The sequence below is a fragment of the Phragmites australis genome, chromosome 1 (assembly GCF_958298935.1).
Source record: "Phragmites australis chromosome 1, lpPhrAust1.1, whole genome shotgun sequence".
NCBI classification, from domain to species: domain Eukaryota; kingdom Viridiplantae; phylum Streptophyta; class Magnoliopsida; order Poales; family Poaceae; genus Phragmites; species Phragmites australis.
This window is the reverse complement of record NC_084921.1, coordinates 35,031,408-35,096,231: the sequence shown is the minus strand read 5'-3', so window position 1 is coordinate 35,096,231 and position 64,824 is coordinate 35,031,408. Positions and strand designations below refer to the sequence as shown.

The 64,824-nt window shown below is 45.8% G+C and overlaps 6 protein-coding genes and 1 long non-coding RNA gene across 9 annotated transcripts in view; 3 read left to right on the top strand and 4 right to left on the bottom strand.

The window, feature by feature from the left end:
* Positions 1-4,313: 4,313 nt before the first annotated feature.
* LOC133884383 (proline-rich receptor-like protein kinase PERK8) lies at positions 4,314-13,068 on the top strand. The gene is made up of 9 exons (XM_062323777.1): positions 4,314-5,266; positions 5,333-5,718; positions 5,828-5,914; positions 6,001-6,071; positions 6,225-6,301; positions 6,565-6,712; positions 6,787-6,948; positions 7,040-7,229; positions 12,926-13,068. The coding sequence occupies exons 1-9, from the start codon at positions 4,314-4,316 to the stop codon at positions 13,066-13,068; spliced, it is 2,217 nt and encodes a 738-aa protein (XP_062179761.1).
* Positions 13,069-18,708: 5,640 nt separating this feature from the next.
* LOC133916593 (cinnamoyl-CoA reductase-like SNL6) lies at positions 18,709-28,606 on the top strand. Of its 3 annotated transcripts, none has more exons than XM_062360350.1 (6): positions 18,709-19,061; positions 21,618-21,793; positions 27,216-27,416; positions 27,722-27,875; positions 27,970-28,252; positions 28,339-28,606. In XM_062360350.1, the coding sequence occupies exons 1-6, from the start codon at positions 18,800-18,802 to the stop codon at positions 28,346-28,348; spliced, it is 1,086 nt and encodes a 361-aa protein (XP_062216334.1). In that variant the 5' UTR covers positions 18,709-18,799; the 3' UTR covers positions 28,349-28,606. The 3 variants fall into 3 exon arrangements, with proteins under 3 accessions (XP_062216334.1, XP_062216318.1, XP_062216327.1); XM_062360343.1 differs by having other exon boundaries at positions 18,711-19,061; positions 27,970-28,258; XM_062360334.1 differs by having other exon boundaries at positions 27,970-28,606.
* Positions 28,607-28,809: 203 nt separating this feature from the next.
* On the bottom strand, positions 28,810-29,483 carry LOC133884375 (uncharacterized). Its single transcript, XM_062323763.1, has 2 exons — positions 29,478-29,483; positions 28,810-29,427 (listed from the first exon to the last, which is right to left on the bottom strand). Exons 1-2 carry the CDS (start codon positions 29,481-29,483, stop codon positions 28,840-28,842), a joined length of 594 nt encoding a protein of 197 aa, XP_062179747.1. The 3' UTR covers positions 28,810-28,839.
* An 8,178-nt stretch (positions 29,484-37,661) lies between these two features.
* LOC133916584 (scopoletin glucosyltransferase-like) lies at positions 37,662-39,707 on the bottom strand. The gene has a single exon (XM_062360323.1). It carries the CDS (start codon positions 39,547-39,549, stop codon positions 38,083-38,085), a length of 1,467 nt encoding a protein of 488 aa, XP_062216307.1. The 5' UTR covers positions 39,550-39,707; the 3' UTR covers positions 37,662-38,082.
* Positions 39,708-40,590: 883 nt separating this feature from the next.
* On the top strand, positions 40,591-41,750 carry LOC133888927 (uncharacterized). The gene is made up of 2 exons (XR_009903845.1): positions 40,591-40,865; positions 41,501-41,750. It is a non-coding gene; the product is annotated as an uncharacterized LOC133888927 (long non-coding RNA).
* Positions 41,751-61,952: 20,202 nt separating this feature from the next.
* Positions 61,953-62,267, bottom strand: LOC133884368 (UDP-glycosyltransferase 73B4-like). Its single transcript, XM_062323751.1, has one exon. The coding sequence runs from the start codon at positions 62,265-62,267 to the stop codon at positions 61,953-61,955; it is 315 nt and encodes a 104-aa protein (XP_062179735.1).
* A 1,259-nt stretch (positions 62,268-63,526) lies between these two features.
* The window catches only part of LOC133916575 (scopoletin glucosyltransferase-like), a 2,127-nt gene continuing 829 nt past the window's right edge, over positions 63,527-64,824 (bottom strand). Inside the window, exon 1 of the mRNA XM_062360312.1 lies at positions 63,527-64,824. This exon is cut by the window's right edge and continues 829 nt beyond it. Coding sequence (XP_062216296.1) covers positions 64,037-64,824 — 788 coding nt within the window. The 3' untranslated portion in view covers positions 63,527-64,036.

Below are 64,824 nucleotides of genomic sequence, written 5' to 3'. Positions count from 1 at the left end.
GTTTGTATCCTTGGCCTCCCTACTTTTGTTTACTACTCTTATCGTTCATTGCTCCATCCATTGCATGCCATAATTGTTAACAGCTTCATATTACGTATTTATACCATATTTCCTTAAGAGTTGCAGCCTTATTTCTCCTGAGCACAAAGTATTGGCAGCACATGGAGCAGCAAAGCTCCTCGCCTTTCGGCCTAACAATGGAGTTATGAACCGTTTATTAGCTTTACGATCAAAGAGCATGGTAGCAACTAGAGGGCACACTCATATCTATACTTTTTTGTACTAAGATATCTTCTACCAGCAAAGTCACAAGGAATGACACTCTGCATGGAGCAGCAAAGCTCCTCACCTTTCGGCCTAACAATGGAGTTATGAACCGTTTATTAGCTTTATGATCAAAGAGCATGGTAGCAATTGGAGGGCACACTCATATCTGTACTTTTTTGTACTAAGATATCTTCTACCAGCAAAGTCACAAGGGATGACACTCTGCATAATCACAACATTTTCTACTACAATATAAAAAAATTGGAGATATATTTACAATTACCCTCCTTTAACGGTGACGAGCTACGTGGCGCAGCAACGCCACACTATTTTCTAGTTCTAGACTAATCAGCACCTTTGAAGCAAATGTCAAAGCACAAGAATATAGCTAGAACACATGATGTTAGATGGTTCTCTTATCATCGATTTATAAGCAACCGAAGTACGACTAAGGCATAGATTACTGAATCGGAACTCTGTACAAGTGGAGTATTTCTTCCATGGGAAGTTGAAAATATCCAAAGCTACATCGTGATCTAGAAAGACAGGAGTATGATTCAACCCACGCGTGGCTTCATAAATTTCAGCATGTGTTTGTTTCAAAAATAGATTTCACATGTGTTCGTTTCAAAAATAGATTTAGCGTGTGCTCTGTTCTAAAGAAGAAATAATCATATCTTAAAAGTATCATGGGCCATCATGACAGCAGCCCAACTTTGTATGTTCACACACATCGGCTCAGATAGTATGTTTTTTAAGGATCCCGGATGATTTGTTAACATAAACTTCTGGGCTGGTTACGTTTGGTTAGGAGGCCGGGCCACATAACATGTAGCCTGTATATTTTCCATCCAGAACCAATTCCAGAGACTTTGCTAACCCTCTGAATTTGTGACAATTTTTTGAGGAAAATTTGACAATATTTTCTGTTTGAGTCTTGTACATTTCATTTGCCAAATCATACTCTCAGTTCTCACATCTACTGTTCCACCTGCGTGTGGTTAAAATTAGCATGTGTAACCGTACATAGAGGTGACCAACTAGCTCTTTCTTTGAAATGTAATCGGTAGGAGAGCTGCTGATATGTATTAAAAAGAGGAAAAACCCGATGGGTTAAAGTACATAGGTAACCAGGTGGGGTCCACTTAGAACCGGCAAACCCTGCTCCCAGAGAGCAAGAAAAAGATAACAAAGACTATTCTCACGACATAAATCACCCCAAATGATGCGCCTCGGCAAAAACCCAGAGCGCAGCCTCCTTGAAGATGACACTCAAAACCCCAGCAGCTGATTTCTCAACAATATCAAAGGTGCCTTCTAAATCTCCCAAGAGACCAGCATTGTGAGTGTCCTCATTGCCTTTCTTGATAAGGCAACACAATTTACCACTAAGGACCACCAGTAAAGGACTGAGGAAGAAAGGAGCCAAGCCTTGGGGAGGATGGCTGGTTGCCTCAACTTTTGAGCTAGTCTTCTCTAGACCCTTCTGGCAAAGGGACATTCCGCAAGCAAAGGGAGGCAAGTTTCTTGGGAGTGCTTGCACAAGATGCAGACAGGATTGTAAGGACAATCCCTGCAAACGAGACGATCCACGGTGTAAAGCCTGTCTTGGACCGCAAGCCAGGCGAAGAATTTACATTTAGGAGGCACCCAAACCTTCCAGATTAGCTTTGAAAAATTCATGCAGATTGACCCTTGAACATAAGGAGTATGCAGATCGATCAGCGTAAACACCCTGACCAAGATTCCAAGTTATGGAGTCAGGGAATGCAGGTTAAAGATTGATCTCCCTCGTGGCCTTCCATAGCCATATGAATTGGGAAATATGGTCCTACGACACATGGTGAAGCGAGGCCATGTCAGTAATCCATTATCCCTGTGCCACCACCTCCTAGTGGACGCACCTTTTAGTAGCAGTGATACCAAAAAGAAGTGGGGTGTGACCTTTGGGTCTAAGCCCCTAGCCCAAGGTGAATGCCAAAAGGATAGCTTTCCACCGTTTCCAATCGAAATGGAGGTGGAAGTCATGAAGAGAAGTCTATTGGTGTTATCACATAGCACCTCCGTGCCAATCCAAGCCTTATGCGTCAAGTTCCACTCATGCCAAAGCCACCGCTGTCTGAGCGCCCTGCCAAAGAACTCCAGATCAAAAACTCCTAGGCCCCAAGCGTTTTTGGCCTGCAAACCCTCTTCCAGCTGACTTTGCATTTGCCGCTCGTGATAGGCGTGCAGCATGTCCAAAGAAATTGCCTCCTTGCTTTGTCAATTTGTCACAAGATTGAGGCCAGAGCTTTGATTGCAGATAGGAAATGGGATGTCATCACAACTTTGATGAGAGTAAGACGCCCCGAATGTGTCATGTTTTTTCCTTTCCAGGAAGACATCTTCCTGATCACCTTATCAGCCATTGGCTGCAAGGCCGAGGCTTTTAGGCGGCCGGTGGTGAGGGGCAACCCAAGGTATGTAATCGAGAAGGCAAAAATAATTATCGACAGGGCAAAGAGGATTCATGGAAAGTTCAATGCCTTTGCACTTGGCGAGACCTTTGTCTTTTGCAAAGTTGGTCTCCATACCGGAGGCCTTACCAAAGGACTACAAGATGCAAGCGAGCGTGGCAACATCATGAGGCAAAGGGGTTATGAGAACCACCGTAAACTGTATCATTTGCATACATAGATACACGCATCTCGTCAGAGTTGAAATGTCCTCCGAGCCCACTGAGGAGACCCCACTGAGTAGCCAAGGAGAGCAAATGTTGGAGAGGGTTGATGACCAGTGTGAACAGCATGGGGGACAAAGGGTCCCCTTGCCACAGCCCCTCCCATGCGCTATCAGAGCCCCAGGAATTCCATTCAAGACGATTCTCAAAGGAGAGGTGTCGAGAAGGATTGAAAGAAGGTCTCTGCACCTTTGTGGGAAATCTAGGTTGGAAAGGAGATCAAGAAGTTAATCACAGCATACTGAATCAAAAGCTTTTTGAGATGTCCAGCTTGAAGAGGAAAGCACGAGTGCGACTTCAATGAAGGAGCCTAGCCGCACCCCTAACTGTCATGTAGTTGTCGTGAATGCATCGTTGCTTGATGAAAGTGCTTTGACAGCTTGAGACCAAAGAGTCGAGAAGTGGCGCAAGCCGGAGGGCCATAATTTTGGAGACTAACTTGGTGATGGAGTGGATCAGACTCATAGGCCTAAACTCCATAATGGTCTCAGCCTCTACTTTTTTCGAGAGAAGTACAATGTTTGCCGAGTTAAGAAGGTGGAGGTCAGATGACCTCAAGTCAAAAAAAAAAAAAAAGCCCTGACAATCAACAGAAAGTTGTATCTGATGATGGGCTAGGAAGCCATAAAAAATGTCTGGTGAAGCCATCGGCCCAGAGCCTTTTACTGAGGTCAGAGCTTGATGGTGGAAAAGATTTCCTCCTAGGATGGATGGCCATTGAGGGAGGAAAGGTTCACGTTGGGGAGGTCAAGAAGATCCCCGTTGCTGTCGGTGTCTCTCACACATTGGGTAGCCATGAACTGTTGAAAATGATGCTGGATTACAGAAGCCATATCGTTATGCGAGGTTGCCCAATGATGCCCCGAGTGCAGTCTTAGAGTCCGGTTGCGCCTCCTCGCGCATGGTGCCTCCTACAGCCAGCGTGTTGTCTTCCTCACGAGCACAAAACAATCAAGTTGGCGCCGGTTTCCTCGTACGGCCACCCTGATTTCTCGACGCCCTCCCTGCAGCTGCTCTGTTCCACTTCCACCCGTCCAAGAAAAGAGGGGGAAAAAAACGAAAAGGGCACAAGGACATTACGCCGCGCCCGTCTTCTTGCCAAGGCGAGGCGCATTCCGTGTCTCCATTACCGCGCCCGCCTCCACGCCGCCTAGCTCGATCGACCTGCCCTCGGACCGGCGTTTACAGATGGTTATGTGAGAGGCCCGGCCGCCTTCCGCCGCCGCCGCAGCCGCCGCGCGCTAGAGATGCCATTCCTGAACCTGAAGGCTCCCTCGGAACGCGTCGGCATCGACGACGACGAATCAGCTGAGGGCGCGGCCTTGTGATGCCGCGCGTCCTCATGGCGTCCGACGAGCACTTGGCCTCGGCCCCCAAGGGAGGGCCGCCGACGCCGCCGCCCCCGCCAGAGTTTTCGGCGCCACCCCCGCCGAAGGCTTCGTCGTCGTCTCCTCCCCCGCCGACACCGTCGCCACCCGTGGCCCATTCCCCGCCCCCGCCGGCCACGCCGTCCCCACCACCTCCGGCACCTTCAGGGCACAACAACAGCCCGACGTCGCCGTTCGAGCAATCTTTGGCAAAAACGCCTGGCCAGTCGGCCGCGTCGCATCCGCCGGAGACGTCCCCGACAGCGTCCCCGCCTCCTCCGGCGTCGCCGCCGCCGACAAGCCGGTCACCTCCTCCCCCTTCTCCGTCGAAATCTCCCCCGTCCCCGCCGCCGCCGGCAACATCATCACCGCCGTCGCCTACAGCATTGACGCCACCGTCGCACCAATCAGCCCCAGAATCGACCTCGCCACCGGCATCGCCACCACCCTCGTCATCAGAGAAGCCCGCGCCGGCCAATCCAACCGCTTCACCTCTTCCCAATGCCGCGTCAGCTTCCACACCTCCCGCCGGGGCAGGAACACCGCCGCCGCCGCACGAGACACCGACTCCTGGGACGCCGCCAGCCACCGCCGCTCAGGCACCTCCGGCCCCGGGGACTCCTGCCTCGGCCACGCAAATCCTGCCTCCACCGATGGCCCTGACGGTGATCATGCCGGCCTCCGGGCCTCGTGCAGGCACGTGGCGGAGCCCAACTGACCCCACTGCGATCGCACCGCCGCTGGCTCCCCCCGCGGGAGGCAACGTCAAGACCGAGGTGCTCATTGGACTCTCCGTGGCCGGGCTCCTCCTGGCATTGGCCTCGCTGTTCATATTCGTGTGCTTAAACAACCGGGGGAGGAAGCGGCATGCGCAACCGCCGCGCAAGAACAACATCGTCGTGCCGGAACGTCAGTGCGCAGAGATTAACCGTATGGGTTATTCATGCCATGCAGATGTTACTTACATGACACGTGAAAGGGTGCATGCAGGTGTGATTTTGCCGGCCGGTCCGGCGCCGTCGCCGAGCGGGACGAACTCGTACGACTTCTCGTGCTCCAAGTCGTGGTTCACGTACGACGAGCTGGTGGGCATCACGGGCGGGTTCTCGTCGGGGAACGTGATCGGTGAGGGGGGTTTCGGGAAGGTGTACATGGGCGCGCTGGGCGACGGGCGGCGCGTGGCGGTGAAGCAGCTCAAGGTGGGCAGCGGGCAGGGGGAGAAGGAGTTCCGCGCCGAGGTGGACATCATCAGCCGCATCCACCACCGCCACCTCGTCACGCTCGTGGGCTACTGCGTCACCGAGAACCACCGCCTCCTCGTCTACGAGTTCGTGCCCAACAAGACGCTCGAGCACCACCTGCACGGTCAGCTTAGATACCTTCGTCATTCCGACATGAATCATGCATGTGCAGCGAATCATGCATGTGCAGCCACGTCTCTGCAGTGACTGTAAAATTCAAATGTGACCCGCAGAAAAAGGACTTCCCGTGATGGATTGGCCGAAGCGGATGAAGATTGCGATCGGAGCGGCGCGTGGATTGACCTACCTGCACGAAGACTGTACGTGACACAGTTCGTCATGGGATGCTCGTTCCTCGCTTGTCAGTCCGTTTTCTACGTCTAAGGACCGTCTCTCGTAAATGCAGGCCATCCTAGGATCATACACAGGGACATCAAGTCGGCCAACATTCTTCTGGACGACGCCTTTGAGGCAAAGGTTTTCAGTACACGATGCACACTCCCATGCTTGATTCCGAATTTCTTTTTTTCTTTTTAGATAACGCACAACGATTCCGAATTTTTGTGGCTCCTGATGTACTAACGATTGATTTGGTTTCTGTTTCTTGGCTATGATTGGGAAAAAAAAAAGGTTGCAGATTTCGGCCTTGCTAAACTGACCAACGACTCGCTGACTCATATCTCGACGCGTGTGATGGGCACATTCGGGTAAGCACTTGATGGTGGTTGAACGCATATTATGCTGCATGCACTCAAATTCACTACAATTCCACTAAAAAAATTCACTATAATTTGGGCCAGGGATAAGCAATTCTTCATTGGCCAACTAGTAGTTCTGTGCCAATATGGGCCCAGGAGAAGTCTAAGCTCAACAAGAATGTAGCCTTTGGGATTACCGGCCTGGCCCGTTTGTTCAGGAAAATGTCAAGTACCCGTACCCGTCTCTGAATATCAATCACATCGCTCCACAGGTACATGGCACCAGAGTACGCATCAAGCGGGAAGCTGACCGACAGATCCGACGTGTTCTCGTTTGGGGTGGTGCTCCTGGAGCTCATCACAGGGCGGAAGCCTGTGGACTCGTCTCAACCTCTGGGAGAAGAGAGCCTGGTTGAATGGGTACGTGCATCTCTAGCTTTATCTTCGTTTCACTCCAGTATCACTGTTGCTGCATGCGTGAATCTGCCTTGCAGGCCCGGCTTCTCCTCGTGGACGCCTTGGAGACGGACGACTTCAGAGAGATCGCCGACCCGGCGCTGGAGTGCAGGTATTCCAAGACCGAGATGCGAAGAATGGTGGAGGCGGCCGCCGCTTGCGTGCGCCACTCTGCCGCCAAGAGACCGAGGATGGTGCAGGTACCACGCTCTAAGCCAGAATACTGGAATAGGATCCCTAAGCTATTCCTAATTTATAATCGAATGTCTGTCTGTTGTCGTCTCATGGAAGGTGTGGCGATCGCTGGACGTGGACGAGTCGTCGGACCTGACCAACGGCGTCAAGCTCGGGCAGAGCACGGCGTACGACTCGAGCCGGCACTCGGCGGACATCGAGCTCTTCCGGCGGATGGCGTTCGCGAACGACCTCTCCACCGCCGAGTTCGGCCTCTCGGACGAGGACGACCACCACAGCAGCGCTGGTTCCGGGACGCACAAGTGAGCAGCAGCTACGTGCACCGCGAGATATTTCAGGCATGCGCCCGTCACTAAACAACCCGGCCGGTTTATTGAACAAACCGTCCCCACAAGCTGCACGCCTCGCCGGCCGTTGCACACAGCGGCCGGCCGCACGAATAGGGCTGCAAGGAAGACAGGGCAGAGCAGAAACGAAATGGTACATTGATCAGGCGGACGTGCCGCGCGGCAGTTCATGCGCTTCGGTTAGCTTCGTTGGGCTAGCTAAAAGTTTTGTGCTGTTGCTCCTGTTCTTTTTTTGTGTGTGTGCAACCGTGTGCATTCTTAACGGCTATAAGAAAACAAAACAGCTTGGCATATGGTTAACCTGGTGGTGACAACTTTCAGGAGTTGTATACGCTGGCAATCTGGCATATATGACTAACGCTTTTGAGCATCCAGTTGGTCGGATTGCTGTTTTGAGCTTGAGCAGGTCAAAACCCATGCATGGTTCAGGTCGTGGACTCGTGGGAGCACCTGGCAGAAACCGGCAAATAGATGTTTGTTAATTTTGGCCGGTTTTTTTTTTATACGGACCGAGTCCAAGGTTATAGCCTGTTTGTTAGAGCCCTTTCTAACCTAAATTCTCTGTGATGAGTGATTCTCTAAGTAAGTGATTCTATAATTGAAAGTGATTTTTTAAAATAAAATATATAGAGTAAGTGATTCTATACGATAAATAAATTAGGAGAAATTGTTTTTTTTGCAATTATATAGTTTCTAATTTATTTTAAAGAATCACTTCTACATATTCTACTTAAAAAACTAAAAACTGTTATTTGATAGAACTATCCTAATTCTAGTAAAAAAAATTACTCTAAAAATTCTAACAAACAGATACTTATTATTATGATTTGAAGCCGAATATGCAGGACCAAAGCGCTTTGAAACAGATATGACTCGTCAACTTTTCAGTTTTTGTAGTGAACTTCGAGTCCGAGTACTTGGCCGGTTTCCGGAAAACCATCAGTCCGGTTCAAATCTGAAAAAAAAAAACCCGCTTTTAAATACACTGTATTATAGGAGTATTAGTAGAGCAATAATGCCTTGTATAGTAGGACTAGTTCTATACACCGGTACGGTTGTACCGATGCTTGTAGACCGTATCGACACGCTGCCATGGTCGCATAATTCGGCTTGCACTAGTTTATTTCTTCTTTATTTTTTGACAGCCTACCCGAAATGCGGCTTGGGGGAAGCAATCCCGATCCAGTTTTATTTTACTGACAAAAGAAAACTAAAATAATTAAATTCACTAATCTTGGCCATCTCAATATTTATTTATAAATTTATTAATATTTAACATATTCATTTAATTATAGGAAAAACAGTGATACTTTCATATATGCACATAATATTAACATGTAGACGACAGTTGTCAGGACCCTAAACCCGGGTTCCTCTGTACCTCCTGTATCAGTCATTGAATTAAGTAGCTGATACGCACAGAATTCAACAGAATGATATCAAATACATACTTCGAATAAAATAAAGTAAAATAAATATCTGAAAAGCGAAAAGATAGTCTGGTGGACAAGAATTCACAGCAAACCAGTCAGGAAGAAGGGCCTACAGCACAGCGGAGCGAAACGACGAAGCAACCCAATGCCACAGATAACTGCAGACGCGACATTAGACTTCTTCTCTTTAACTTCGGTTGGGTTGAGGTTGATCTCCATCTCAACAATCTGAAAACAACAAAACTGAGTACGAAAGGTACTTAACATGTCCTATACTATTCCAAGGGGTTGATAGATGCATAATAGATATTTTAAAGATAAGCCTTTATAGCATAGTTTTGAGCGTAAAGCAGATTTTATGCAAGTATCCAGGTATATTCTCCACTGTTAACCTTTTGAAATATATGTAACAAAGCTTTTGAAAATAATTTTAAAAATAACAAATGCAGGCATCTTTCGTTGGTACTGAGTATCACCTTAAGTCCCCAACGTATTAGAAGGTAACCTGATAACAAAGCTGTCGAAACAGTTTTAAAAGTAACAATTTCAGACACCTTCTGTTGGTACTGAGTATCACCACAAGTCCTAACGTATTAGAAAGTAATTTGATAACAAAGCTATCGAAATAGTTTTAAAAGTAACAATTGCAGACATCTTCTGTTGGTACTAAGTATCACCTCGAGTCCCCAACGTATTAGAAGGTAATCTGATAACAAAGTTGTCGAAACAGTTTTAAAACCAGAACCAGGGTAACAAGTTATATCTGAGGTTTTCGGCCCTGGGAGAGGCTACACCTCACTCCACAGTCCCTATTATCGCATCTGGTGTACCTCTAGTACCACACAGCTTCTGGTGGATTGAACCAGAAACCTCATCACACGGACTCTAGTCCACACACTCACTCATCAAGACGCACGCACCCGGAGTCTATTCAAGTGTGATCATGCCTTCGCACCGCGCTATGTTCAACCTTCATCTGTTGCAGGCGAAGGAGCGAATCTTACCGAGACTCTCCAAACACCTTTCATGCTAGGTTTTTCCACAAGACACGTCAAGTACCATAGTTGCATGTTCCGAAGGCCAGCATCCATTTTTAAGCCTGAGCCGGTCCCTGAAACCTCCAAATAGTGAGACAGATGGACCATTGGCTGCTCGCTACTCTCAGCCTCCTGGAATGATGCCCAACTCAGTACGGTGAAGGAAAGTCAAGTCCTATCCATATATGACGCATGGTTGCACGGAGGTGGCTAAACATGATGGCGCAAGACTCGGTCCTTAAGCGGTTGGGCCAGGCATCTTCATGGGCAATGAATACCATCAGGTAATTCAAGCCCCCAAGAGCATCCTCCCCGGAGGACCACTCTACCTGCCCGCGCCAAAACAGTTTTCACCTATTTTTACACATCACCCTCCATATTCCACATGATATCAAGGATTTCACAACCACCACGGAATTCACAACCATCAAGGATTCATGGTATATGAGTTATCATTGATAACAGTAAATCTTATCTCCGAGGAGAGGTATATGAGTTATCATTGATAACAGTCCCAAAATAGTCTTCTCAAAATACTTGACATTTCACAAATCCTAATGTATTTTTTCTCATTTTGCCTCTATCAGTTCATACTTCACCTCGTTATTCATATAACACAATACTAATTATAAAAAAAGCATTTTAATCATAACTTTTTTATCAATGATTGTTTAAATCTTCGTGATTAATTAAAAATACTAAGTATTACAAAACTGAGGGAGTAATAGATTCCTCCCTCTCGCTATGAGCTATCCGCGAGCAGCCAGGCCACATACGCACATCACTTCACCCGTGACCGCGAGCTTGAAGTCGGCCCAAGCCCCGCGAACTTGAAGTTGGCCCAAGCCTTGGTCTTTGTTTAATTTTTTTATGTTTATATTTTTCAATTAAAAAATTAAATAAATAGATTACTCGTCGTAAAAATTACAAAAATAGGCGTTTGCAGCCCCCGGGAGGACTACAACCCTCTCAGAGGGCGGTTAGGAAGCCTTACCGCCCCCTGAGAGAGCGGGTAGGGGCTTCCTGCCCGCGCGCTACCCTTACCACCCCTTGAGAGGGCGGTTAGGGCCCTTGCTGCCCTCTCAGGGGTTGGTAAGGAGGCTGCCCGTCCCCCCCCCCCTCCCTCTTCTCTTCTCTATAAAAGGCTAAAAATTGAGGAGAAATCCTCATTTTAATCCGAAAAAAAGAGAAAGCTCTGAAGAAGAGAGGAGAGGAGAAGAGAGGAGAGGAGAGGAAGAGAGCGCGGCGAAGCCCTCCTACATTTGATCCACGGATTTGAAGAGCACTTTCCGGTAATTTCTTGTATACTTTTATTGTTGTTAATAAGTATAGTAGCACTGTATGACATAGGGTTTAGATATGTATGATCTAGGATTTAGAAAATATTGTATTTAGTAGAATATTGTCAATATTAATTACGACATGGTAGGATAGCAATTAAATACAGAATATTATTTGTAGTATGGTAGTTTTGAATATGTAGATTGTACAGAGTAGTAATTGTAGGGTAGCATTATGTGATATAGGAATTAGCACTGTATGACCTAGGGTTTAACGGTATGATCTAGGGTTTAGAAAATGCTAGTATACTGTCAATATTAATTCCGACATGGTAGGATAGCTATTAAATTTAGATTGTATAGAGTAATTATTGTAGGTTAGCTTGGTTAGGGTATTATTGAAGAACCTATTGTTAGGCATGAATCAGTGTCGGTATTTTTTTTAGTTCCGATACTCAGAAATATAGTTCGTCGGTCTTAACATTGGTTATATTTGCGGATGTTTCCAGAGATGGCAGATAAATTAATTTTTCAGATATATTATGGTGAGGGTGAAATTAGGTATGGTTCTAATGGTGTAGATCTGTCTGGGTTTCGTCATGTCATGAAGGGCCTTAGTAAAGCTAATGAGAGAACTATTGTGGGTGTGTGCAAGTGGTTGATGCGGTTTTTCCAACTGGATCCACAACAACATGATCTTAAGCTAAAAGCTGTCCTCAGCCTTGCTAGTCAGGGATACTTTGGCGAACTTATTCCGATCGAAGCTACATCAACTTGGAGGCTAGTGGTTACTCATGAATTTTCAAAGCTGGTGGTTAGTGAGGCTGGTCGGACACCGTGGCAGTATCATGAGAACGAGGTGTCTCAGGGTGCTATGTACCCTACGAAGGAGGATGTTATTGATACATTTAAATTCTGGTCGCTGTCTCTTCAGAGGCAGTTCAAAGTTGTTAAATCCAGTAAAAGGGAGTATGATGTGAAGTGTTTGGTGCCTCAATGTCCTTGGCGGGTCACGTCATGTCGACTACGGAGGCGTAGCCAGCCCCACATCGCGTCGACTACGGAGGCATACCCGGGCTATTGGGACGAGGACACTGCATTGGCGGTATGTGTAATTTACATTTCATTTCAGTACTCCATACTCGCGTAACAACGATTATAAATTGAAATTATTATTTCTTGTTTGTTTCCACATGCCGATATCATTTATGATATCCATAGGGACGGAGCTGGTATCATGGACTGCCTCAGGCAAGGGTTGCACCTTAGTGCGTCGGATTTAGCGGGGTTCATCAAGCGGGTTTTCGACAAGACCGCGCGGGCCTTGAAGCTTACCTCTTACCGGTCCACCACAGACATCGTAGGAGCGCCTCCCAGGTCGAGTGGGGTCCACGCCGAGTCGTCCAAGAGGTCTGATGTGCACCGCCGTTCATCGGTGTCGGCACCCACACGACCCTTTTTACCACGCCATATAGGCTCGGACCCAATAGGTACGGATTTTTTATTCACACGGTGTTTAAATATATTCGTTCCTTACTGGTGCATTGATTTTAAACAAATATTAGGTGCACCTACACACGCCTCAACGCAACCACGTAGATTGAGCCCTATGCCTCCACCCTCAGGTACTGGGCGACACTACATTCCCGTCTTCAATATATTCAACAGTATATCTAATATTGTCCACATGTTATTTCGGTGATGAGGCCGGCCCATCTTCAGCTGCCCCGCGACCGATCCCACCACCACCGTTCGACCCCTACTACGGCACGCCCGCCTGGCCATCTTCTGCTGCACCGGCATACCACATAAGTACAATAGTGCATTTTGTACAACTACTTTAATTTCCACATTTTCCATATGTAATAGATTTATCTGTTCGTAGGCCCCTCCAGCCAGTACACATGGACGCTCGCGGATCCTTCGCAGTCTTCGTACCCTAGTCAGGAGGATGAGCTTGGGCCGGACCTCCCGTACGACCTCGTGCGGGACTTCGTCAGGGGCACACCAGACTACAACGTCCTCTAGCAGTCCCAGGTACCCAGTGCTCCACTTTGGACACATCACACGTAGTAGGAGGCCTCGACACCGGTGTTCCCTACCAGGCCTACCAGGTAGGTCAGTCCACTCGACCCCCTGACCTACTCTAGGGGGCACGTGAGGGTCAACCAGCGGCAACGGGACCATGATGGGGGAACGGCTCACGGCAGCGGGGGAGACAGCAGTAGGATTGTACATTTGTTTTTATAACTTACATATGCATATTCGATTCGCGATGTATTCTTACGTATTCAGACGCGTGTAATCTTTATGGTCCACTTACCATGTCGTAACTGCATTTCTTATTCCAATGTGATCGCACGCTAGTTGCATTTCTTAATCCAACGTGACCACACGCTACTTTCTATCGTCCTCGGTCATGTATATCTTACAAAGCTACTTATACACGAAGTGACCGCTTGATAACTCTGTCGGGAGTCTAACTTTACTCACGAAGTGACCACACTACTCAACTTTAACCATTAAATGACATCACCTCTTTCCTGGCGTAATCTGCAGAAACGAATTGACTGCTCAACTTTAACCATGAAATGACAACACATTTCTCCCTGCGCAGGCTTTAGACAAGAAGTGACAACACGGGATAGCTTTTACCAAAAATTTAATGACAACACATGTACCTTGATACATGGAATCTCTGTCCAGCATCAATGCCACAACTTTCCCATTCTTCAAGATGGAATCTAATGCTTCTGTCGCCCTCTAAGCCCTTCCACCCACTAACTTTCTTCAAGAGGGAATCCAATGCTCCTGTCTTCCCCCACCATAAATAACCCAACCTCCATACATTGATGCACCACCCATTTCTCAGTTCTCTTAACTGCAATGTCTTCCTCGGCACCACCAAGCCTACCCAAGAAACATTGGGGGATTTTCATCCCTCAAGGGATCGAACTATCGATATGCTTCTGTGGTGACTGTTGCAGGCTTCGCGAGTCGCAGAATATCTCATACACCTATGGGCTACGCTTCTTCATGTGTACCAACTACTAATATGACAAGCCTCAACATGGACCGTATGAGTATCCACCGGTATAGCAACAAATATCAGCCACATCTTTCCCGATTTCATACCCCGTTTTACTAACCTCTCATCTTATTCTATTTGTTCAGCCCCCTCCACCGATCTGTGATTTTATTCAATGGTTCGACAGTGAGCAAAATAAGGACCAGAAGCGGTGAGTCGACATGACCATGAGGTGGGGAGGGAAGCTTACGCACGTCGGGAGTACGAGCAATAGAAAGAGGAACTACGCCTAAAGCGGCAGGAAGAAGAGCGCATGAGGAAGGAAACACATAACCATATCGCGGCTCAGTCTCGGGAGGCTAAGAGGGCAAGGAAGCGGGAGAGGGCCAGTCGCGCTAAGGCGGCAGGTCCCGATGCCCTGCGAAAGGAAAAATATCCTAAGTGCACTCAGTAGAGAGTATCTAATGTAGCCCGACATGTTTCTACTCCCTAAGGCATGTTATGATTAGGAGCAGCGCACTAATAAGTAGGTCTTTGTGCAAACCGTACATACCACCTTTTTTCCTCGTCGTGTCGTCGTGGTTACAGTCTCATGTAATATTTTCCACCATATATTTAATCTTATATTTGTCGCCGTTCGCAACCTTATTCCCGCGTAATATGCTGCGAGTGCTTCACATATACAATTTGTTCACAAATATTGATTTTTTATCCTCCGAATAATACGTAAAATACTCCAAAATCTTGCTTCCCTAATATACCGTTTTCAGTACTCTTCAACCATTTTAATTCCAAATTTTGCAAAATACCTATTTCAAATATTAAGCAATATTTTACAGTAAATTTTGTAACTTTTAAAAATAAAATGTCATAACCGCCCTTGGGAGGGCGGCAAGGCTGCTAACCGCCCTCCCAGGCCCTACCCGTCCCCTGAGAGGGTGGTTAGCAGCCTTGCCGCCCTCTCAGAGGGCGGTTAGACCACCCGCTCTCTCAGGGGTGGTAAGGCTTCCTGACTACTCTCTGGGAGGGCTGTAGCCCTCTCAGGGGAGCTGTAGTCAGCTGTAGTCGCTTATTTTTATAATTATTGCGACCAAGAATCTATTTATCTAAATTTTTAATAAAAATATAAAAAAAAACTCGTCTTTGTTTATACAGGTCAAAGAGAGTCTCGAGCCGGTTCATTTGGAGGAAGAACTTAGATTCTCCGTTTTATAGTAAATTTTATATTTATAGGTTAAAATAAAATGATTGAAGTTTATATTTCTAGATTAAAATAGAAATAAAATAACTCATCTAATTATCATCGGTGTATTTATAGTTTTAGCTTTACGAATTTTTAAAGCTAAGTGTCTAGTTGATAGAGCTTTTGGAGCTCAATATTTCTAACTTCAGAAATTTGTGAAGTTAGAGCTGTGGATATATTAATATTATTTTGATGAGTCATTTTATTTTCATTTGAATCTAAAATAGAGATTTAAATCATTTTATTTTAGTTTACAAATGTAAGAACTAACTGAAGCTCGAAGCTAAAGTTCTGCCAAATAAAATATTAGAATACCAAATTTCGAGAATTATTGAAGCTGTAGTGCCTTGGTAGCGTAAGCGGTGGTGATTGATCCAAGTCCATGGCTGCCTCGCCTGCCACGTGCTGCGATGGTTTTGCGAGATGCGACGGGACAGTTGGATCCGAGATCGCTCGTTCGAGAAACCGCTTCTGGAGAAACCTCGCCGGTGTGTGCTGTGTGCACCGACACAGGGTGCTGCACCTGCCATGAATGGTGCCATCTGCTGCAGCTGCATGAATGGTGCCATCTGCTGCCATCAGTGCACAATGAGGCTCTCCACCACCTCGCCAGTGGCACCTTGGCACATGAACAACCCAACCAACTCTCTGCATGGTGTCATCTGCTGCCATCAGTGCACAATGAGGCTCTCCACCACCTCGCCAGTGGCACCTTGGCACATGAACAACCCAACCAACTCTCTGCTGATCCCGGAGTACGACGTACGGAGTAGTTTGCTCGTTTCGTGCTTTTATGAGGAGAGTAGCGGGCCGTGTGTTTGGATCTCAGCCAACATGAGCATTACCAAAGTTTGGCAAGCCCGAGTACCGTGTGGCAAGGTTGGTCTGCTCCGGACGGCCGGTCATGGGTCGTGAGATCACTCACTGAGTCCCATCGGAGTTTTTTTCTCAGTAGTTAAAAGTATGTACACGTATGCACGTTTAGTAAGTATCTATCTGTAACGTGTGTATTTAGAACACGCACGTATATACATCCGTTGGAAGGACGAGTAGATTGTGTGCGCCCTATACATCTTAAAAAAAAGTTTAGCAAGCATGTGACGCTCGAAAGCACAATAGCATAAGGGGGCTACCACCCCGCCAGTCCTCACCGGCTCATCTTAACCAGGATCCCACGTTCGACCTAGCATCACTCGTGGGTTCCTACACATCCTCTGCTCGGCACGACGGTATGTTCTCCTGTTGTCACCGCTCATCATCACCACCCAACACCAATGGTGTCTCAGCACCACTATCACTCTTGGCTCGCCAGCTCCACAGCCTTGCCCAACCTAGCTGACTGATTTTATTCTCATCATGTACTCATGCTACCCTTTGTTGTCGTCTTCAGAGAAAGGGATGTAGCACAGGTGGTACAACACTAACTAAAGAGCACAAGAGTAATTCTATGCAGGGGCAGATCCAAGAGCTAGTAGTCATGTTAGGAGAACGATATCACGTTGGTCCTCGTTTATTGACTTTGACCATAATAACTAACTCTAAAAGGCAAAATAACAAGATTAATATCAAGACAAAGATGTTTTCTCTTATACTCTGTAGGTGTTAGGTCTAAGGATATACAACGAGGGATGGTAGATCTGGAGGTGCGAAGGTACGAGAGGTGGTCCCGAAGGGAACACACACGAAGCAAGGAATAACGAAGGGCGGAAGCGGTAACAAAGCCCGGGAGGCGAAGCCTGGATGTGAAGACCGAAGGATGAAAGGGTGCGACGCAAGAATCTTTGTGCAGAGAATGAAGGTCTTCCCTAAGAGAAACCTGTGGATTAGCAAGAGTCCACCGAGAAGGCAATAAGCGAAAATCCGCTTGTCGACCCGATGTGGCCCCTTTTAGGACACGTGTCATGTTTTGGTAGTACATATCAATATGAATGTACCATAACCGTAATGTCTCAGGAATATTCTAGATATTTCTTAGAGTTAAAAAGAATATTTTTTAAGATAAGGTGTATAAATATAATAATGATTGGGGTGATTGAGGTATGACTATAAGTATCACCACCTAACTGATGTGATAATGAGAAAAGAACAGTTATTACACTCGTATCGTTCACTGTGTTGCAATCACGATCCCAACAAGCCTCATATTGCTTTACCGTTAATGGAATCCTCTAACCATTTTTAAGTAACGGATGAGTGAGAGAAAAAAGAAGAGAGAGAGAGAAAAGAAGGAAAAGAAAAAAAGAACGTGAGAGAGAGGTGGATGAGTGCCCCTCCTCTCTAACTGGCTCAGTATCCGCCATGAACTCTATGTATAAAATGGTTACATGTCACCAAATGTTGACTGCTTAATTAAATGCATAGAGTAACCATTTCATCTAAAAGGCCATCAAACATGTGCCTATCCATTCCTTCACGAGCTACCGGTGATTCCAACGGTTGGGAGCCTGATTTTGAGGAACTAGTATGTTGTACAGAGCTTCAGAGTTGAATTATGACCACATATATATGCCTAGCTTCAATCGAATGCTATACTGAGCGTATTTAGTTAGGTGGCTCTTCCGAACTAGCATCAGTTTTCCCCAACACGATAATTAGCACCAAGAATAAGAAATTCGGGGGAAGAAAGAAATAATTGAACGGTGACTCACAGGATCAGAAGTGGAGTAGACCATATGCACAAAAGGTTGCTTTGTGATCGCCACCCAGCTGCCTGCATATATAGAATATAATGGACCATGTTTCCTCTCTGCTTGTCACAACTTACAAGAACGGCCGAGCAATCCCCGCCGTCCAGCGCAACTACCCCTGCTTCCAGATGCAGGAGCCTCAGGCTCTCAGCCTCACAAAAATAAGGCCGAGCCGAACCAAGCAGAAATGCAGAAGCAGCGGGTGCACAACTCACTGGCTGACCACGCGGCGCACGTCCCCAGTCAAAATTTGGTATTGCCTATACATTTTGGCCTCCATTTGGTTTGCTACTCGGATTTGAGCTGCTCAAAAAAAATTTGGCACCCTCAGTTCATACGGAGACCAAAATTCAGCTCGATTGGTTCGCATAAATACATGCTTTTAGATTTAGCAAGCTCCAATATACTATATTTTTTAAAACATAATTCTGATTTGTGATATGCTTGTACCGTTATACTCTTATAATAATCTACAAATTAAGACTCATATCGACTATATATTGACGTTAAAACATTAGTTACATATACATCCCACGTATCATATTAACATCTTTTAAAAAAATTAGCATAACTGTAATTCAAACGTCCGCTTTTAATCTTAATTTTGCTACTACCTAACTGCCTGTTAAGAAAAAAAACCAAACAACGCCTACCTACCCAAAGCGCGAAAGCCGCGGGTGACAAGAGCGAGCTGAGCTTGAGCCCCCTTCACCTATTTATCCACGTCCCCCTGCGCGCACCCACCCCACTATCGAGAGGAGACAGGGGAGGGGGCCAGCAGCCACGCACGCGCGCGCAGGCATGGGCGTCCTGCGGAGCACGCAGAGCCTGCAGGCCGAGGTGGATGAGCTGCGCGCCTCGCTGCTAGTCGACGGCCACGGGGCCAGGGCGGCGGCCGGGTGGCGCCGCTCGGCGGGCGACGCGGGCGCCAAGCGCGCGCCAGGAGGCGAGGCCGCGGCGCGCACCGTGTGCGTCACCGGCGGCATCTCGTTCGTCGGGTTCGCCGTCGTCGACCGCCTCCTCCGGCACGGCTACACCGTCCGCCTCGCGCTCGAGACGCAAGGTCAGCCATCCTCACCCCTAACCGACAACCTACCCAGCTGCTTCTCCATCTCTGCCGTGTTTTGCCCCCTTGTCGCGGTTCGGCTCGAGGCTCTCGAGCCGCTGGCGCGCGCGCCCGGGTCCCGGCCGATCGCCGAGTGACGTCGTCTTTCGCGGCCTTTGCGCGCGTGGCGTGGATTTCGGTCGTTCATTGTTCTCGTCACGCCGCTCGCGCACCTCGGCGGGCGGACCTGTAAAACTCCCCGTCGTTTTCGTCTCAGAAAGCGAGCTGCGAGCGTGGGCGTCCGTTCAGTGGACGCGAATCCACGCGCGATCGACGGTGACAGGATTACGATTTCTACTGGTCAATGGGTAAACGTGAAACGGAGTTGGGTCCTTCATGTGGCTTGCGATGACGTCGCAGCTCATCGCGTGTAGACTGGTCTCTTCCTTTTTCTGCACGATGATGCTTGGGGTGGTCATGTTCCTCCAGCTTTCGCGAGCGCGACGCGCTGCAGTATACTAATTGGTAATGGTATGGTGCCGGGCCACCTACCCCTGCTGTGCCTTTTGGTTTGATTTGGTTTGGTCTGGTGCATGCTATGCTATCCCCGCCTCGCAGTACAAGCACTAGCTGCAAAGCCAACCTGCACTTGCTATTCACTGGCGCACTGCTCCCTGGTAGTCTGGTTCAGGGGTTGTTTAGGATTTGAGACTCGATTCGGTGGCACTTCACCAATGTGCCACTCACACATGGACGGGTCCAGGAGCCACATGTATATTAGAAGCCCTGAATTCAACATTCGAATTGAGTGTTAGTACGGAGTGTCCGTACGTCGTAATCAAAATTAAAACTCCTTTCTATCCCAATAAAAAATACTGCGTTGGTTGGCAGATCGGTGGCTGCACAGCACCGGAGAGCAGCGGCGGTGTTTGTGATCGAACTATTATGGAGACGTGGATGATATGAAACTATAGAGGGGGCGATGGGCATAGGGGATGCGGGTGGGTGTGAGCGACGACAGTTTCAGGAATAATACTGCGGTTGACGACAACAGGATTCATAGGTGGGTAGTTGGATAGGGTTTTTTTCTAGCGTATTTTTTATTAGATATGATAAAAACTAGATATAGTAGAAGTGTTTGAATTGCCCGGATCAGTTTTTAGAACATAAGTGTTTCTTTTTTTTTTCTTTGGAAATCCATTGGAGGTTATGATAACCACTTCCAATGCATAGCACGGCTCCGTGGCACATAGTTTTCGCAACAACTCACAATTACTTCTTCTCCTTGCCTATGTGAATGACCTAATAAAATCACCTACTAAATGACCGGAAGAAAAAACGACGAAGAGGGGAAAAATATGATCGATTGCTCCTTGATGGAAAATGGACAGACAAATGCCTGCAGGCACTCTAGAATGCAGGATAGAATCAACATACACGGCGGAGACGGAACCATATGTCCGTTGAACGTTGAACTCTGACCACGCAGAGTTATTCTCAGGTTTGTTAATCTGCACATTTTTTTTAGATGCTCCTCTCGCCATCTTTGGAAGGTAGCGTCCTGCAATATCATGCGTGTGGGTGTGGCCGATGGCGTTGCATAATCTCCTCGCACCTTGCATGCCGCTGGTCAATCAGATACTTTGGAATTGGAGGTGGAAGCTGATCAAGCAAAGCTGTCTAAATCACTGTGTGATTGGTGCGCGTGTCTGACGGATTAGTAGTAGTCCACAAATCAAACACAAGCAGAGCATACTGTATCTTGATATTTTCCAACGGCCGCTCCATGTTTTCTGACAGAGACGCGACCATAGGAGTCTTGAGGTCAACTACAGGATGGTTAGATTTTTTGTAAATCATGATTAGTTTTTTTACTGGTTCTCTAATTCTCTCTACCACCTAATTGAAAAATATGCTAATTCAACTGAGCAATGGTCGACTCTACTTTGCTTAGTTGAACCAAATCTTGTGCATAGGTTGGATCTGTCACGTCAGCTAACAAATTGTTGGCCAAATAATGCTGATGTGGACTTTACCTGAACCAAAATCTTTCAATGCTGTTCCCAAATTCCCTTGCAAGAACCAAATCCTTTTGACAAACAAATATTATTAGTAGTAGTACTATGGTGAACCATGGAAAGGGGTTTAGTTTTTTTTTTTAGAGAGAGAAGAAAGGGGTTTAGGTTTGTGAAATCTTCACCTCAACCTTCATCTTTGCCATCTGAAAACTCAATCGATCTCTCCGATAAAAAAAAAATCCCCGTTCAAAAAGAAAAACTCAATCGATCTTCAATCCTTTTCTGACGCACGATCCGTCGTCCACTAGCGGTTCGGTAGCTTTAGTTATCTTTGGTGCGTTCTCTGAACCAATCATCGTGGATAAGAAGCAGTGGGTAAGATTAGGATGTGCGAACAAAAAAATATTCCCAATGAGATCTAGGGCGGTCGATATTTTTACTGTTACAATGAAGCCATGGGCCTTAAACTGTTATGAATTGAAGTGGATGGCAACAACACTTTCCATTTAGTTTTCAATACTGAAATCTGACATGTGTTTGTGCGTGCTATTGGCAGAGGATATGGACAAGCTGAGGGAGATGGAGATGTTCGGCGAGGACGGCAGGGACGGGGTGTGGACGGTGATGGCCAACGTGATGGACTCCGAGAGCCTGCACCGGGCGTTCGACGGCTGCGCCGGCGTGTTCCACACCTCTGCCTTCGTGGATCCAGGGGGCATGTCCGGCTACACGGTGAGCACAACAAACTTAACTACTTGCACTTCTGCTGCCGATAGTACCTCCTCTGGACTGGTAGCTCACATCACCTTAGAAAAAAGAGAAGAAGCATGCGTAAAACTTCACGCAAGCTTTCACTTGCACATATGACTCGTGGATTGCACAAGTCAAGGTGGTGACGACTCCTTTCCCTAGATAAGTAAAGTAAAAAAGAAAGAAAAGGATAAGACGAAGCATGCAGGACATAGGGATAGAAAGTATGCTGCATTTTGCACAAGCCGCAACTAAGCATCAATCATAGTATGTTTGAGCGGTTGGTGTAAGATCGAAGAAAGATTACGATTGGAGGCCTAATAAACATAAACAGAGTACAACTTGCTACGTCAGTCAGTAACAACTGAACTAATTAAAGTAAGCAATGATTTTGACAGAAAACCAAACCTTTACGGAATAATTCGAGGCAGCAGAGATAGGTCACTGTCACCATCAATGCCTTTTAAGAACACAGGGACCAGAGAGGTGTTAACACGGCTGAAACACGAGAGCTTGGGTCCCCCATGCTCGTTTGCTCAGACGTGGAGCGGAGGCATGCGAGCTACTCGAATTCGATTTACTGTAGATTCGATTCGAGTTCAGTTTAAGATCTTAATAAGCTAAACTCAAGTCTAACCATAGGTTTGAGAGACAGCTCGAATAGCTCGTCAAAAACTCGACTAACTTCAACAGCTGTTTATCGATGTAAAACCAGTGTCTATTCACTTTAGCCAAATTTATTTTTTTAACCTCACAATCCAACCCAAAGTTCAATTGCCTAGCTTTAAGGTCATATGATTACATACACATGCGACTTATACATAGAACTATCAAAAGATCTCAAAGCTAGCGAGTTACTCGAACTCGACTCGCTCTAGGCTTGATTCGAGCTCGACTCGAGACCCTAACAAGTCAAGCTCAAGCCTGTTTATAGGCTCGGACAGATCTTTGGTTCACGACGCGAGTTTATATCGAACTCAAGTAGAGATGGCCAACAAGCAGACTCGGCTCGGCTCGTTAGCGAAACGAGCAAAAACTCTAGCTCGGCTTGAGTTGGAGGTCAAGGAGGAGGAGATGACGAAGTAAGAGCCGTTGGCCCCGGGAGAGGATGAGGAGGAGCCAAGCTGGCTGTTCTCCATGCCTAGGAACCGCTGCGTGTCGACGGGCCATGAGGCGACGGCAAGGTCCCGCAGGCTGTCGTGCCACTAGAGCACGAAGACGAAGGCAAACACGGCGAGCATGAGTGGTAGCAGCGTGAGGAGCAGCATCCGTGTGGAGAAGGCCGCGGGCGATGGGGCGATGGAGGAGGCGGAAAAAGGTTGTCAGATTTGAGGAAGACGATGGTGTCATGCTCGATCTGACTCAGGAAGCGATGGATTGGGGGAGAAAACCACGAAGAGGACCTCAGAGAGCTCCTGGGCAGCTGGCTAGGGCGGGGATATGAGCTTGGCTCATTGAAGTTGGTTTGGTGGCAGTGGATTTGTGGCGGTAGTGCACTGTTGCTGCTGGCTCTGTGGCATGGCTCAGTCGAGAGGTGAGGGAGCGGGGAGCGAGAGGGGAAAGGAGTGGAGAGAGGATCTAGTACGTGTGCATTAATGGGTCAGCTGGGCCTCAGGTTGGTGGTGGGGTGGCTAACTGGGCCTAACTCGTTTGGTTCGCGAGCTGGCTCACGAGATAGCTCGAGCCAGCTCATTAGCAAAATGAGTTGAAGTGTTAGTCCAGTTCGTTACAAAATATAACGAGCCAATCCTAGTCAAGCTGAGCCAGCTTCGAATCGAGTTGGCTCGCGAGCTTCAAACTTTTCGTCATACTCTAAATTCGGCTCGTTAGCAGCCCTACACCTATGCCTCAAAACAGCCTTGTGAGGTCCCGGTGGAGACATGGCAACATGTGTGTCACAAAGAGAGAATGTACCTGATCCTGATGCTCGGTTGTAGTTAGTTGGGGTGCGTCATTGATGTTAGTTGTTAAACCTACCGTGATCAATTAAACTAAGGTCATGATGTTCGCCGATTCCATTCGCTCCCAAGGTATCAAGTTTCTTAGATGGTACAAGTTAAATAAAGAAATTAAAGTACCTTGCCTCCATTTTCCAAGTACTAGCTTTGAGACTGAAGATGTGGATTCACTTCAGTACGACACTCACCAACGCCGGACTTCGCAAGTACAGCTTCTGTTGAAGAGCTGGCTTGTCAGGCTATTTCTAACCACTTTTCGTATTTCTCCTTCGCTTCTTAAAAGAATTCTCGTTATTTTTAGTATTTTAATAGTTTTTTCTGTGATTTCTGACACGAAGAGATTCTCACCTCTATTTAGATTCTTTTTTTCCTTTATAAATCTCTTTAAATGAAAGTTGTTAGAGATAAGATAAAAATTAAAAAAATAAAAATGAGAAAAAAATTAGAAAGAAAATAAAATAAAGAGAATATGGTTAGAGATGATATTAGTTGCAAAAGATAGAATACGTAGGATTGTTGGAAGGGCTATACGACAAAGAGCACAACGACCAAAAATTAAGGATCTCTCTCTAAAAACAGTCCCAAGGACCTTCGAGCTGTACCATCCTAAGGGTATCTCCAGCGGAGCCGGTTTTTGCCGGCTGCAACACTGTATCGTTGAGTTTACCGATCCATACGGCCGCATACATGCTCCAGCAGAGTCCCTATCGAGAGGCACAATATTGCGGCCAGCAAGTGGATGGAGGTTGGCAGCAGCAAATTTGTGGGAGGAGAGAGGAGACCGCATCACTGTTCACAGAGGATGCATGTGGGTCCGGAAGGAGAATGAGAGTAATGGAAGGTAAGAAATAGGGTAGCTGCTGAAGATGAAAAAAATAAAGGATGTTGTAATAGTATTATAAAGGATAAATTTTTAAAGTATCTGCTAGAGATGGCCTAACACCCTATAAGTAATGTCTATGTTAGTCCGAGCAGCGCCTATCTATCCCATGAAGCATAGCTTGTCCAACACAAACGACATTGGTAGCTGCAAGCATTTCAAATCGTTCACCTAATTTAGCGCCAGAAATCTCCTGTCTATTGCAGCACGCAGGGTTTATTGTCTGATTTTGATTTCACATGGCAACTAGAGTTTCGACAATGCAACCACCAGAACCACTAAGCTCCGTAAGCTGGAACCATCGTGGCGTGGCGTCAACGTACCATGCAACCACTCAAGATGGCTTTATTATACCCAAAAGTGAGTATAAAGCAGTTAGAGTCGTCTATACACCCCTTACTGTAATGGGCTTTGTACTATTGCGTGAAGTTGTTTGGCATGTTTAATAGATACTTTAAAATTTTATCCTCTATTATACTATTATAATATCTTATAATATTATTACAGTATCTCTTATTTTTTTTCATTCTCAGCAGTTACCTTATTTTCTACCTTTCATTACTCTCTTTTTTTTTCTCTCGGGTCCATATGCATACTTAGTGAATAGTGATACAGGGTGCTCCTTACGTCCACAAATTTGTCATTCTCGAGCTCCCAAGCCCATATCACTGTGGCACTGGAAAAGGGTTCCGCTGGAGGCAAGATGTAGTACGACCCCGTGCCACATTTGCACTGTAGCATCGGATAATGGATCCACTAGAGTCGGCCTTAGCACCAGCAACAACAGGTGTTGGCCACATATCATCCGAAATATCTAGATCCCAGTCTGAAAATGAGGAATTTAGAGCATCTTCAAGAGACTTTCTAAAACTCACTTCCTATTTCCTTATATAGGGGTCTTCTCAATAATATTTTTTCCTTAAATTGCTACACTCTCTAACAGACTCTATACCCAATCCCTATATTCCAACAGCTCTCTCTCCCATCTCACTGACGGGAGGACCCCAGTCGTCAGCTCTATCTCTCCCGAATCCTCCACACACGCAGCAGCTGCTCGAATCCTCCACACACGCACAAGCTGCTCGAATCCTCCATCTCTCCCGAATTCTCCACACACGCAGCAATTGCTCGAATCCTCCATCTCTGTTCACACGAAGCAAAAGGAAAGAAAGAAAAATCAAAGGAAAAGAAAAGGAGAAACAAGAAAATCGATTCCATCTTGGCCCCCTTTGATCCAAAGCATGCGATGGAGCTACGGAGGAGCGCGGATGACAACCGCGAGCCGGCGAAGCGTGGATGTGTGGAGCGCGACAAAGGAAGCGAGCTCCCCGAACTCGCCACCACCTCCGAAGGCGCGGGCGGGGAACCGGAGGACACCGAACTTGAGGTGCACCGGCTCTGGCAGAGGCAGCACCCTGTGGTGGTCCCCCGAGAGTGAATCGAGGAGCGCCTGCGTGGAGGCGATCACTAGAGGCTTCCTCCATGGCCGCCTCTCCATCATGGCTTTGACAACGACAGGGGTCGGGAAGAGGAAGCACATGAGAGAGAGACCACTTGACTTGAAGTTCTAAACAAACTGATGATGTGAGGTTGGAGTCTCTAGGAAGAAGACACTCGCTAGTGCACATGAGGAAGGTGCCGCGAGGAGGGGAAAAGGAGAGGGGCGCGACCACCCAAGCGGATGGGCAGGTGGGCCAGATGCGGATAGGGAGCGGGATTCGCTTGGGAAAAATAGCGAACAAGGAGGTCAATTTTAGGGTTCGGTAATTTTCAAGAGACCTATTAAGAATTTGTTAGAGATTGATTTTAAAACTAGAATCCCTAAATATGACTATAGGGTATCGTATACAGAGTCTCTTAGAGATGCTTTTATGTAGATCGGTTGTAACAATTTCGGAGGCGGTTCAATGCCCAGCTGCTAGCTATTTTGTGGAATACTCTAGTACAGACATTCGATAGATCGCTGCCATATTTTTGTTGCCGTAAATAACAATGTCCCGAACAGGCTCTGACTATCATGCTCGTATTAACTTCAGCAATAGCTTGAGTTGGTAGCTAAGCCATTTTCATCCATTTTCCGCTAGCCCAATTGCTTCATGGTTAGTTTGCTATTTATATTATCTATAGCAGGCATAGGAGTTCCTTTCTTAATTTTTACCTTGTGAACTATGTGGTCTCTGAGCAACTTTTTTTGAAGCTACTCCCTCCCTGTTGTAAAGGAGTAGCATTGGATTGTGTGCAGTCAACACGTCTAAACTTTGATCTTCAATATATCTTTGATTGAGACAATCAATATCTCTTTGAATATTTCGACCGTACTATTGAAAATGGTATAGCTAGAATTTTCTTGAAAAGTACTTCGAAAATATTATAACTTTGTTTTATTTTGCAAAAAATTATACTAATAATTAGTGGTTAAAGTAATGTCTTGGTCACCATGTCAATATTCAAAATAACATTTTTTGATTACTGGAGGGAATAATTTCACTATTTACAAGCAAATGATATAGTACAATCTAAAAGTGACTGTCATTAACTTTGCACTTTCAATCTATGATCCAAACAGAAACATATGGCTAGCTTAGAAGCCCAAGCAGCAGAGCGGGTGATTGAGGCATGCGTGAGGACAGAGTCCGTCAGGAAGTGCGTCTTCACATCTTCCTTGCTAGCATGTGTTTGGAGGCAGAACTACCCCCATGACCGATGGTTTCCTACCATCATCGATGAGAACTGCTGGAGCGATGAGAGCTTCTGCCGCGATAATAAGGTGAGTGATTTGAAGAAACATGGACTTATTTGTATTTCTGTTTGCGATGATCGGACCATAATCATTGAAAAGCCACATAACCATCTTCGAGAGAAGCCGTGTAAAGTTTTTTTGGGGGGTAAACAATGTGAAGTTTACGCCACCAAGTACATGGGTTCAGCTCTTGGCAGTTTCAGCGTTCACTGATACTGATGCGCACTTCATCCAATCGTGCAAACATATTTACCACCGAGGCGCCCACCAATAGTACTTATTTCTTTTTGCTTGAAAATTGAGCAATCTTGTGATGTGATGCATCGTTTCAGCTGTGGTTTGCACTCGGCAAGACGGCAGCAGAGAAGGCAGCCTGGAGGGCAGCCCGGGGACGGGACCTGAAGCTGGTCACCATCTGCCCCGCACTCGTCACCGGACCTGGATTCCGCCGCCGCAACTCCACCGCGTCCATCGCGTACCTCAAAGGTCTGTCGCACTGGCCGCCGGTTGGATACATGCTATGCTGCTAGCAACAAGTGTTGTCCACCACACCGACCGACTTGCTTTACACGGGTTGCAGGCGCTCGTGCCATGCTCGCTGACGGTCTGCTCGCGACGGCGAACGTGGAGACCGTGGCCGAGGCGCACGTCCGCGCGTACGAGGCGATGGGCGACAACACCGCCGGCGGGAGGTACATCTGCTACGACCACGTGGTCCAGCGGCCCGAGGAGTTCGCCGAGCTGGAGCGCCAGCTGGGGCTGCCAGGCAGGGCGTCGGCGGCCGTGCAGGGCTCCGACGACCGGCCGGCGATGTTCGAGCTCTGCAAGCGGAAGCTGGCCAGGCTCATGTCCTCCAGGAGGAGGTGCACGTACGACACTTACTACTCCGTCGCGTTTGACTAGGTAGCTAGCTCAGGTCCTGCAGGGCTAACCGCTGATGCATCTGAAGGTACGGATGACACCGCTGGTACTGCTGACGAGCGATGATCGCAGCAAGGGTTGACTGCACCGATCTGCACACAGCGGTCCGTTCTACTTGATGCGGTGAAAAGTGGAAACCGGAAGGGAAGCAATAGCTAGCGGAGCCCCTTCCTCTTGACTGTCCTCGTGGATGGGAAGGAGCAGAGCCCAGGAGTGTGTGCTATGATGTGCTGAGCCTTATTGCAGTCTTGTACAGAGTTTTGATGCAATAATAAAGGTGAATTTTGATGCAACAATCTTGTACCCACCAGCCACACAATGACACCAAGGATTCAATTCAGGTGCCTTCACTCCACCACCATAAAGTCAGAGGATCTGGATTCTGACACCAAGGCCATGTGCACCCACCATGCCCGACAATCCCACGACACACATTAGCTCACATCCAAGAAAGTTTGTACAGGCCATTTCCAAAAGAAAAAAGTTTGTACAGGCCACGACATGGCTCTAGAGTGAGCCACTGCACGTCTCACTTAGCAGCGTCGTCGCCGTCCTTCTCGGAGTCGCCTCCTCCGCCGGCTGCTGGCGCCGAGAAGGACAGCCGGCCGAACCCCCAGAGCCCGACCTGGTACATTTCCGCCCACACCTTCTCCGCCGCGTCCGTCCTCGAGCTCGGCGCCCTCGCCCTTCCCTCGGCTACGAACGCGGCCGCACCGGGCAGCTCGCCCCATTCCTTGCTTCGCTGCGGCAGCACCGCCGCGAACGCGCCGAGCTCACCCTTCAGGCGCCCGTCGTCATCCAGGTCCCGGACGCGCCTCGCCTTCCGCAGCCGCCTCCTGGCGAGCCTGACCGCGCACCGCCGGCCCGCCACGTAGGGTGCCTTGACGAGCGACAGCGTGAGGCAGCTCACCACGGCGCACGGGCAGCAGCACAGCGCCACGCAGCTCGCCACCGCCGACGCGCCGCACGTCCGGCACGATTGCCTGGTGCACCGCGTGGCTTGCTCGTCCTCCTCCGGCAGCGCGGGGAACCGGTACGGGCGCGCCGGCGACGACATTGTCACCGTCACAAGGCACTTTCGACGGCTGCTGGTGCCAATTGCCAAAGCCTCGCTTGCCTATGAATAATCAAAGAAGCCAAAATCCTGTGATCATCTTAATAAAATACGTGCATTGCACGTTTTGAAAATAGAATTATGTGATCATCAGCGGCAACAAGAGTTTGATGTGCCGTCAATGCAGACAGTAAATAAATATTGGAGGAACAGAACGAAATTGAGTCAAATGGTTTGTGTGAATAATGTTCGTATCACTCCTTGGTACATTCGATTTTGATGGTGACGCATTTGTTTCGTTTGGTACTGGGCACCTGCAGGCATTTGTAACACATATATATTGGCTGGTATATATATTCGTCCGACTAACTGGAAAGGTTACCGTCCTCACGTCGGGACAGGACTTACGGCCGCCCAATCACCCCTCAAAAGATGATCAGACGGCTGCGAACGCCCATGTCACCTGAGGTCAATCCACATAAGTGTTGTTTGAACCTAAATGCCTAATCTTATTCATACCGTTGTTGACCTCGCTAGTCTGGTTAGGAATTCATGAATTTTACAAGATTCTGCAAGATGTTTAGTGAAGCAGTTTAATTTCTACAAAAGTTAGGAAACAATTCTAGTGTCCCAAACAATGCCCGGAGAGACGTGATACCAGATGGATTCAGCTAAATCTGACTTGGGAACAACACGATTAACTTTTTGGTGATGGTAGCCTAGTTGAGAGAAATTTGGATTTTTGCCGTACTAACGAATGGGCTTCGCAGTTTTGCCATTTCAAATATTGGTTTCGCAGAATTGTCACTCAAAACATTACCTCTTTGATTTTCTTGCTATTATGTATTTCTGAAAAAATATTTTGAGTGATATTATACATAACATGGATTGCCATAATGGCAAAAAATTGAACATAACAATGTCTCGAGTACCAATTCTGTGAAGCCAATATTTAGAGTGGTAAAACCGTGAAGCCCATTCTTTAGAGTGGCAAAATCCAAATCTCTCACCTAGGTGATCATACCAATAGCATATTACTAGAATTTGAACTTGTTTTTTTGTGTAAACTAGAATTTTCATGTAAAATTTGAAAATTTTGTCACACATATTGTATAAGAAAGGGAATGATGCATAAAGCTATTACCGTCTCTCTTACAATGAAAGATGAAAAACGAAGAATAAAACTTACTGTAAAAATTGAAAATAATATGGAAGTTCATACATGGTAGATCAAGTGACCAACTTTGTCAAATATGCCTTACTTCTGGTGAAAACAGGGCAAGTGTTTAAAACTCTAAAATTTGTTGCAAGCATTATTTGGATTTGTTGAAATCGGTGTTAGAAACATGCACTATTTGAATGATGTTGTATCAATGTCACAACATTTTTGTTGTTCATTGCAACAAATGTTCCCATGTTTCTCTCAACATTCCAAAATATTGCTTGTCACAACTCACAGGTCCAAACAATGGTTACAATAATCATTTTTCAAGTTTTCAACACTTAACCTATTTTCACAAAATATTCCCCCACTTGCAAAGTTGCAAGCTTAAACAGAGATGGATGGGTAGCTAAGTGTGAGATGGACCAGCAATACAGGTGATAGAGGTGAGCTGTTGTGTGCTTGTGTGGCATGAGTGGTGCGTATAAAATGAAAATGAGTTTATTTTTATACGCCTAAGTATTGGAAATTTTGCAAATTCAATAGAAATCATATGTAGAAGTTTCCAAAATTTCTAAAAAAACTCAGCTAAAGTTGAGGTATGTTCTACATAGATGCAAAATTTCAAGAACAAATTCAATTCTGTTTATGAGATAAAAAGGCAAATTACAATTGGTTAGCCAAAAAAGAACAGAATAATAGATTGAGTGCCTCCTCAGGCGCCTGAAAATTGACAGCTTTTTGATGGTTGGATGAGCATCTAACGCATCAAATCCTCCATTGCTCATCTTCTTACTTGGGTTGAGCTTTTGTCCTCTCTCTTCTTTGTTAGTGGTTCCAACTTGCCTCCCTTACACCGCCTCACCTCCCTCGTCTCTGACGGCTCTCATCGCCAGATTTGTTGCACTAACTCGGCAGTGTCGAGCCATCCCTTTGACTCCCCGCCACTGGCATTACCCACCACCCTCTCGCTTCTTGCGGCTTCGGCGGCACCACAACCGCCTCGTCACACCGTCACGCTATCGCCCACCACCGTTTCGGCCACCACCCATTCAACGATTTTTCAAAGTTTGCAATAGTTAGGCCCTTTACACATAAAATGCTCCCGTGACATGAGGGGAGTTTTAGAATACGATTGCTGATTTTTTTTTTCATAGTGTTTCTCACAGCAACGTCACATTTTCCTTTTTGTTTATCAAGCAAGTCAATTGAATTGTAGTGACTAGTACTAATGACAAACATGTAGCCCGTTTCTATTGCGTAACAACTTTTAAATAAACCGGAGCTCAGTAGTGGGTTCTAGATAGTACTTATCTTGGGAATCATTTCACATCAGGTGATTTTGGAGTAACATGGTACTTCCGAACTTTGTTTTCTACTCAACTTTATAAAAATGTTAGTATTTGAAAAAAAAAATCAATTATTGTGTTTGCATCTTCAATATGATTATCGCATATCTCTCCAACCTTGCTGCAAAAGGTTTTATGTCTTCTACTAGAGAGAACGCCGCAATTAAGCTACACTTACTAAAACTCTTGTAAAGATCTACGGATATATAAAAGACAAAAATACGATTTAAGAGCATCTCCAGTAGCTCCCTAAAACTCATTCCTATATCCCCATACATAGGTCTTCTCTAAAAAATTCCTCTCATATATCTCTTTACTCTTCAGCAGATCCCATAAATCTCAGTCTCTATATCTCACTCTTCTTTATTTTATTGATATCCTGTAAAAAAATGGTCCACACGTCAGTGGTGGGTGTGGTTGGATAGGAGATGGAAGATGTCACTTATATTTAGGGATGAGGAGACTGGTTTAGGAGATACCTAAAAAATAAGGGATGGGTTATGGAAGCCGCTAGAGAGGGTTTTTGAGTCAAATTTCCTATATTTAGGTATAGGAGATGGGTTAGAGGAGCTGCTGGAAATGCTCTAAAGTGTCTCTTTTTTATGGAGGCTAGAAAAATCTCACAGGCATAAATACTCATCAATCAAGAAGAAGAGAATGACTTGCAACCTTTACTTTAGTGGAAGCAGATCGCAATATATATAGATTGATCATATATACAGCTAAGAGTGTTGTTTTAGGTTTATAGACGTAACAAATACAACTACATTTTTGGTCCTATGCATCATAGCTATATAACAAGTAGTACAAGTATTGTCAAATCTAGCCACTTATGCATGCAATTTAGCTAGTTTCCAAAGTAGTAGTCCAAGTCTTCCAAGTTCCAATAAGTTTTACAAAGAAACAACTTAAGAACAAGTAACGGTAGATTAAATGTCCTGTAGTAGCATACAAATGCAACAAATCTTGTTCGGAAAGGAGAAAACGAAATGCAGACTGAAACAAAGTTGGACATGGTCTTCGATCATTATGAATGAATTGGAGAGAATAAACTTTGGTTCGGCAAAATAAAACGTCAGCTCAATATTATATTTTGCGATGTAGACCGGCTATGATGGTTAGTTCGAGTCTAGATTAACTAGCATAACTATCGTTGGGTAATATATATTCTATTACGGGAAAAGAAGGCGAAGGTTAATCTCTAATCAAGTCAAACAAACAGACGGAGCATACTTGGATACATTTCGTATTTCGAAGATCCTACGAACGTGGCAGGCACGTCTCGTCTCCTGAAGCGCTGGTCGGGGCAACGAGCCAACGAATCGATCGAAACGACAGCGCATTCGATCGTCTTCCGGAAGCGACGAGAATGCAAAGAAAGTGTAACGATCTTACGCTCCCGGACGCCTTTCTGGCAGTGCGATTTGGCAGAAAGCTAAACGAAGAAACCGGCATGAGCCCATGATAGGATAAACAGGCATGGGCTACTAATAATAATGCTGTGCAGAGGAGAAGAGCGCGTACCTGGGACAGGAAAGCCGCGGATCAAAATCACCTTCGCTTCTCCGGCGAGTCGCAACTTCTCCGCTGACGGAGCTGCAGAAAACGACGTCGATCGAGAAACTCCGGACGGGACAGACACGGAAGATCGAGGGGAAACTGTCTTGGTAGTCGAAAGGAGGTAGACGATGGACGATTGATTTGGGGCCTGGGAGGAGTAGACCGAGTGGAAACTGGATTTGAAGAAAGGGTTCTAGACAGGCTGGAGAGTGACGTGGGGAGCATAGGCAACTTCTATTTCTCTCGCTGTCAGCATCGCTCTGTTTGGAGGGAGTTGGACTGTTCCAACTGAACAAACCCTTGCGGAATTCGCAGTGGCAGTGCGATTGGGCGGTTCAAACTGCAACGCCTGCGTCTAGCCCAGCCCATTCCAAAACTTGGGCTAGATCAATTAATCTGCAACTGTTCTATATATTTACATCCGTAGAGCGGCCCACGGATAGTTCCAGCCTTTTTGGACTATGCCGGGCACGGACCTTTTGTTCGGTAGGGAGAGACTTTTCTAGGCCGAAATTCGAGTTTTTTTATATATATATTTTTAACCTAAATATTTATTTAAATATATCACAGATGAAAAAATTTACGAAATTAGACATCTATCAATCTTTTATAGGACGGTTAGACCCTTACCACTCCTGAAAAGACGGTAAGCAACCCTGCTCATGTAATACCTTTGCCGCCTTCTATAGGGCGGGTAGGCTTTATAACCCTGAAATTTAAAATAGTAATATTTTGTTATTTACATATTTTCATAATCCATGTGCAACCTATTTTAATTGAATTCATCCAAAAAGACTGTGTAAAATTGAAATTTAAATTCTCAAGAAAGACCACTTTTATAACTTCTAATAATTGTTAGGGTCTCAAATAAATTTCTAAAAATCTGGAAAAATTCACTAATGTTATTTTTATATGATGTGATGATTTTTAAAATTATTTATAGTCCTAGTTTATATGGTGAAAAAGTCAGTTCCTTTGTAATGCTATATTTATATGTATTTTTTATTTATGGTGAAAAATATATCATTATAAAGGAACTTACTTTTTCACTATATAACTTCAGATTAGAAATAATTTTAAAAATTATCATATCACATAAGAAAATATTAGTGAATTTTTCTAGTTTTTTGGAAATTTATTTGAGACCCTAACAATTATTAGAAGTTATAAAAATAGCTTTTTTGAAAAAATTTAATTTAAATTCTACATATTATTTTTGGTGAATTTAATTAGAATGGGTCTCACATGAATTATGAAACATGTAAAAAAATTCTAAGATTTTTTAAACAACAGAAGACTATTGTTTTGAATAGAGAAGATGAAAGTGAAAATTGATGTAACCAAGTATGGTTCCTCCGGGTTATTGTTCATGCACGGGCTAACAGCACTTTCAAGGGTCTGTAACACCTACCCATACTATGAGAAGGCGGTAAAGATCTGTAGCTGGTGCTGCTTACAGCCCTTATAAGGAGTGGTAAGGATCTAATCGTCCTATAAGAAAGCGGTATACGTCTATTTACGTAAACTTTTTTATTCGAAATATGTTTAAATAAATATTTATGTTAGAAAATATAAAAATAAAAAAACTCGCTGAAACTCAGCCTAGTCCAGTTGTCAATTTATGTTACGGCGGTAGGTTTTCGGTGATGGAGGCCTGGCAAATTAAATAGGCACTGGCCAACACATAGCCCATATTCATTATGCTTTTCATTTCAAAAGTTGTCACTTTTTTGGGTACCAAGCGGACGATTTTTTTTCTATTTTTCTATTTTAAATATTTTTTAAAATACATCCACATGTTGTTACCATGTCCATGCTGGCACATCACGTCAACATGTCATTTTTAGAATTGATTGTTTTTAGATATTAAATGGGCAACGCGCATTGAACTGTTGTGTTTCCTGTGAGAGAAATACTCAAATTTCTCTGCATAGGGCTAATAGAGTGCGGGTTTATCTGTATACAATTGTATACAAACGAACGAATGAATCGCACAGGGATATATCATAATGAGAAAACTTGTATTCTTTATTAATTCTCATGAATTTATAAGTCTCCTCATTTACAAATACCCATGCATATCGCCTTAATACACAGATGGTTGCATAGTTTTTGAGTTCTAAAGCCTTATAAAAACTCTAGTTAATTACATCCACTGATCGAATCTACAAAATACCTCCAATTAGACTGTGTCAATACGGTCGTTAACCTCCAGACTCCTGTCATGTATATGAGATAAAAAAAAAATGCTAGGCTCATCACTCTGGTGAGCGACTGGAGCGCAATATCTTTGCTCGGCCTTCTTAATCATGGAGTTCATAATAAAGTCTAATAGAAATGTTTGGTCTCATTGGTTACAATCAGAAGGTGTCCAGTCTCGTCGATCAGGACAGCATATTTTTGACCTCGGTGGTCACGGAATGGCAATGATTTCCAAGCCTCGTCGGTCAGGGAGTGAACTGTGTCCAGCTTTGTCGATCAGGACGTGTACTGGTTTCCGACTTGGTCGGTCACGGAAAGGGTGATGATCTGTTAGAGATTTTATAAGATTATTTTCAACTATATTCTTTTATTTTGTTTATTTTAAATTTTTTTATTCGTTTTTATTTTTTTTATTTTCTTTATCTCCAACAACTTCTCTTCGAGGGAAATCGTAAAGAGAAAGAAGAGAGAATCCCGTTCTGAAGAAAATAACTTTCGAAATCACTTCATGACAGAAACTGTGAAGAGAAATCGTTGGAACGCTAAATAAAAAAAAATTCTTTACGACAAGATTTTAATTAAAAAACAGTTGGGTATGGTCTAATAAGACTCCGGTCTTGTCGGGCACATGTAATATGGGCTTCTCATGCTTAGTCGGAGCACAACGATAGAGAAGTTATATCTGAGTTCAAACGACATGAATACTTTACCAGAAACTTGAGTAGAGTGAGAACATTATTGGTCAGACACGAGGCCATATGGCCTGCTGCAGCGTTGAGCCATGTTGCGTTGGAGCTGCTTTGAAGCATGAAACAGTAGCAAGCAGGCAGCTATATTCACGTCAGCTCCTTCGGCTCATCTTGAGTTTTTCTCATCGGTAGTACAAAGTGCTGAAGAACCAAAATGGCTTATTCTCTCCACTACAACATAACTAGTCATTCGTATTAAGTTATTAGTGCCAACTAGATCAGAATTAGTACTGATACGATTATCACTATCGATTCATAAGAAATCAGTATCACTGTCGGTTTTAAAAAATAACCGGTAATGATAATAACCTATCACTATCGGTTTTTAATTCAAACCGACAGTGATGAGAGGATCGGACCTGAAATTTTCATTGAATTGGCTTTTGGCTCACCCTCACATCCGCTCACAACTTGACCGAGTCCATCCATTGATTTTTACTAAGTCTCCCGTGCGTTCGCCCTCACCTCCCCTCTCTCCACCTTATCTCTTTTGATCGATCCCCTCTTCTCTCTCTCTCTCTCAAACTGAATCTTGAGATCTATGGCGTGGGGGTGATCCGGTGGTTGACCGTCGCTATCCTGAGTTGAATTCTGACAAATTTGAGTCCAATTATGCTATTTGCATGTAAATTCACTTAACCTTATGGCAGATTTCTTGCTACTTCACCTAAATGTATAATTCTTGAAGTCGAGTTATTATATGTACCCAATATGAATTAAGTCTTGCAAGTACCTTGCTGCTTGTTTGTGTTTCAAGTGATGATAGATGCCGGCTATTTGAATCCCACCGAGAGCGATGTGGTGACGAGCAGTCGTTACACTACCTCTAACTCGGTCGGTTACCTCATGGACAAATGGCGCCACCGGTTTTGTTTCTTTAGATGTGTTTCCGTTGCGATTTGTGTATGTTTATGCTAGCTAATACCTTATCTTTTGTCTAATGTATCAACTTGTAATCTTTTGAACCTTAGTTTAATCATGATGTTGTGATATTCATGTTGGTAAAAGTATGTGTGAGTAATAGCTTTTCTTAGAATTATCAGAGCACACATACTGAGATTGTCAAAATTAGATTCAATTTAATCATTGGGGGTTGCGATGGTTGTGATGAGATGTGTGTTAGCACGTGGCATGTCAAGAGATAGATGTGTGTCTAGCTCTTATCTTATTAAATGACCGTCCTAATAATTAATTCGAATAAAATTTGAAGTGATCTTAACAAAATATAATCGTAATATGCTATTAAAAACTTCCTTTAAAATTCAGTGAGAAAAATTAATCATGAGAGAGATTAATTGTTAATAGCCATTAGCAGTTACTAATGCCCATTAAAGGAGGGATGTCTCCCCCCAACGGCAACTGCCATCCATTTAAAATGTATAAATGCACAATCAATTTAAGCAATGAAACTGATCGATTCATTCTATTCTATCAACTCCAATGTGTTCCAATTGTTATACAATATTTTTTCCAGAGAAAATTAATTGTACGCCCACAGCATTTGTTAATTAAACATGTTCAGTTGTTTTCTGGGTGGATGCTTATTAATAGGATCTACTCTTATTTTAAACTCACTCATGTACGAGACTTTTCATTATGTGCCATTTGTTGGCACTTTTTTTTTTTAAGCCGGAGGCTCCAATATTCTAATAATAAATTGTTTAGAGTTCGACCAAACAAGCAACCTGACGTGTTCTCAGACATCGACGGAAGCCCGCCGAGCCATCAACTCGTCCATCAGCCGTCCAACATCATCGTACGACGATCCGCCCTTTTCCACCGCGCTCCTGGCCTTCTCCCCGAGCTCTTTGGCACTGTTCCGTATCGCTTCCCCCTCCTCGCTGTCGCCCATCACCCTCCCGATGGCTTCCGCGACCACCTCGCCGCCGATCACGCGGCGCGCCTCCAGCTTCGACGCGTAGTCCGTGGATCCGACGCCGACACCGACCTTGAGCAGCTCCACGACGAGCTTCTCGTTGTAGAATTGGTCAGCGTACCGCGGCCACGTCACCATCGGCACGCCGGCGCTCACGGCCTCCAGCGTCGAGTTCCACCCGCAGTGCGTCAGGAAGCCGCCGACGGCCAGGTGGTTCAGGATCAGCATCTGCGGCGCCCAGCCCCGGATGATGAGGCCCCGCTCGCCGCGCGCCATCAGCTCCGCGAAGCCCTCGGGCATCCACTCTGATTCGTCGGTGTCCGCGCCGTTGATGACCCAGACGAAGTTCTTGCCGGACAGGTCCAGGCCGCGGGCGAGCTCTCGCAGCTCCGCCGGCGAGAAATGAGACAGCGTGCCGAAGGAGACGTACACCACCGAGCCGGCCGGCTTCGCGTCGAGCCACCGCAGGCAGCCGTCCGCGTCCGGCGAGAGCCCGTTGGCGCCCCTCGTCGCCACGTCCTTGCTGGCGAGAGCGACCGGCCCGACGAGCCACGCGCGGCGGCCGAGCGTCGTGGTGTAGTGCTGGAAGTAATCCGGCTCCAGCTCGTGGAAGCTGTTGAACAGCTCGCCGTAGCTCTTCTGGTCCGCGGCGTTCACGCTCTTGTAGAAGGCCCAGTGCTCCGGCCGCTTCCTGGGGTCTAGCATTTGGCTGCGCCTCAGCTCGACGCGGTGCGGCAGCCCAGGAAGAGGCACGAGGGCGTCGGGGTCGTCGGGGGCGGCCTCGACCGGGTTGTTGCGCAGCATGCTGTCGCTGCAAGCCCGCGAGAACATGCTGCTGCCGAGGAACGCCAGCCGCGGGACGCCGTGCTCCCCAGCGGCGTCCACGGACCAGGTGCAGAAGCTGTCGGCCACGACGGCGTCGGGGCTGTTCTCCGCCAAGAACCGGTCGAAGGGCTCGCGGAGCAGCTGGATCGCGTGGAAGAACTTTTCTCGGTCGGCCTCCGAGTTAAGGGCCGGGCCGCTCTCGACGCCCGGGGGGAGCCCGACGTCGGGGAAGGGCACGACGGCGATGTCGATGGCCGGGACGTCGGTGCCGCGGAAACCGTCGTTGGCACGGTCGACAACCGAGCGAATCACGGCGGCGTTCACGGGGGTGGTGAGGATGGTGCACTTAACCCCGCGGGCGGCGAAGAGCGCGGCCATGTCGGCGACCGGGATGAGGTGCCCGGGCGCGAGGAACGGGAAGAAGAGGATGTGCAGCAACTGCTGCTCATCTCTGACGCCCATGGCTGTGTACCGGCGCCGGTGTTCTTGGGAACACAAGTCGGGAGGACAAAGGTGGACGAGCGCACCACTCTTTTTCTATGGATTTTCGACGAAGGGAGTAGAAAGCAGAGTAGTAAGGAAGCTGGAAACTTTCAGCAGAGGAGATCCGTGTATTTATAGGATCTGAAATGATTGGGCTCCGGTTTTCTACTTCCTGATGGAATCATCGAGGAAGAACAGTAGTAGTCGATTCTTTCTTGGTGATCACCATCCAATTACGTGTGGTGTCCTCCAAGTTTTGCTTCACATGCAAGAGTTTGAACAAAAATTGTGTCTCTTGTTCGACGGATACTAGTAGATACTAAAGTATGTTACCATTCGTAAGCCGTAGACTAATATGATGTTGAATTTGACTCCAAGAACGGAATTTTTCAGATAAGAAAGATCGACTCCTGTACTAGCCCAAAGGAGCACTATTCGAAAACACTCTGTTTGGTGTCTAACTGTGTACTGAGTAAACGTGGCCTCCCATCCAAGTTTAATTTGCTCGATCCGAGGGCGAAAATAGATAGCAAACGGTCCAAATGATAGCAGAACTAGCACCCCGTGTATGTGATTTTCATCATGCCAACTCCGGTGATCGATTCGGCACGGTAAAACTAGTTCTAGCAAAGGCTTTGCAGATTGCAGCCTGCAGGACCGCAACAGCGTTAACGTGAAAGTTAAACCAGCAGAACTAGCACCTGTGACTCTGGCACACGGTACTCCATTCCATTGCCGGCTAGCAAGAGACTGGCTGGTTTCGTATCCAAAACTCCACATGGGCGACACATGAGAGGATGATGTGTGACCGCGATCCTCAAACATGGCCGTCTAGTTCGTCATCGCTTACGCTAAACCAAGGATGGTAGCGGGCCGGGTCAGATCGAATTCTACGGGTTTTCAGACCTGATAGAAACGGATTTGAATATAAAAAAACTACCTACAGGGTCATCAGATCGGGTCTCGACCCGACTTGGGGCTCTGACCCGAGTCAAGGCCCTGGTCCGAAATCCGAGGCCCCACACGATAACACGAAGTCACGAACCCTAGGCGGTGCAGGCTCCTGTGCGGCGTAGCCACGCAGGCCGCAGCGGCGCCTCCCCCTCGGCCACGACCTGCCTGACTGCCCCCAACCCCCTCGGCCCTCGAGGAGTCGCGGCCTCGCTGCTGCTAGGACTACGGCCGCCGAGGCGCGGACTGCAGATCTCGCGGTCAGCGGCTCAGCGTCCTGCTGCTGCCCCTTCTCGCGGAGCATCAGAAGTTGGGGTTGTTCATGCAGGTGCTGCTGAACCAAGGTGAGATCTTTTTTATCCTTACTGCTGCTTGCAGATTGGTGAGAAATTTTAAGCGTATGAGTATCAGGTGGGTTTCGCTGCAATCGGGACTGGGGAATCGCACGACTCCAATGCTCAGATGGCTGCTGATCTTTTCTGCAGCTTGTGTTTTGGCGATGGTCTGTGTGGTGTATGGAGTTGGCAAGCTGACCTCTTGGTTTGTCTTAACTGGCATAGAGCAATCTCATTATGTCTTACTGACCCGTTTGGGGGATTGCCAATGGACGGGCCTTTTAAGTAATGTAATGACGATCTTGCGACTTTGGTAATGGTAATGAGTTCTTTGGTGATATTTGATCGAGCATCAGTAGCTCAAAACTCACGGGACCCTACTATTTAAATCTTTCTGCACTTGGCTTGAATTGAAATTGTCAAATTTCTGCCTTCCTGCCTTTTTACCTCCAAAGAAAAAGGCTCCCGTACCAATTCAATCTTTATTCTGTAAACTTTCTATTTTCTTTGAGCTTTTTTGGTTTACTTTGGTTCAAACATGTACTTGAATTCTTGTTGCATTCGTAGCAAAACCGAACTGCCTTGTTGCCTCCATTTCTGGCTCACATACTGAATTATTGATGCGTGATGATATGTTTGTGCAGGGCTCAGATGGTGGGATGGCCGCCTGTCCGCAGCTATCGCAAGAATACCATGGCGACCAGCCAGGGAAAGAGAAGCAAGGAGGAAGCTGATGCCAAACAGAGGCAGGGGTTTATTCAGAAGCATGATTGTACAACACAAGCATGTGTCATGTGTGTTACTGTGTTAGTCATCATTTTATTCAGAAGCATGATGCATGTTTCAGAGAGCTAGTTATGGTGCTAGTTATTTGGATTACTGTGTTAAGCATTATTTGGTCGGGTTTTGGGCCGGGCCGAAGCCGGAGCCAGGGTGATTTTGCAACCGGTTTGATTCTCAGGTCCGGGTCGGATTTTATATGTTAGGTTTCAAATTGAATGCGTTCTTGCTCCATTTGGATCTGACCTAACCCCTTACCACCCTACACAAAATATCTGCAATTTGCATCACATCTGCAATTTGCTGCAACTGATAACCAAGCTAAATAAGCATGAACCTCTGATTTACATGAAGTATTTAAATTGTAACTCTGCAAAAGTTGTCACTTTTTGTGGGTACAGGCGCTCAATAGGATGACCCACTTCCACTGACGAAATAAAGAAAGAAAAGGACGACCCAGTTGGCCCAGCCTAGTGCAGATCAACAGGCCCAGTCACCATTGAAGTACTCTATTATTTTATTTTATATTTCTATTTTCCAATTTTTTTTAAAAAAGGTGTCTGTTTGAAAAAAATAGTAAGAATAGGCTTCTATTTCTCACTAGAAAGATGACATGACCTATCGTCCAATGAAAGAGCGACAACTTCTCATCCCCGTTAGATGCGTGATAGTTCCTGTCACTATTGTATAGTGTTAGAATTTGTATGGTTTTGGGTTTTGCAATTGCAGTAATAGGTTTGTGTCGTTTGGTTAAATTCTTTGTTTTTTTAGAATTTGTGATTTTTTAAAATTATTTTTTGAGATATTTTAAAAAGTGGAATAATCTGACAAGAAGAGTAGAAGACGGTAATTTTATTCACACAACCAACAGGTACGATGGCATGTATGGTACACTTTTCTAATTGCCAAGCTATGTACCATCTCTAAATTTAATATGTCTTAAGGAATATAAACAATTCAATTACAACCGTTACTCTACTGAGTGCAACGTTGGTACTTTCCTTTCCTCGTAACATCTGGTCCTGCTTCACGTGTTCGACATTCCTCGTAACATCTGGTCCTGCTTCACGCGCTCGACGTGCCCTATCGCGCTTCCTCTCCCTCTCAACCTCATGGGCCTCCTCGTTCCGGTGAGCCTGCTCCTCTCTCTGCTTTCATTGCTTCTCTTGCATGCGTTGGCGCTTAGCCTCCCTCCTCTCATCTATTTTCATTTGTTCGAATCATCTCTATGCCGCCCAATGCTCGTTATGTAGGAGGAACACATCTGTTAGTGACTGCTCAATATCCATCCATTGTACTAATTCACAAGGAGGTGACGTACGTAGACTACCAACGGAGACAAGAATGATCAGTGGTAAATGACATATAGTTATAATGTAGTTTGGGCATAATTGTTTACCTAGAAATAACTACTAGTGATGCTACCCTCCGGTGGGTCATATTAATAGTTCAGATACATGAAAAACCTCCTTCCGAAGGTGTCTGAGCAGTCGTTGGGCTTCTTCAGCCTACGAAAGTCTCCACGTTAACACATCGGCAGCTCCACCCTATCAAGTGTAGAAACTGGCATATATTTCTTTAAGAGGGGATTAGAGGCCATTTTAGGAGGAGTAGAAAAGCTTGAGGTGATCGGTTTCATTCTACAAGTGGCCTCCTGCACTCATATTTATACACAAAATCCGTGGTGATTCATATACTAAGTCTACGAAAAAGAGTTGGAAAAAAGAATTGATTCTTCTATCTGGAGTGGTCATGTTATTTGAAAAGGATACATCTTAAAGTCTATATCTGAAAAGGTTATGTTTGAAAATCCTATATATGAAAAGTCTGTCTGAAAAGGCAATGTCTAAAAAGTCTAAGTTTGAAAAGGCCATGTATGAAAAGCATATATTTGAAAAATTTATGTCTGTAAAGGCTATGTCTGAAAAGTCTGACGTTTCTGAAAAATTAAGTTGAAAGTTACTAAATAATATTTTTGTTATCTGTTAAAAATTTAGAAGTGAAAACCCCCTAAAGCTGATTCCTGCATGGAATAATCAGACGAGAAGAGTAGAAGTCATCAATTTTATTCGCAAAGTTTAGCGTCTACGATCAATACAAAGTTCACGGTAATATTACATTGCCTTGGATTGAACATGGATTCTATTGCGTCGATCTGGGATATTTTGCTCTTCTCTCACGTGCTGCTCCGTGCTCCTCTTCTTCCTGACGATGTAGGAGAGCTTGATGCCTTCGAATTAGTTTCTCATGCCTATGAAGTTTGGCCTCCTGCCTCCTTAAAATATCCTCACGGAGGCACCATTCCTCCTCTTGCCTTCTAAGGTCCTTTGCCTGCCGCTTGCGTTCTTGTTCTCATCGCTGACGTTCCTGTTAGCACTCATGACATGCCTCCTACCACTAGTGTGCCTCCTCCATCCTGATCTCATACTCCCGTTTGGTTTTTGCCTCTCTTATCCATCCCCCATTGAAAGGCGGTCGCACCATGTCGATCCATTCCTTGAAGCGACATGGCTGTGGATGGTAAACGTAGCATTAGGAGTATTGTTTGTAATATAAATTGCCAGGTGCGAAAAGAGTGAAAAAGAGGAACACACCATGAAATCTATATCAAGGTCTAGACACATGAATAATCTCCTACCTAAAGTCTCCACATCGAAAGACGTCGATATTCGAGCTTGATTGCCACACCTTCACAACGGATGCTCATGCCAGTCTGGCACTCCCATGGGGTGGTTCCTCTAGGAACCATAGCGCCCTGTTAAGATGTGACATTCATAAATAATTAGTAAGTAAATAAGGAGCCCCCTAAAGATGACGAAAAGGTTGGTTGGGTCCCTTCGTCGGAATGCTGACAGAGGACAGACGTTGGGAAAATAAAACAGAAGTATGCTATTAACATAGTAGAATAAGATAGCAGCAACATAAGGACAATTGTCGAAATAGTAGCAACATATCAACTAAACAAATCCTTAAACCCTAAAAGCGTCCCTATTTCGGGACAACCCCCTCTGTGCTCATACAACCTCGACACCATGTGGCTCCTTGCTCTCATGTGGTCCGTTGTGTACGTGAGCTGGTCCGGAGGGACAAATGTCCAGGAAGGCCAGCCGGTGGGAGTTGGCTTCGTGTAGTCCTCCTAGCTCTGTTGTGTGGCTATGTCTAGTGCACCAACTAATTGGGAAGACCTGATCTCATCAGGGCCAAAGATGCAGTTGTATTATGGCATGGTAGAATAGTCCCTGATGACCTGCTCACAGTACTCTATCGACGTGTATACATCTTTGAGATCATGGATCTCTGTATGTGGTTTACGGAGCCCAACATGTTACCACCAATTCTGAATGAGAAATTTATGAAGTATATAATGTATTATTGATTGCTGTACCTAGACCTTCGGTAGGGGTGTGTGCTGAGAACAGACTGGCATTTGTGAAAGAAAGCCCAGAGGAGCTGCCGCAGTAGTAGTGTTGACTAGCGCCGGTGAAAGAAGGCCTGGAAGAGCTGCCATCATAGTAGTGGTCACCGACGCCGGTGAAAGACGACTTGGTGCCACCGTAGTGGTCATTGACTCCGGTGAAAGATGGTCGGGAGGAACTGCTGCCGTAGTGCTCACCGGCATACATTAGACGTAGTGGCAGGTGAGGCAAAGCCATGAATGCCACTAAGGGGCAAGGAGGCCAACAGGAGTTGCCTAACCCGGCATAGTAATGTTCAACAAGAACCTGCAAGTGACCATCCTCATGATCTTCTGCACATTCTAGTAGATCTTGATCAACGCCCCATGTAATACGATAGGAGGGACTTGTATCCCACTCTCTAGTCGCTCGTGGTTAGACTGGCCTCCACCCCTATCTAGTGCAGTAGATCCTTCTGTGAACAAATGTTATGTAGGATGACACAAGAGATTGTAAGTTAACTTGAGGGTAAAACTATTGTTACTATTGGAGAAACATACAGTCAACGTCGTTCCTAGTCTCTGTGCACCAGGTAGGCATCCTGCACGTGCGTTGCATGAGCTGGCACCTCGAACGATGTGTATGTGATCCGTTTCTATGTCCAAGGTAGAAACCAAGCTAGGTACTCCGTGTATGCCTCATTAGAGTGTGGCCAATCCTCGTCAATGACATCGTCCAATACCTGGTCCCATCTTGCCAACCACTGATGCACACATCACGCCCAAGTGCTAGTTGATGGCAAACCCTTACGCGTCATCCTGCAAGATGAGTTAGTACAAGGGGTATGGTGCGACAATGAAAATTGGGAACAAGTAATTAAAAAGTTACATGTGCAAGTTCGCATGCATGCTCCGGGTGGGTGGTAGGGGGAACTGATGGTACCACCCAAACTGACGCATCACCTGATGCGGGGTGCAGTCCTCAACGAAGATGTTAAAGAAGAGGGGCTTCCTCATCAGCTAGTAAACCTTGTCTTGCATGCACATGACAGACAGTCCGAAGGGGCATGCACTTGTACTTCCTTGTTGGAGTATGATGTTCACCTCACGTCATCGACCATGAGGTCATCGAACTGGGCTGCGAAGTCCGGATACGCTCTATGTGTTTGAACGCTAGACCATGCCAACTGTGGAGATAATAAGCGTTAGACAAACAAAGTAATGAATCAATGTAACAAATATGTGCCATCTTAATAGGTCTTACCCACTGTCGGCACCACAATGAACCCATGGTGGGTTCGTCCACACCGTTAGGTGGAAAGGGGTATGGGGTGTGGTCCACTACTAGTCGTCCAATGACAAACTGCTCGTACGACCACAACTAGAGAGGGAGCGGGCAATCAGTGAAGATAGTCCCTGAATCCGATTTCACATAGCCCTCGCACAGACCCCTGTAGGTCGTGGCCAGCACAGCTAAAGGTCAACTGTACTGGGGGCCTCCCTCATCTGGTGTCGACAATTTCCATGGTGTACGAGATCATTCTCTTGGACACCGAGTTGTTGTGCATCTTGGTAAACATGATCCACCCAAACAACCACTAGAAATAGGCCTCCAAGTGCCTAACAACTTCATTGTTTCTCACTGATGGGTGGATATTCTTTGTCTATCAATTACAAAATGATAAACTATAATCACATAGTTGAGAAACAGTAAGCACGTGAAGGAACATTAGACGAGCAACATACCATGAACTGAAGCAAAAAAAAATCTTCGTAGGTCCGTGCTTCTCCGACCTGGGTAACATCGTCAATGGGGAGAGTCTGTCCCTCTGAAAAATGGCACCAAACTGTGCCAAAAGGTCCGCGTGCTGGGTAACGCCTGCGTCCCTCGCACCCACTGCAGGTTCTGTGCAGGGTAGGCCAAGCAAGAGCAAGATAACCTGAACTATGGGCACCATCTCCCATCATGGAAGATGGAATGTGCGGATCTCGGCAGGCAACCGGCCGATTTAATTGATTGATCGAATTGTGGCCGGCCGACACACAAGATGGAGATTGGCGGCACGAGCGCGATGAGTGACGTGGGTGTGACGGTGGGCGGAGTGGGCATCGGCACCGCAGGCTGCGGCCCCTCGTGTTTGGTGATGGCGGGCGGTGCGAGCATGACGACGAGCGATGTGGGTCTCAGTGCCGCGGGCTTGGACCTCTCGTGCACGACGATGGCGAGCAGTGTGAGCGTAGCGGCGAGTAGTGTGGCGACAGCAGGCAATGTGGTACTATTTTCTTCAATGCTCGCATCTTGACTTGCTAAATATGCAATTTCTGCAGAATATGCAATTCGACAATGGATAGCTTGTTTTAATTTTGAAACTGAATTCTTGAATGCTATGCAATTTGTACAGAACTAAAAAAAAAAAATCAAGAAAAAGACTATTGATTTGAAGACTATGTGCAGTAGAGCTGCAAAGACAAAGAAGACATCACCTAAAAATGACAAATTGTTGTGTGGAGGAATCAATATCTCGACATAAGCCAAGAGGCAGATCTTGTGCCACTCCACCAGGTCGTATGAAACTGGCATGCATCCTGGCTCCCGGGACTTTGGTGGGTTCTCCTCCAAGCAGAATGAAGGAGGCTATGGAGAAACAATTCGGCAACCCCGCTCTTCCCTTTGCCTCTTCCACATCTATTTTTTAAACTTTGAGATGCATGTGCCAATCACTCAGCTGCATGTTCCTAAGAATGATACTGAGTTTGATGTAAGAGATGGCAGTGATGAAGCAATTTTTGAAGTGGCTGAAGAGAATGAAGTGGTTCAAGAGGATGATAGTGATGATGCAATTTATGATGTTGAGTTGCTTCCGCGACTCAACTAGAATAGAGTGTATCCATTTCTTCAACAAAGTAGGTAGTAGAAATAGTAGATGTCAAGAACTTAAAAGTATCAGGCAGAGAGCTCAAACCTGAACTTTTAGCAGCTCTGGTATTTCTAGCTCATACCCAGTAACAACTTGTTTGCACTCTTGGTTCGCCACTCCAGCTACTCCGATCTGATCATTGATTTGGGCAATGAAAACCTACACAGTAGGTCCATTCTTCAGATACAAATCAGGTGTTGAAGAACAATTCTCCCAGGAGGCATGAACAACTTCAATGCTGGTGCCTCAATTTCCATGGTAGTTCAGCTACTCAATTATCCACTCAGAATGAAAATAAGATGGGGGCTGAAGAACAAGTTTCCCAGTCCCAGGTGGCATGAACAACAAGTTTCTCTATGATTGTTATTTTGCTGTTGTGGGCTTGTGGTTGGATGTTGTCTGTTTGTCCGTGAGAAGCAAGGGGCCTCCACCCTCCACGGGATTCAACAAATCAGCAATGCCTCTCAGGATTCAGGACATGACAAGACTGAGAAAACTAGACGACCCTATCAGAAGTTCAGAACAAGGGCAATGTTCAAAAATTTATATTCTATTTTGTTGTACTATTTTTTTTTCATATGCTCACATGTTCAATGCTCATATGCTTAACATTACCATAAGCTCATATGTTTCTGTTTATTTGTTGTATTTTTTTATTTTCCTAGTCAAATGTTTTACTCCAATGGCGTGAAGGCGGTGGCGTAGGCACGAGCGCAATGGTTATGTACAGCCAAGTTAAAATCCTGGGACCGTCACTGGCTGCCAGCATGGCTCGGTTAAAGCTGAAACACCGTGTGGACTCTACACCCCTAAGCCCCATGTTCACCTCCATGAGCCTGTAGAGCAGAAGAAGGCCATACCCGTACAACCTTAAGTAGCAACAGAAGGACATGGAAGGAATGTGTTGAAAACCTCGAGATCCAATGTTTGTCCAACCTCATGAGCTCGTTCGGAACCCATGGTTGGAGTACTAAGAGCTCAGTTGCCTGAACAGCGGTTAGGTAGGAGCGGTGATTGGCACCCAGTTGTGAGTCAAGCAACTTCGGGTGGGTGGCAGCCATACCTGCAAATTCAAAACATAATTAGCCTTTGCAAAACAAGAATTAAACATAACAGATAATAACAACAAATCAATAAGCCAAATAAGACAAACTTAATGTAACAAATTTCCTTCCAACATAGCACATTATGACATAAGTGGTTACAATGTGACAATAAAAGTCCGATGACAAGAATTACACATATCAACATTCATTACAACATTATTCATTACAACACGAATTACAATACAAATTAAACTTAATGTGTGGATGAGCACAAGGCACAAGGACATCTCCCATTAGAAGTTGAGCCAGAAGGACATGCTTCGATAGTGTTGCCACCTGACGAACCAGTGGTGCACTTCTTGTACGTGTGTTTAGTTCCATTACACTTTCTACAGTATTTGACACGATGCCCGTCTCTGGCTTCGTCCATGTTATTACGAATCCTTATCGCCCTACACTGTCTGATCTTCTGCTCTGTCTTATTGGGATCTGGGACATACAATTTGTCTGGTCTAGGGTTTGTTGTGAACGAACTCGCAATCTCGAACCCATAAAGTTCGTGGTTCCATATGGCAAAGAGAGCTTCCTTCTTGAAGTAGTAGGAGATATACCTCTGAGTCCTCATGTCCGTCATAGCACAAACAACAATAACATGGAGCATGACTTGTGCAGTAGCATTGGCTTGTACTACAACTGCAGCTTTCTTCAAAGAGCATACACTCCTGATTACTCTTTCAAGCTTTCCACCCCTCCAACCTTTGTCCCGATAAAGCATTTCATATATGTGTTGTGCAACACCCATGGGCTTCACTCGATGCATCTGTGCCTTCCTCGTCTTATCAGCCATGTATTGAGTGATCTTGCTCCCATATATTAGATGACCATTCATTGCAGGTGCCGCTAATGTATATTGGTCCATGAAGTACCTACAAATCCCTTGAAGAATGAACTCCACAATTTTGATTAGTGGCAGTCCTCTCACATCTTTCATGATACAATTTTAGACCTCAGCTAAGTTTGCCATCATAATTTCACACCTTGCCCCATGGGTATCATAGAGCAGAGTCCACTTCTCCTTCGGATCATTCTCAATCTACTCGATGAATGACTTGACTGCTAATCCGGTCCTCCTCATATCTATATAGTTCATTGGGAGGCTACCTAGAGCAACGAGTACGTCCTCTTGTCCCCTAACTGGCCTCCATGCATAATCTTGTGTTTACTTCTTGGTCGGCTCATCTAATGCCTTTCATAAGGTGTTGAACTTCCTTTGCTGATTTTGACAATATAGCCTCTTGAAAAGGTTCATCAGGTTTTTGTTCTATAATTGTCTAAAAAAATTAGCACCCAAATGCCTCATGCACCACATACTCTACAAATATAGCCAGATATGACCGACTTTGCTATCCTCTATACCATTCTACAAGTAAAAGATTGCCTTCAAAATCCCTAAATGCTGGTCATGTATAAGACACATATCCAACAGATCCCCCACTATAAGAATTCTTGCACGGTACATGAACTAATACTAACTTCTGGTGTTTCCATTCTCAACAAAGGAAGTAAGTATCTAACACTTATACTTGCCCGTAAGGAAGGTCTGGTCGATGCAAAGAATAGGGCGACAATGTTGGAAAGCTTGAATATATGATCCGAAGGCAAAGAATGTGCACTTCAGGAGTAACTTGTTAGGTTCATTCACTAACAGGTAGTGATCAATGTCATAGTAAGTCTCAGGGTTTCTTCGAGTAATGGTGCGAAGCAACCATGGGAGATTATCGTATGGTGCTTCGTATAGCCCGAATCTCATATCAATTGTCTTCTTCTTCTCCCTCCAATCCTTATTGTAGTTGATCGTGTACTGGTACTTCTCCTCAATTACCCTGATTATGGATCCAGGTTCATAGTTGAGGTTGTCAAGAATCTGAGCATACATGACGTTGACAACAAAACTTGATGAAAGGTTCCTATCGCTTCTCTCTAGTTTTTCCAGTAAACAATTGTGGTCAACCACTATCTAGATTTCCCAATAGGGAACCCACTTGAAAGGATCGAATAGCCCAAGAGGGGGGGGGGGTGAATTGGGATATTTTTTTTTTTTTTAAATTAACTACTGCTTGACCAAATAAAACTTATAAGAAACGCAAGTAAGGAATTTTAACTAGCACAAGATAGCTAACCACGCAAGAATTAACTAAGAAAGACAATTCCTAAGAAGAACTTGCAATAATAACAAAGCTCAAAATAAGATGCAAGAAAGTAAAGAGTTGGAGGAGACAACACCGATTTTTTTCCGAGGTTTCGAGAAGTTGGCACTTCCCCCTAGTCCTCGTTGGAGCATCCACCAAGGATGTCGCTCCCCCTTGAGTCACCAAGGCTCAAGTGCTCCCTCTTGATTACCCCTTCTCCATCTCCGGATTGGCGGGTATCAAACCAAATACATCGTCTTTTTCCGGGGCTCCCACAATTGCTCAAAGAGCTCACCGAGAAATCCTCCTATCACCAAGACCGTCTAGGTGTTGCCAACCACCAAGAGTAACAAGCCTCAAGCTTCACTTGACAAAGACCAAGCCTAGACAACAGCTAGATGCACACTTGTTACTCTCCAAGCACTCAAAGAAGTCCTTAATCCTCAACTAAGAACTTAAAATGGACACAAGTGCTCCCTCTCTTGCCTCTAAATGACACACCAAGTGTATGAGCTGCTACAGGGTCGCAAGAGCAACTGTTGAAACCAACTGAGTGGGTATTTATAGCCTAGAGATCAAAAATTAGCCGTTGGCTAACCACTCTCATTTTACTGTAATCACCGGATAATCCGCTGGCTATATCCTTAAGATCACCGGATAGTCCGGTGGGTTCAAACCCAGAGCCAGCTGTCACTAGCCGTTGCACGGCAACATTTGTCCGGTGATAAACTCCGGTGAACAACAGTCAACACCGGATAATCCGGTGAGTACAACTCACCCGACCCTTCGAATTTCAGAACCTTCTGCAAGAAATACTCCGGTGATATTTTTGCTACCACCGGATAATCCGGTGAGTTCAATTTGTCTGAGTTTCTTCACAACATTTCTCCGGTGGTCTGCCAGCTAAGTCACCGGATAATCCTGTGAACGTAATTTTTCACTGTGGCCCGAAGCAATGCTCTCTGCAAGAAATAGTCCGGTGTTCATATTATGCATTCACCGGATAATCCGGTGGGTACAAAATTGTTTTTCTCCGAAAATTTTCTCTGCTGGAAAAGCTCCGGTGGTCACCGGACTTTCATCACCGGATATTCCGGTGTAACACTTCTGAAATTTTTCATATAATTCGGATGCCTCAATTAGTGTTTATCCGGTGAGTATTAGACATCCATCAGAGGATAATCCGGTGAATAAATGTTTTGTGAGCTTGTCCAATTCAACTCTCTTTGAGCTCTAATTCCTTGACAGCTTCACCATGGACTTGTATGCTCTACCTAGTGCTAGAATTTAACAAGTGTGCATCATCTACGTCTAGACTCACTAAGTCAAGCTACTACTTTTAGCCCCCCTTTATAGTACGGTCAAAAGACAAAAAGAAAAGGAGACCTATACTACTCTAAGTATCCTCCATCTCCTTTGTGACACTTAGAACTAGAAGATCCTTAGTCTTAAAGCATATGTCCTTTGATTGTCCATATAAGCACTTTAGGGACCAAGATTAACCAAATGTCATTGTATACTGAATTTTTGATTCCCTTCAAAACAAATTGTTAGTCACAGTAATATGGTTGTCATTAATCACCGAAACACTTACCACTTACCTAGGGGCCTAGATGCTACACCACTTTTCCTTGAAGGCATGCACCCTCCACGTACAACCCTCATTCACACACTTCATATTATACTCCTTCTTGCTGGACTTCATAATAGTGAACTATCTATGGTAGGGTACCTAGTCCCATAGGACACCTCATTCTGATTGTACCCCCATGACACTTGATTTCTTTTATTCATCACTAGGTTGAAAAAAAAGTCATGATTGTTTTAGTCCGCAGGGATAGGAACATCGTCCTCATCATCTGATATGCCATATTCAGGAGCTTCCTCATCCTCCTGATCCTTCTGCTCCCCCTATTTAATTAAAATAGGGATGTATTCCCCCTCGTTTGCCTCACTAGTCGGTTCCATTGGAACGACCGAGGACTACTCGACATCCGGTTCTCCAACCTCATGCTCCACTATTTCATCACCCTCCTCCTCCTTGACATCGCCTCCACCCTGCAACTCCCCAACTCCTTCTCCGTACCTCTATTGTACAAGCAACATAGATGGCCAATCTCATCATGTAGGTTCCTCCTTTAGACCTAGGTTTTACTAAGTGGGTACACCTCCCAGTAAACACAATCAGCTTTATGATTGTCCACAATGCTAATAGTCATGTCAAGGGGGGGGGGGGGGTGATCCCTAACATTGAATCCGGGGTATACCAGATGACGGGCGTGTTGATCTACATTTCTTGTGGGTGTGTATTGAATGAACTCAAGAACACAAGGATTTATCCAGTTTCAAACCTCCCGTGGGATAATAGCCCTACGTCCTGTGTATTTTCTTATTGATTGGGTGAACTTGTTACATAGTGTTCTCTGTGTTTCTTCTCGGACTCCCCTCCTCCCTTTATATATCAAAGAAAAGAGGACCGTACCAAACCCCACGGTAGACCTACCCCTGATGAAGCCAATTACCCTTAACCCATCATGACATCAGATAGGCATGCCCACTTTGCCCTGGTCGTCCCGCACATCATGTCCCATCACTGAACACCGTTACGCTCACTAGTAGGTTAGCTGGTAGGTTGGTTGGTAGGTTGGTTTGTCGGTCATGATACTAACACAGCTCGCAGCATTTCACCAGCTCGTAAGTATCCTGCAGGGTAGTGGGCTAATAGGACCCTTGCCGAAATGCATTTTCATACAGAGTATGGTACGAAGCGTGGCTACCACATATGCCTCTATGGATATCAGAGAGCAGCGCGCTCCCGTCTTCTTGAGTGATGCATTTCAGTAAAAGGCTGTTGCTCCCCCTACGGTAGAGGCATCCATCTACCATAGTATCTGTGGGCTTGCCAAGTGGTCTTTTTTGCTAACACATCATCGTTAGGGATCGATCTATTTTGAGGGTATGCCAAGAACTGTTCCATCCAGGTCGTACATGAATTAAGCTTGGTGACTGCATGATGGCCACCCGAGGACTGCACTAAAGGAGGCATTGCCTCCAAAGGCGTTACCTCGAGTGCTCCATTTTCAAATAGAGCATCCCCTTCACCTTAGCCCAAGATCACGGTGGATGGTTGTGTGAGCCTTTCTTCAAAGATTTTGACCGGGACAGGTGCGCAAGAAGAAGCTAGACGGGCCAGCTCATCGGCGAGAAAGTTTTCCCTACGTAGGACATGCTTAACCTCAAAACTAATAAATCATCACTCTAGCCTTCTCACTTTAGTGAGGTATGTCACCATTGTCGGTTCAGAGCATTGAAACTCATAATGCACTTGGTTTACGACCAGTAGCGAGTCCCCTTTCTCTAGTAGGCATTTTATACCAAGAGCGGAGACTGCTCTCATTCCTGACAAGAGGCCCTCATATTCTGCAAAATTGTTAGTGGCATGAAAACATAATTGAACTATGTACCTAAGGGGGTCACCAGTAGGTGAGGTCAAGAACACTCTAGCCCCGCTCCCTTTAGTATGAACGACCTGTCGAAGTGCATGGTCCAGTGCGCTTCCGCCTCTGGTTGCTGCTCTTGCTCGGGCTCAAAGGATGACAACTCGGCTACAAAATTGACCAGCGCTTGGGACTTGACAACCATTCAGGGGACGAACTAAATATCAAACTCCCCGAGCTCTACTATCCACTTCGTTGTTTTTCCTGCTGCATCCCTACTATGGAGGATTTCCCTAATTGAGAGCAATGAGATTACATTGATTTTGTGGAACTGGAAGTAGTCCCTAAGCTTGTGAGAGGCTATCAACATGACGTATAGCGGCTTCTGTGCAAGCGGGTACCGAACCTTTGCATCGTGCAGAACCTCACTGATGTAGTACACTAGTCGCTGAAGACCTTCACGCTCGACAACCAAGACCACACTTGCAACATGTGGTGTAGGTGCAACATAGAGCAAGAGCTCCTCGTCTAGTCGAGGAGTGGTTAGTACAGGAGGGGAAGAGAGATACCTTTTGAGATCTTGGAAGACCTCCTCTGATTCTAGCGTTCATAGGAAGTGGTCGCTTCTATTCATGAGCTTGAAGAGTGATAGCCCCTTCTCTCCCATCCTTGAGATGAACCTGCTCAAAGCTGCCACGTACCAAGTTAGTTTCTGGACCTCCTTTAACCTGGTTGTGGATCTCATCTAGTCGATGACTCTGATCTTGTCAGGGTTTTCTTCTATTCCCCAACTAGACACGAGGAAACTGAGCAACTTCTCAGATGGGACTCTGAACGTCCACTTCTCTGTTTTAGCTTCATGCGGTACTTCCAAAGGTTGTCGAATGTTTCCTGAAGGTCCACAACCAGGTCGTCCTTGGTCCTTCTTTTTATGACCATGTCATCAGCATATGCCTCGACATTTCTACCGAGTTGTGGTTGAAGGATGAGCTGAATGCATCGTTGGTAAGTGGCATCAGTGCTTTTCAAACCAAAAGATATTTTTACATAGCAAAAGACCCCGAATTGCATTACAAAAGCAGTTTTCTCCTTATCTACCCTATTCATGCTAATCTAATGGTACCCTGAATGAGAATCTAAGAAACAAAGCATATCACTACAGGCAGTCGAGTCCACAAGCTGGTCAATCTAGGATAAAGGGAACAGATCCTTAAGGCACGCCTTGTTGAGGTCAGTGAAGTCGATGCACATCCTCCACTTACATTGGGGTTCCAGACCATGACTAAGTTAGCCATCCACTATGTGTATTGCACCTCTTGAATGAAGCCTGCTTACAAGAGCTTGTTGATCTCTTCACTAGTGCTTCCTTTCAGTCGGGTGCGAACCGATGTGCCTTTTGCTTTACAGGTCACGCATCAGGTTGACTTGTGCTCGATCACGTCCCTAGGAACCCCGTGCATATTAGACGGACTCCAAGAAAAGACATCCGTATTTGTCCGGAGGAAAGTGATGAACGTGAGTTCCTATTTGGGGTCTAGGTTGGTCCCTATCTGGACTGTCCTAGATGGGTTGGCATCATTGAGGCATACTGCCTTGAGCTAATTGTTAGGATTAGTTACAACATGGACCTTCACAGGGCGACCACTGGGCACAGTGTTCTCGGGCATCGACCCAGAGTCAGCTCGACCATGTTGATACTCCTCTTGCCATAGTGCAGGGTCATCTTTGGATTGCCCAAAATAGTGATGGCTCCTTTAGGATCAGGGATCTTGATCACCTGGTATGCATAGTAGGCAACGGCTATGAACTGTCATCGCTGGTCGCCCAAGGATCATGTTGTAAGCGGTCCTGAAGTCCACCACATCGAACAAGACCTTCTCGATTCGGAAGTTGTTAGGCAAACCGAAGTTGACGGGCAGCTCAATCTGCCCTAACAGCTTTGCTAAGGAGCTAGGGGTGATTCCGAAGAAGGGAGGAGATGGTTTCAACACACTCCTCAGAATCTGCAGGGCATCCAGTGTGTTGACGAAGAGGAGATTGATGGAGCTCCCTCCATCGACCAGTACACACCCCATTTGGATGTTGTGCACCATGGGATCGACCATGATGGGGTAGCATTCAGGGTGCTTAATGTATGCGGTGTGGTTCGCCTGGCTGAAGGTGAGGGTGCCTTGAACTACTTCAGACATGGACTCGGACCCAGCATAGTTGCACATACCTCATGGACCACCGACTTGTACTACCTATTAGAGGAATATGTTACGGCGCCCCCAAAGATATGGTTGACAATGTGCTCATCCTACTAAAAATCCAATGTCGAATGGTCGGGATTAGCCTTGTCCTAACCATCATCATCGCCCTTGAGTTTGCGACCCCCAAGCTCCTTGTTGATAATACCCCGCACGACTTTGTATTCGGCCAAGTCGTGTGCGTCGGTACGGTGGATCGGGCAGTAGCCTCTGCCCTTCTATTCGTCCTTCTTCTCGAAGCGTTGGCGTGGTTGGCCGTTCCGCATGACCGCCATGACGTCGGGTGGTTTGGCCTTGCGCTTGTCTTTTTCTTCTCCTTCTAGTTGGTTCCCTTGTAAGAGGCAAGCTGGTCGAAGGTTGGCTTTGGCTTCACGCCGATCTAGCACTCACAGGCCTCGGTGGCCTGCGCACACTTGTCTGCGAGCTCAAAGAGCTTGTTGGTGCTTCAGACTTTTTTGGTGGCTAGCTTTTCGACCATCTTCTGGTCTCTGACCCCACTCCGGAACGCTATGATCATGGACTCACCCGTGATCTTTGGAATGGTATTCCGGTATTTGGTGGAACGCTGGATGTAGTCTCACAGCGACTCGCCCTGTCGTTGCCTGACTTGATACAGGTTATCTTCGACCCCTGGTAGGGCATAGGTTCCCTAGAAGCTAGCGACGAACTGATCGCATAAGTCTTCCGAGGAATGAACCAACATGTGAGGGAGGTTCATGAACCATGACCGAGGTGAACCGGTCAGGGTGGTCGAAAAATAGTTTGCCATGACCTTCTTGTTGCCTCCCGCAACCTACACTATAGTGGTGTACATCTGCAAGAACTCCTATGGATTGGTCGAGCCATCGTATTTTTCGGTTAGGACTGATCGGAACTTGTCTAGCCAGACACCTCTCATAGCCAAGCAGAGAAAGCATTACGCCCCGTCCCGTAATAGGCAGCCACTCACCGATGGGCCGCTTCACGCGACCAGGGAGAGTGCCGATGGTCTCATGGCCTTGGTGAGGGGACAGAGGAGTCCAACGTCCCCCTGCGAGGGGAAGGCGAGTGGTAGGGTCGCTTGCCCTGTTCCTGCTCTCGTCGGGCGCGATCCTCTTGTTTCCGGGTGGCCCTCTTGCCCCAGATTACGTCGCTGAGGTCGCGATGGCGAAGCAAGTCACGCAGGTCTGCAGGTGGACTGTCCTGACACAATGGGGGTCTCCTCATACTCCCAGTTACTAAGGGAGCACGGGTTCCCTCCAACCGTGGAGTCCACTGTGAATCCTGCCGACCACCACCTGGACCACTCCTTGAGGTGGACAAGGTGTCGGCTATCACGGTCTAGCGCCGAGCGGTCTCTACTAAGAGGATGAGATCACGCAACCATGACACACCCAGTGAACTCTCCAGTACCACTCTAAGAAGTACATGCGTGAAGGTGCAAAATATTGGCAACAACCAGACTTAAAACTATCAAGTGAGGTCCTGCAAAGGTGTAAACCTTCACAAAGTTATTTTTTTGAACACCAGTATAACTTATAGATGCAGAGTTTAAAGAGTGACGAAGTTACCATACGCATCTCATTATCGACAGAAACATCGTCTATTATTGGAATAAAAATATGTCTTGATGAGACACATAAAGAGTAAATATAGAGTTTGATACCTGATTAACAGAGGGTGCAACCACATAAAACTAACCATCCAAACCAAACGGATGATGTGAACATCCATTCGTCGCAACCGAGTGTGCTTTTTCTGCATACTTTTGCATCTTCCACGACAGATGCATGTGGACATAGTTGTTCTCACAAGCTAGCTCAGCGGTTTCTTATTCTTTGAAATCGACAGGTCGAGCACCCACATCGCTCCTCAACCACTCCTCTTCACCTCGTGCCCAGCTTGCCATTTCAAGCGTCGCTCCAAAAATGTTGGGTGCTCCCTTCTACATCTGGCTATATATATGTTCACCAAAGGCGGAAGCTCGGATATAAAAGAGTACGTGTCAGCGAACGATCGATGGGAGTAACTCGATCGCCTAACAATTGAAGCAGCAGCGATTCTTTGGGCACGAGGGCGCGGCGAGGAGGTCTCCAGGTTGCCGATTTCAGATATCGTTGAGCTGCTCAGAGATTAAAGGTCCGCCCACATGCATTTGTTAATTGAATATGTCCAGTCGTTCTCTCAACATATATAGCAATACAAGCAATCATTCTGGGTGGATGCTTATTAATAGGATTTATTCTTAATTTAAACTCATTAATGTATGAGACTTTTCATTCTATGCTATTTGTTACTCCCTCTGTTTCGCAATGTTTGTCCACGCTCACTATTACGTACAAACCAAGGAATACTAAAATCGAGTGAAAAATGTAATAAGATGACTATGCTACCCCTAATCAATGCAAGAATGAGAGCAAGTAACTCACCAACGTTGGAGTAAATGCATGCATGCACTCAAGGGCATAGTAGAAAAATATATCATAAAACATCCTTATTTACTATAATGGACAAATATTTTGAGACAGATACTCTTAAGGTTATAGACAAATATTACGAAATAGAGATAGTAGCACCTTTCTTTTAAACCGAAGGCCCAACATTATAATAATGAGTAGTTTGGTACATGCCTCATAAGCCCAATAAAGATATTTTTTAAATCTAAAAATACAACCACTACAAGTGTACTATACTATAGATTAAAACATATGCCTCAAACCCGTCCGCGTTTTGGTAATACTAGACAAATTGGTGCGCTACGTTGCACCCGTAGAGATTTAATTGAATCTTGGAACACTTGCTTTCTCTTAGTCACAGTTTCTGTTGAAGAAAGCAATCCATTGAATTAGGTAACTAAGACTATTTATGCAAGGTAAGAAATGATATGTTGTAACCGGCGAATTAGCTTGCAAAATGCTTTGCATGAGCAGAAGTCTCATGGACGTGTATGGTGGAGCTCCAGCTACTTTTCACCAATATGCTACCAATTTTAGTTTGGGTATGAAAAAAAAATAGCAATACCTCGATACACTTTGTTGAGCATTTGAGCAACCTTCCACACACATCACATAAAATTGATGATGGAACTGACATGAAGATCAGCTAACATATTCAATGATTACAGTGATGCCTGATTGATAAGCCAATGTGAAAAATGGTGATCGCCGTCTGAATTTATATGAGATCGATCATTGTATAGATCTGGAGCTATCATTGTGCAAATTCAACAGAATAGTGTGGCACCTGCAAAATTAGCAAAATAGGTTAGCTAAAATAAGAAGTGCTGAAGATTAGTGCAGCAGGTAGGTAGTAGTAATTGAGAATCAACTATTTGTGTAAGCAGCAACTGGACATACATATGAAGCCTTGCACTTAAGGAGTATAAGTATTTACATGTAATTGTCTTCAAAACTTATCTTTATAATGAATTAGACTCATACAAATATCACATATTCAGATGTAAGCATGCTCTAGATACACAGATCATGGTAAGCATGCAATGTGTACCATAGCTGCTACTTTTAGATTCTTGGCCTCACGCTGTCAGGCATCTTTCTCTTCCAGTTTTTCTTTCCCGTTGAAGCCATCAACTGCAAGGTAAAAACGCTCTCTTGGGATAACCTACCAAAATAAAAACGGCGAAACATGTGAAATACACTCTTTTTTTTTCTATGAACATAAAAAAAGGATTCAGTAGCATAATACTACGTATAATTATAGAGCAATTCTAACTACATTATAAGCATGTGTCTAAAAAAACTACATTAAAGATACAGGCTTTCCCCTATCTAATGAGGTATCAATTTGCCTCTCCATAGGCAAAGTTCAGGCCGAGTGCCATTCCAGTACACCATGAGTTATAAAAGAAATTTCATTAAATGTATTAGATCATAGTACCCTCAATAGACAGGAAACATATATCTCACACAAAAGCACAACTATTAGTTAGACACTAAAATAGAATCATGTCATCCTTAACCAAAGAGTGCATGTCATGTACATACATGTGCAGAAACTCATTATGAAAGGCAAGGAGTAATCCAAAAGAAAAGCTAATGTTTGGTATGATGGCTCTATAATCGTGTGAACCAAACCGCCGTTGAAGCCGGTAGCAGCAGTTGTGCCCCGAAATCGATCCAAGCAGGAAAGAAATCTGCAACAAATCCATCCAAGCAAGCTGAGGTTTGGTAGAAACTAAATCCAAGTCCACGATTCCACACACATCAAAGCCATAGCAGGGAGCAGTGCGTGGTAGCTCGTCGGCTACTTCCGGACTCATCGGCCGCTGCCACACCTCCTGCACTGCGTGGTAGCTTGTCGGTTGCTCCCTCACCCAGCCGCCTGCAGGTCATTCCGCCGCTAGCGGCTCGCTTCCTGGCCGCCGCACCTCCAGCTCCTTTCGCTTGGCTCACAGTCGCCCGTCACACCCCAAATTTCAAACGGCCGTTGCTCATCTCAGACGTAACCATCCGCCGCCGTCCCTATCACCACTGTCTCCTACTCCATTGAGATCGATTTGAAGTTATTTGCATTAGATTTGGGAGAGGAGAAGGAAGGATTTGATGATCTAAGTTTCGTGCCTCTTCTCTTTGTTTGACCTTGGCAACACAAAGGGTGGAGGAAGTAGCGGGGCTCAATCTGATGGTTCGCGAAGGGCAGGGACGCGGGGCTGGAATTCACGAAGAGAAGATGCTGGAATTCTCAGGACTTCATGAGTCACAGGAGCTGGCGCCGGGACTGGGACCCACCTATCATACGCGGGCTACAAGAAACTACAGGGCTCGACCCTAGAAGTGCGTCGAGGTCTGGCCGCTTAGTATATAGTATATATAGATATGCCTCCAAAGGTATTACTATTACACTTCGACACTGAGCTTTCTAGTAGTTCTGAGTTCTGATTACTGAACTCTGAAGTACCAGAACCTAAGAAGTCACAAGCGCAGAGTTTAACCTCGCCAAATAGTACAAAACTGAAAAAAAAAGCGAGATCATGCATCACAAAAAACCATCTAGTACTCGAACGAAGGTATAGCTGGTTTCATATCACTTTTCAAACAACAATTCACGTTGACGCATACCACTGGAGCATAGTTAGCGACTAAGTTTAGAGTTCGAAGCTTCCACTTTGAACGTGCTTCCGCCAAACAGGCAAAACGTCGACGCCCGGGGGGAACCCGACGTCGGGAAAGGGTAAGACGGCGATGTCGATGGCCGGGGCATCGGTGTCGCGGAAACCGTCGTTGGCACGGTCGACCGCCGAGCGGATCACGGCGGCGTTCAAGGGGGTGGTGAGGATGGTGCACTTGACGCCGCGGGCGGCGAAGAGTGCGGCCATGTCGGCGATCGGGATGAGGTGTCCGGGTGTGAGGAACGGGAAGAAGAGGATGTGCAGCGACTGCTGCTCATCTTTGACGGCCATGGCTGTGTACCGGCGCCGGTGTTCTTGGGAACACAAGTCGGGAGGACAGAGGTGGACGCGCGCAGCACTCTTTCTCTATGGATTTTCGACGAAGGGAGTAGAAAGCAGAGTAGTAAGGAAGCTAGAAACTTTCAGCAGAGGAGATCCGTGTATTTATAGGGTCTTTTCAGATCGGGCTCCGGTTTTCTACTTCCTGATGGAATCATCGAGGAAGAACAGTAGTAGTCGATTCTTTCTTGGTGATCACCATCCAATTACGTGTGGTGTCCTCCAAGTTTTGTTTCACATGCAAGAGTTTGAACAAAAATTATGCTTTTCATTTCAAAAGTCGTCACTTTTTTGGTACCAAGCGGTCGATTTTTTTTTTCTATTTTTCTATTTTAAATATTTTTTAAAATACATCCACCTGTTGTTACGCATGTCCATGCTGGCACATCACGTCAGTCATCCCCTGAACCGGCAACAAGTAAATATATTTTCAGAATTGATTGTTTTTGAAATATTAAACGGGCAACGCACATTGAACTGTTAGAAATACTCAAATTTCTGTGCATATGGCTAATAGAGTGCGGGCTTGTCTGTATATAATTGTATACAAACGAATGAATGAATCACACAAGGACATATCACAATGAGAAAACTTGTATTCTTTATTAATTCTCATGAATTTATAAGTCTCCTCTTTTACAAATACCCATGTATAGCGTCTTAATACACAGATGGTTGCATAGTTTTTAAGTCCTAAAGCCTTATAAAAATCTAGTTAATACCCTATCTTTTGTTTAATGTATCAACTTGTAATATTTTGAACCCTATTTTAATCATGATACTGTGATATTCATGTTGGTAAAGGCATGTGTGAGTAATAGCTTTTTTTGGAATTAGCAGAGCACACATACCGAAACTGCCAGAATTAGATTCAATTTAACCATTAGAGGTTGCGATGGTTGTGATGAGATGCGTGTTAGCACGTGACGCGTCGAGAGACAGACGTGTGTCTACCTCTTATCTTGTTAAATAACCATCCTAATGATTAATTTGAATACAATTTAAATTAGTCTTGACAAAATATAATCGTAATATGCTAAAATTTCTTTTAAAACTCAGTGAGAAAAATTAATCACGAGAGAGTGCTGCGAATTGATTAATTGTTAATAGCCATTAGCAGTTACTATTGCCCATTAAAGGAGGGATGCCTCCCCCCCCCCCCCCCCCAACGGCAACTGCCATCCATTTAAAATGTATAAATGTACAATCAATTGAAGCAATGAAACTGATCGATTCATTCGATTCTATCAACTCCAATGTGTTCCAATTGTTATACAATATTTTTTTCCAGAGAAAATTAATTGTACATTTATACATTGTGAATGGATGGCAGTTGCCCTTGGAAAGACACCCGTACCTGAATGGGCAACGTAACTGCTAATAGCGGTTAACAATTGATCAATTCGCAACACCGATATCAGAGAGTGAAGTTGTTGAGCCCGCATGCATTTGTTAATTAAACATGTTCAGTTGTTTTCTCAACATATATAGCAGTACAAGACTTTTCATTATGTACGCCCACAGCATTTGTTAATTAAACATGTTCAGTTGTTTTCTGGGTGGATGCTTATTAATAGGATCTACTCTTATTTTAAACTCACTCATGTACGAGACTTTTCATTATGTGCCATTTGTTGGCACTTTTTTTTTTAAGCCGGAGGCTCCAATATTCTAATAATAAATTGTTTAGAGTTCGACCAAACAAGCAACCTGACGTGTTCTCAGACATCGACGGAAGCCCGCCGAGCCATCAACTCGTCCATCAGCCGTCCAACATCATCGTACGACGATCCGCCCTTTTCCACCGCGCTCCTGGCCTTCTCCCCGAGCTCTTTGGCACTGTTCCGTATCGCTTCCCCCTCCTCGCTGTCGCCCATCACCCTCCCGATGGCTTCCGCGACCACCTCGCCGCCGATCACGCGGCGCGCCTCCAGCTTCGACGCGTAGTCCGTGGATCCGACGCCGACACCGACCTTGAGCAGCTCCACGACGAGCTTCTCGTTGTAGAATTGGTCAGCGTATCGCGGCCACGTCACCATCGGCACGCCGGTGCTCACGGCCTCCAGCGTCGAGTTCCACCCGCAGTGCGTCAGGAAGCCGCCCACGGCCAGGTGGTTCAGGATCAGCATCTGCGGCGCCCAGCCCCGGATGATGAGGCCCCGCTCGCCGCGCGCCATCAGCTCCGCGAAGCCCTCGGGCATCCACTCTGATTCGTCGGTGTCCGCGCCGTTGATGACCCAGACGAAGTTCTTGCCGGACAGGTCCAGGCCGCGGGCGAGCTCTCGCAGCTCCGCCGGCGAGAAATGAGACAGCGTGCCGAAGGAGACGTACACCACCGAGCCGGCCGGCTTCGCGTCGAGCCACCGCAGGCAGCCGTCCGCGTCCGGCGAGAGCCCGTTGGCGCCCCTCGTCGCCACGTCCTTGCTGGCGAGAGCGACCGGCCCGACGAGCCACGCGCGGCGGCCGAGCGTCGTGGTGTAGTGCTGGAAGTAATCCGGCTCCAGCTCGT

Bases quoted from the DNA above. Each gene is read 5' to 3' on its own strand.
- LOC133884383 (XM_062323777.1), top strand. From the start codon at position 4,314: ATGCCGCGCGTCCTCATGGCGTCCGACGAGCACTTGGCCTCGGCCCCC. The intron at 5,267-5,332 runs GTGCGCAGAGAT...GACACGTGAAAG, and splicing joins ATCGTCGTGCCGGAACGTCA to GGTGCATGCAGGTGTGATTT. The intron at 6,302-6,564 runs GTAAGCACTTGA...ATCGCTCCACAG, and splicing joins CGTGTGATGGGCACATTCGG to GTACATGGCACCAGAGTACG.
- LOC133916584 (XM_062360323.1), bottom strand. From the start codon at position 39,549: ATGGGCGTCAGAGATGAGCAGCAGTTGCTGCACATCCTCTTCTTCCCG.
- LOC133916593 (XM_062360334.1), top strand. From the start codon at position 18,800: ATGGGCGTCCTGCGGAGCACGCAGAGCCTGCAGGCCGAGGTGGATGAG. The intron at 21,794-27,215 runs GTGAGCACAACA...TGATCCAAACAG, and splicing joins GGGGCATGTCCGGCTACACG to AAACATATGGCTAGCTTAGA. The intron at 27,876-27,969 runs GTCTGTCGCACT...CACGGGTTGCAG, and splicing joins GTCCATCGCGTACCTCAAAG to GCGCTCGTGCCATGCTCGCT.
- LOC133884368 (XM_062323751.1), bottom strand. From the start codon at position 62,267: ATGGCCGTCAAAGATGAGCAGCAGTCGCTGCACATCCTCTTCTTCCCG.